This window comes from Gobio gobio (assembly GCF_949357685.1).
Source record: "Gobio gobio genome assembly, chromosome: 12".
NCBI lineage: Eukaryota > Metazoa > Chordata > Actinopteri > Cypriniformes > Gobionidae > Gobio > Gobio gobio.
In genome coordinates, this window is record NC_137105.1 from 32,495,925 (window position 1) to 32,568,013 (window position 72,089).

Consider the following 72,089-nt stretch of genomic DNA (forward strand, 5'->3'; position numbering starts at 1 on the left):
ACCTTACCTAAACCACATATTAATGTTTAATATATTATTTTTTAAATGTAAACGAAAAGAGGCAGGGTGTTTTATACTTCGTTTTATTATAAATATATAAGATAATCAATGTAGGCCTAGCTACGCGTTGCCTGAACCACATTCGTGTGGCTATTATTATTATTATTATTATGTTTAATTTGGATTTTTTTATGAAACGAGCCAGTGGTGTTTTATGACATATTTCGTACGCGAACTTCTGACTTGCGTCCGTGACTTACCAAGTTTGACTCCGGAGAACGAACTCCCGAGGACGGGAGGACACTAGTCCGCCTACAATGCTCTTGACAGTATCACTCAGTATATATTTGTATATGTAATGCAGGCAATGCATATTATCTTCAATGCATGTTTATAACAAAACGAAATATAAAACACCCAGCCTCTTTTCGTTTACATTTAAAAAAACACACACACATAATATAGGCTATGATTATCACTGTAATAAATTAAATATGACACAAAACACAACCCAGTCTCTTTTTGTTAAATGTCAGTTTATGTGTGATCATCAATAGCAAATATAAAAGTATAAGTAAAAGGTATAAGAAGCTATACAATAAATAAAGCAATTCAGTCAAAGTCAGCGCTAGGAGACTACAACGGTAAGGTTTAATATCTTAAAAATATAAAGTTATGAAACTTCACTTTGCCCTCAGACAAAACGATCTGTCTAGGAACAAATTATAGATTAATGAGAGCAAAGATCAGCCGTTAGATCTACACAAGACGAGACGGTTTAATCACTACAGAGACATCAGAGCCAGCGGCAGACGGCAGAAGGACTGGCCGAGGAAAGGCGCCTCTCGGTGGGCTCAATGATCGATTGAGCGCCGCTGAACCACTGGAACTCACAACTCCGAACACGGCAGATCAAATTTTTAAAAAAGGCGCTCTCTTTATAAATAAACCACAGATTTGAGCTTTAAACAACTTCATTCACTCCTGAAAAGGACTTAAAACTATATTTTGTAAAACATTAACACTACCAGAGGACTCTCGCTAAGACCCATTCGTTTAGCCACCAAAGGGCCAAGCTGGTATCAGACTTTTGCCGAATCCAGTTGGTAAGACAGCGATAACATCTTTTTTAGATCTAAAGGCTTCGAGTGTTGTTCTTTGCTCTGGTTTTAACGAAAAGGAGAAGTTTAAATCGCTTAAAACAGACGCGATAGCTGATTCGAACGAGTGATGCTCCACAGCAGCGGAAAATCTGCTTCAACGTCGCTGCGCTGTCGTCATCGTGTAAAGCCCGCCCCAACGTTTCTAATTGGTGCCGCGATTTCTAGGGTTTAGAAATGGGTTTGAATGGACTCTTTGCCAGACTACTTGCAGAGCAAATCTAAATTTGCCTGAAGTTGTCTGGGTTTTCCCAGGCTACCTCCCGCTATGTTTCATGTACAAGTATGAAATTCAGTACATACATGTAACAGCCCAATACCTACAAAAAAGTATCCTGGTACAAAAAAACAACAGAAAGTCAGATGTTTTTAATTTTCATTGCAAAATTGTGGCAAATTTTGCCATTTCCAGACGTTGTACTTTAACAAACTCCTCCTAGAGATTTAATCAGAACAACATCATATTTGCACAGTCTAATCTAAAGGCCTTAGCGATGTTAAATTGCGAAGATCTTGAGTTTTTCCTGAAGGGTGTGTCCGTGGCGGCCTGATAAAGTCTGATGCTTCGCCATGAAACAGAAGCTGTTGTAAGTCAGGCATACAATGTCCAACCTGCCCCAAACTTCACATGTTTGATAAGAGTCCTAGTCTGAAGACATCTACATGCCAATTTTCAGTTAGTCATAGCGCCACCTGCTGGCAACAGGAAATTGCATGCTTTACACTGTAATTCACTCCCAGAAACACATTTAAATATGCCACTAAGTACTAAACATGCTAGAAACACATTAAAGCGTGAAACACTTTGTTTGAGTGTAATGTATGTGATTAACACCACAAAACAGGAAGTTGTTGTAACTCAGACATACAATGTCCATCTGCCCCAAATTTAACATGTTTGATAATAGTCCTGACATGAAGACAGATGCATGGAAATATTCAGTTATAGTCATAGCGCCACCTGCTGGCAACAGGAAATGGCACTCCCAGAAATATATTAAAATATGCCATCATGTGCCAAGCATGCTAGAAACACATTCAATCATGCAACACTTGGCTAAGCGCTAGTATGTTCAATTAACGCCACGAAACAGGGCAATATTCAGTTATAGTCAAAGTGTCACCTTCTGGCAACATTTTTTTCCGTATATTTACTTGCTTAAATGCCTGTCGCCCACTATTCGCTGTTTTCCTGAGGCTACCGGGTGGCGGCTGCCCCGGGTGCAAGGGCCCTTTCATCGCTGCTTGCAGCTTTAATTCCAAAATGACTTTCTATTTTTAGTAGTACACAAGTTATAGCAGAATGTCCAAATTTCTGCTTTCCAAACAATGACAGTGAATGTGGACTGTCAAACTCAAAACAGCACCATAGTCATATTTGTATTAAATGCATAATACATATTTGTATTTTATTTCTTCTGAAGGCATATGATACTTTTGTGTGAGGAAGATTCAAACTTATTTGCTCAGAATTTTCACCATTCACTTCCATTTTGTTAGAAAAAATACCCCAGTAAATTCCACTAAATAAGTTACTTCCTAATAGTATTATATAATATTATATAATAGTATATATAATACAGAGCATATTATATATGTTTTATATAGGACCCATTCAGGAAAATGTATACTTGTCATCTAAATCTTTTTGTCAATAGTATTTTCTTTTGATTTCTGAGCAGTGTTTCTGACCAATTAGCTTTATTTATTTATTTTTAATTTAATATTATGCTATTTTTTTACTTTTCTTCTTCTTTTCTTTTTTGCAGACAAATCAACATGGGTATGGAAACTTGTTTCCACAGTGGAATAATTGCGACTTTTTATCTCACAATTCTGACTTTATAACTCGCAATTGCGTGTTTATACCAGCCAATTCTTAGAAGAAACAAAGTCAGAATTTCAAGATGTAAACTTGCAATTGCGGGAAAAAAGTCAGAATTGTGAGATAAAAAGTCGCAATTATCTTTTTTATTATGAGGGTGAGTAAATGAAGTCAGAATATTAATTTTTTCATTGAACTATTTCTTTAAAGCTACACTGTGTAACTTTTTTTGTCTATTCTTAGCTAAAGACACTTAGTTCTTTCAAAAATATATGTGCTCATTAATGTATATTTACTTCTTTCAAGTAATGAAGTATTCTCGTAAGTTTATAATATGCCACTGACAATACATAAGGTAATGGGATCTAACGGTGGTCGCCATGTTGCCCCTCCATCTTGAAAGTACATTAGCCAAAGAGGGACATACCCGTAAATTCAAGCTTCGCCTTTCGCGTTTTAACCAGTTTTAATACTCGATGGCACTGTACAAAATTCTCGGCCTTGCGCATGTGCACGTCAACTTGTTCAGACTTGTCTGGTGCATGCGCAGAGAGCTTTCATCTCAGCAGCGTCCAGTAACAGAGTTATACAGAGTTTTCCTGGCTTGTTTATTCCTCAAAAGTCTGTTTTTCCTTGTGTGGTATTTCTGTGCGTTAATAACTCCGTAAGTAATAATAGTTATTGTCATTGTAGATGTGTTTCAGAGTGTGTCATCGCGTAATTCAGTTGATGTCACCTCAGAAGTATTTTTGTGTCAACATACAATAGCGTAATGCTCACCTATTTGAATAATCATTCAGTTATTTTGTTATCAACAATGTTTATTCGTTTTTAGAAAATATTTGCTTGTAATGTATGTTGATGGAAATATGTATCAGGTCTGATCGGCATATTAACAATTGTTATACAGAGCACACTGCAGTGCTAACGTTAAAGCGGTGCACACACTTTTGTAACCGGACACCGCTTGTTAGCAGCAGCAGCGGCAGCTCCGCTCCTTTTAATGCAGCTGCATTTAGCGCCTATATATGGTACAATAAGCTCTGGTTTACGGTTACATTAAACAAATGTAACTTATAAGTATAGTTATACAGTTCTTAACTGTGTATGTATATTTACCATCCTTATTTGTTCTCTCACAGAAACCACATTTATGTACATATCCACGCAAACCTGTTTATGCCTTGCAATTGGATGACTGAATAAACATTACTATCATCAAAGTTCACTCTGGATTAGCTGCAGTTCTTTCTAGCCAAATAATTAGGCCAATTGAGTTCCAACCATCCCACTGTGCACAGAATATCCCACAGGCACCGTGTCGAATGTGGACGAGGTCGAACTGGAAGCCATGTTAATCTTGGACTAAAGGCCTGTACACACCGGGACGAATATCGCACACGCTTATCGCCAGCGTTTTTCGTGATGTTTTTCGGCGCGTCTTGAGTGTTCACACCCAAGCGATTTCCACTGGCGATGCGCCGAGTGAACGTGCACATTCAGTAGATGCGCTCCCGGTACACAAGGTGGTGCTGCGGCACTTACGCTTCTGACACTAGCTTGTCACACAGAAGAAAAGGAGAGACAGTATTTATGTGCTTGCCAAAACCACAGATATATTATGTCTATGGCAAAACCATTCACACACTTTTTGCTAACTGGCAAGCGGCATTAGCAGCCCATCTTCTTCTTTGTCTACTTACTACTTCTTCTTCGTATCAATGTGTGCTCGGCAAGACCGCTTTGTGCTTGAGCGCCACCAAGTCGTGTTTTACTGTCACTTCAGCAGCTCCAGGCACGTGAACAAAAGCGCTGATCTCATTGGTCGGCCAGTTTTTAACGCGCCGCGTCAAAATAAAAAAACGAACCCGAGGCGTTTTTTTTTAAATGACGCTTTTACGCCTGGTGTTTTACGCGTCGGTGTGCACACTCACATTGGCGCCCATTGTTTAGTCACGAGGCGTTAAACGTCGGCGATAAACGCGCGCGAAAATCGTCCCGGTGTGAACAGGCCTTCAATCGGCCACCGTAGGAGTTGAAACAAAATCGGAATTGAGAGGAACAGAAACTAAAATTCACTGGATGGTCATATACCTTTTCACCACTAGATGGGGGAAAATATCACACAGTGTAGCTTTAAGTCTTTTTGATTAAAGAAGCAGGTTTATGGAGATAGCAAGTATCAATCACTGTGAAGTGATCCCTTAAAGGAATGACAAATTTATCATTCTAATTCAGCACTCTTAGAATATTCTCTTGCCGGTCAGAACTTTAGAATGTGTATTGCATATTTATCATTACATGAAAAAAAAAAACAAGCTCATCCCAAAGCTCATATGTTCTGTGTTTGAGGCTAGTGGTGTAAGCAAATCTGTCTGACCTGCTCTCAAAGACAGCAGCTGTCCACCGATTCATCACCCCAAGGAGCCCACAGCTGCTCGACTGCATCAATACATATGCCGGAGCCCTGGGCCCCTGCACCTAAAAAATGCTAGGTACTCAATTATAGTTACATCATTTCAGAATTTATTTGTATAGGGCTTCCAAGCCAGCTTCTATCTTCTGGAATGCTGAAGCCCCCAGTGACGATTCGATTTAAAATGTCCCATTCAACATAGTTTCCAGAAAAGCATTAATGTTAGAAGTTTCTATTATCAAAGTTAGACACATTCCTGGTCAACATATTTTGTTGATCCTGAAACAACATTCCTCTCTGAAAATGTTATCCTAACCATATCCCTACCCATAACTTATTCCTAAAATAAGAGGGAAATGATAGGTAAATAAGACGGAATTTGAAGCCTAACCCTGGTTGTAAGCCTAAATTTAAAAATGTAAAACTGTAAACTCAAATCTGATTGGTTGATTGGCATTGATCCAGGAACATGTTGCACTTGGTGAAATCAGGTTCTACATCTCCCAGTGTCTCCAAACATCTCACAACTGCAACTTTATATCTCACACTTGTGGCTTTTTTTCTCACAAATTTAGATTTTCTGGCAATTGTGACTTTATCTCTCAAAATTATGACTTATATTTTACAGTTTCATCTGGGTCTACTCGTGATGTCTGCCACTTTTATCTCAGAATATAACTATCTTAATATAATATTCGCCATACTTACAAAGTGATCAAACTTGACCGATCACACATAATTGGACAGTGAGTGTTGGGGTCTTTGTAGCAACTTTAGAGTTGACAATCTTGTTCCTGTTGTGGCACCCCTGTCAGATTTGGAGGATTCTGATGCCACCCCTTTCCAAATCCACCACACCCTCATTTCCTGTGGTAAGGGGCTGTGGGAAATCTTGTGCCGTCTGATAAGGGGGCCAGAAGGGAAACCCAGACAGGCAAGTAATCAGTGCGGATGGATTGGATGCTGGTAATCAAGAACAATCACAAGTCAGCATCTTGTTTGTTTAGCATTAGCGTCCTATACTCTACCTAGGCATTACGTAATGCTTAAAGAAAAATGACAATAGAAAGTTATACTTTGTCCAAAATTAGGCTAGTATCTGTAACATTAGCTGTCAATCTGCTATCGATAATCTTGTCACCTTGTCTTATGTTTCTGGGTGACCTTCTGCTGACAACATTGAGCAAACAGAGATTAACAAAGCAGCTTGATTTTCATATAATCCAAAAGATGAAGTGTTTTTTATTCTTATTGTGCCCCTATTATGCTTTTTCGAATCTTACCTTTCATGTAATATAGCTGTTTGTGAACTCAAAGACCAAAATGCACGATAAATGGAGTTATTGTCTCCCAAAATAAAGAACCAATTCTAAACTGCCTGAAAAGAGTCATCAGTAATAACAGAGGCCTGGAAAAGTTTGGTTCGTGTTGTTAACATGTTAACATGAATTGGAATTGATACAGTAAAGCCAACGCCATTGTAAAGGTGATGATACATGGGGCAACTTTTTGAGAAATATTGCAATGTTGCCGTCAATGGGCAACCAGGTGGGACCCAGGGGCCTACGACCGATCTAAAGTATCCAGATTTTGTTGCCCATCCTCAAATAGTAAAGTGCTCAAGCAACATCGCTTGGCAACATTGCTCACAAAGTTGCCTTGTGTATCATCACCTTTACTGTTCGTATAACTGTGTTACTGATGAAACACTGAAATTCAGTTATGGTAATGTCGTTTTATTTCCAACACTCACTGTAAGCAGTGGACAATCACAACACACTGGGCAATCTGACCAATCAGAGAAGAGTAGACCAATTACAATAGACTTGACCATCTGGCCAATCAGAGCAGAGTAGACTACTCACAACAGATTGGGCCATCTGACCAATCAGAGCAGAACAGACTTTCGGAGAGGAGAGGTTAAGAGAGGCCGGATCCTTTATTGAACTGTTTAAGACACTGAGAAAAGAGGTGATTCTGCAATGCATATATTATGAGAAAATTAAAGTTATTTATTTTATTTTTTTTACCTTGAATGCATGTAAATCTATTGTAGGAGATAAATATAAGCATAATGGGGGCACTTTAAAACATTCTTCATGTCTGATCAACAGCATGTATATAGTACAATGTTATTATTATTATTTTATTAATATTAATATTGTTATTGCTGTTGGAAAGTATATGAATGCATGCATCAGTATCGGTTTTTAAAATAGCTTAAAGCACCTGAGATCACTTGTGACCCTCTGACAGCAGGAGGCTCTGAATTTAGTGCTGGGTTTGTGAGAATTGTGGTATGTGCAACAGGCGTGTTATTGATGGCGGACAGAAGGACGGCCTGTGAGCGCAACTGCCTGACTTACACGCAACGCTTCAGCTGATGAAATGAGGTCATGACTTTAAGAGTCTGTTGCAATTGGATTCTCTTTTTCAGATAAGCAGGGGGCACAACCAATTTTTCTAATGGAATATGAAAAGAATAAAATGATGCCATGCAAGGCTCAAAATCAACGCAATTTAAATTTACTTTTCAATTACTAATCATGCATCATGTATAAAATCAAAATATTAAAAGTGATTTTTAAACAGCATCCTATTTAAAGTGAGAGAGACCAGAAAAACAGAAATCTTACTAATTTACATTCCACCCATTTCCTGGTTTATCTGCTGGACTTCCTCCCTTTTGGAAAGATTGCAGGTCTTTTGTCTGTGTGGGCCAAATGGTACTAAAATAAGCACTTTGATTATTAATACATTAATTCTTGATTATTTAAATCAATTGTTTTTAAGCTGAAAGAACTTGGCACCTGATCTAACACAAAAGCAAAAAAAAACAGCCATATTCAATTGCTTAAGTCTGAGGTTTTTTTTATTCAGATAGTAAAGCATTAGATAGTATCTTTAAATTCTTGTTCCTCAATTATGCAGATAACAAAAGTACAAGTTGGTCTCAGTCTATTGCCAACTTGAAATGTAAGATAATCTTTAAGCTTTTAAGAGCTCTTTTAACATATTCCATTTCTTTAAAACATCCGTACATAAATGTTTTTGAGCAAGACATTCACTGCACTCAATTTTTCAAGAAAATTGCAGTGGAACAGTGAATTGTAATGCCTCTTGAAAGAATGATCCGTTAACATTAATGGACACTGGAACTCAGTATAGGACTTTAGAGAAGTCCACACAGTCTACAATGTTAGTTTCCTTAAACTGTACTAAATTGAAGTGGCCCCATCCACCCTTTCCTCTAGCGCTTTAATCAACCTGCCATTATCAGGATGCCTTTGAAAACCAAAATGATTGGCTCCAACCTGCCAAACAAACAAAAGAAAGAAAGAAAGAAAAAAAGGAAAACAGGATGCATGTACAGGAAGTCAAAAATTAGTGATGCATTGCAAGTTGTAAATAAGTGATTGAAAATAGAAATATCAATGCATATATTTAAAATAATACTTTTATAAATAATCATAAATAAATAGATAAATAAATCAATTGAAATATACAGAGTAAAATCAGCTAATTTAATAATGTTACAGTACCAGTAAAACAAATTAAATTTGCTGCTCAAGAAACATTTATGATTATTATCAATGTTGAAAACAGTTGTGTAAAACTTTTTTTTTTTAGGAATCTTTGATGAATAGAAAGATGAATAGAAAGCATCAAATCAGCATATTAGAATGATTTCTGAAGGATCATGTGACACTGAAGACTGGAGTAGTGATGCTGAAAATTCAGCTTTGCATCACAGAAATACATTACATTTTAAAATATATTAAAATAGAAAACAGTTATTTTACATTTTCATAATATTTCACAATATTACAGTTTTTTTGTTTATTTTTTTATTTTTAATAAAATAAATGTAGCCTTGGTGAGCATAAGATACTTCTTCTAAAAACATTTAAATCTTACCGATCAAAAACTTTTGAGCGGCAGTGTGTGTGCATACTGTGTGTGTATATATATATATATATATATATATATATATATATATATATATATATATATATATATATATATATATATATATATATATATATATATATATATATATATATATATAACTGACAGTACATTTTAAAATTATTCTTATTGAATTTGTGACAATTGTCTGCTGGGTGGCAAAACCTTTATACTGGATGTAAACAGCTGGCAGTAATTGTTAGTATCGAGGCTGAACAATGTAGACAAGAACACTGTAAACTACATGTGTGTGACCAGCATGTGACCTTTCTCCATAAAGATTATGGATGACTTCTTGTGAAATACCATAATGGCAAACAGATCCTGGTGGATGGAGAGAAGGAATGTCGACGCACACTATTGACTTGTGAAATCTGGAAAATGTCTGTGTCAAATTACAGTTCGATTCGGAGAGGCAGATGTAAAGACCCTAGAGCATCATAATTTATGAGGCACATATCAAAGAACACAAGAAAGTCATTTGATATAGTGGGTGTGAGCATAGAAAACTAAAGTCTGTATACCATTAAGAATCTCAAAAACCCTGGGTGAATAAATGACTTAATAAATAATATTCATCCAGATGGATCATATTTTTCAGAACATACACACAATACCGTTCAAAGGTTTGGAATAATAGTTTTTGTTTTGTTTTTGCTCCTGTTTTTAAAGAAGTCTCTTTTATGCTCACCATGGCTGCATTTAATTGATCAAAAATACAGTAAAAACAGTAGCATTGTGAAATATTACAATAAAAAAAAACTACAATCTATTTTAATATATTTTAAAATGTAATTCATTCCTGTGATGACAAGCTGAAATTCCAGTCTTCAGTGTCAATTATTAATAATGATTCCGATCATTATCAATGCTGCTTAAAACCGCATTACTTTTTCCCCATCAAGGAATCTTTGATGAATAGAAATGTCACTGAACAGCTTTAAATTGAAATATTTTGCAACATTATAAGTCTTCATTTTAATGTGCCCTTGCTGAATAAAGTATCAATCTCTCTCTTTTTATATTCTTACTAACCTACAATGGTAGTGTATAATCCAAAACAAAAAAAACAGCTTTCAACATAATAATAAGAAATGGTCAGCAGCAAATCAGCATATTAGAATGATTTTTGAAACATCATGTGACTCTGAAGACTGGAGTAATGATGCAGAAAATTCAGCTTTGCACCACAGGAATAAATTACATTTTATATTCAAATAGAAAACTTGTCTTTTAAAATGTGATAATATAACTGTATTTTTTAATCAAATAAATGCAGCCTAGGTGAGCATAAAATAGTTAATTATTTGAAACTTTTGACCAGTAGTGTAAGTTTACAGAAAATCTCCACATCATGAACCCTGACTGCACAGATGTTTGCAATATTAATAATCTATCTGTTGTTGATTGCACAACGCAATCTGCGTGTCCAGATTGGTTTACCTCCCAATTGAACTGATTTTGATTATTAAAATGTGTGGGATAAAGTTATTTTGGGAAACTGAACAAAATTTGACCTGCATGGTTTAAATTGATTTTGTATGTAAAAACTTAAATAATAAAGAAATTAAATTGCATAATCATACAACTGCTATGAAAATGCATGGCCATACTTTATCATTCAATAAAATATAGTCATAACATAAACATTCACCCAGTATTTCACTTTGGGTGGACATGGCAAGGGAATATGAAATGTTGATTGATTAATATCCATTGCTGTAAGACAGCTGATTATTACGGATGAACTATACTGAACTTAGCCTTCAAATTCAGCAAGAGACTTCACTGGCGTGCCACAAAAAGTTCTCATCAGAAGAATAACTGCAAGAATGTTTTTGTTTGTGATAAGAACCCCTGAATGGCAGCCAGTGTTATCAAACAGAAGCCAAGCACTTATGCCCATCTCTTCACCCTCCCTCTTGCCGTTTCAGCCTCTATCTTTCCAACTGTGCAAAAACACTCCAGACTTCTGTGGGTTATTCAGTAATGAGTTTCAACTTATAAACTTATGAATTTAAACAACTTTAAATAGATATATACATAACACATACATACATATATAGAACATTTAATTCATGGACAAATTAATGTTACATATACATTACAGCATTATACACAGATAGCTGCCTCACTAGGGCTTGAGATCAGAGTATTCTAAGATCAATTATATCTTCAGTGTGATAATAGCATGTTTCATGTCAGGGGTCTTAAGGGAAGATTATTTTTCCTGACTTCCATGGCAGCACGACAAGAAATGGCCAGTAAGACAAACTCCTGCTGCTGTAATGAGAGTGTTTGGTGCCAAAAACTTGACCGCATGCACTCTCTGTAAACAACAGGAACACAATATGAATAGAAACACAGATATGTGAGAAGTTATACAGTAGGCCTAAAGAGCTTATGCGTCAGATAATCAAGAGCTTTAGAATTTTGTCTTTGCACTTCAGTTTTTTGCAGTAACTCTATTTCAATGGCATTGCTGTTGAATAGTAATTAGCTGGTGAAGTGGATTTACTTATTGTAGAGTCAACAAGTTATCATGGGAACTGTAATGTTTGAAGCGGATGTCATAACAAATGTCAGTAGACTGAGAAGGTTTTAAAACGAGTTCACAAATATACAAATATACAAGATCTGACCTTCATGCTGTGGAAATACAAACTGGAAGACAGGGGCAGGGCTATAAGTTCAGTAGGCCTGTAGAGTGCAACAGTCGGGTTCCGGAAGTAAAAACTCCATTCATTTTCTCCGTAGGGAAATACATTTTGCACGTTAACTTTTAGAGACAGACCTACTGTGAGCTACGAGGTTGTTAATCTATGGTATTTGCTTCTGCTGAATATGTCAGTAATAAGGCTTGCATTATTTCAGCTTGTTTTTAAAATAAGTCAAGTCAAGTCACCTTCATTTATATAGCGCTTTTTACTATATAGATTGTTTCAGAGCAGTAGATTGTCTTCTCTCAATGCGTTCCGGCCACTCATCCGCACGGCAACAGCGCCCGCTGGCTAGAGTACGCAACCCTTGAAACAGGTTTTGACATTTTTTAAATTATACTGTTTTCATCTTCGTGTAAACTTCCAAAACGTGAATATATGAGAAAAGTGATGGCATGCACGTAAGCATTAAGTGTTTAGTCAAGCGCGTATGTGCGCAGGCTCATATTTTTTCTTTATAAAATGACCGCTAAATTACTTGTCTGGCATGCATAATACAGCATTTTTAATCATTTACGATCATTTTGATAGAGGGAAAGTGAAGTGAAGGAGGCCTTCACAGGGGAGAGTCTAGTTGACACGGTCTCTGCTGACACTTCAGGGCTGCGTTGTGGTCGTGTCTAGCAGGTCCACCATCTGATCTGGATATGGCCTGGATCCGGCAGACTACTGTAAACCTTCTGGCTGACCTATGTAGCCTAACAATCATTTAACTGATTTGAATAACTGTGTTTAACAGTGGAATTCCTGGTGAAAAACTACACTAAGCCGGCCAACGATGCTCTACAGAAAATAACACCAATCAGAGACGCAAAAAACAACACATGCCAAAAGATCTCTTTAGCTCCGCCCACTCCCATAAAGCACTGAAATAGTCGATCTCCCTAAGAGCTCAAAATACTTAAATGTTTGTATAGTAAACTAAAAATATATTGTTTTTTATATATATAGTCAACATTTGTAAATGAGTAGTTTTATATTTCTCCATCGTTTTTTATTTGATTATACCATTCGCAATTCTTTCTCTCACTAAAACCATTAGCCAAAGTACACAGTCCTTTGTCTAACCATTGTCTTTTATGTCTTAAAACGTCAATGTCATTGTTTTGTCTCAAGATCTAGCATGATCTAGGAGCTTTATACATCGGATGCCATTGAAAAAACGGTAAGTCTATCCCTCACAACCTCGCTTGCATAACTGTCATGGCACTGCTCTGAATATGTTCTATAGGTACTTATACTTCTTTTTAAGCGTGAATTAGTCAATGGGCTATATTGTAATGTTTTCTTGAATTCAGTGTTTATGTCTGCATCCATTCAATCATTCACTGGAGCATGTTATAATAATAGAGAGTTGTATCATGCAGCTCAAAAACAAAATCATATAACTAGATTTCATGAACGCAACTTTAACAAAAACGGAGGATTTTCCTCCAGCGCAAAATGAGTGAACTTAAGAACCTTCATGAACTACACTTTCAGAATGGTTTTATGAACCAGTTCAATCAAATAATTGCAATATGACTACAACATGGATTTGTTCAGATGTGAAGAAATTACAGAATTTAGGTGAACTAATAATAATAAAAATAAAAAAATAGGGCTGGGGGAAAAAATACCTATGACAGAAAAATAAAAGCATAGTCTCTGTGAGGCCGAGTGAACGGTTGTGCAAGTGGGAAAAAACTCACATAAGCCTACTGTAAATATGTATGTTGTATGCTACTGTATCCTATCTGTTTCCTGGCAGCAGTATTTGATGCTGTTCTTGGAAAGATAGCACTCACGCACAGTTCATTCTCCTCTTCCAAACTTGGACACAGAGCATGCACATTATATAATGCCATCTAGTGGAGACAGTGCAATAGCTCAATGAGTTAGTATACACGAGGCCCTTGTTTATGTCCACAATAAACATCTCTTCATGTGTGAGTAATGATGCATCAGAAGCTAATGTAAAGTTAACCAGTGCGATGAGATCACTCTCAACATTTCTGGTGCTGTGAACGTTAAGAAAATAAACTCTTCTTAAACACTTTTAATTTGTCCACTAATAATGTCCCACATTTGCATCAAAAGAGAATTCTGTCACTTTTGTTTTTATTGAACCGAAAACCATTGAAAGGATATGTTGCATTCTGTGACGGTAATGATAGTGGGGGAATTAGGCTAATGCTAAACATTTTTAAAATAAAATTGCATATTTAATGTACAACCCCAAATCAGAAAAAGTTGGGACAGTATGGAAAACAAAAGTAAAGAAGAAAAAGAGAAGTGATTTCTAAATTTACTTTGACTTGTATTTCATTGCAGACAATATGAACAAAAAATATTTCATGTTTTGTCTGGTCAACTTCATGTCATTTGTAAATATGCATCCTTTCCTGTCATTCAGACCTGCAACACATTTCAAAAAAAGTTGGGACAGTAAAGCATTTATCACTTTGTAATGTTGCCATTCCTTTTCACAACACTTAAAAGACGTTTAGGGACTGAAGACACCAAGTGATGAAGTGTTTCAGGTGTAATTTTGTCCCATTCTTCCTGCAAACAAGTCTTAAGGTGGGCAACAGTACGGGGTCTTCGTTGTCGCATTTTGCGCTTCAAAATGCGCCACACATTCTCTATTGGAGACAGGTCGGGACTGCAGGCAGGCCAGTCAAGTACCCGTATCCTCTTCCTCCGCAGCCAGGACTTTGTAATGTGTGCATTCACTGGAGCATGTTATAATAATAGAGAGTTGTATCATGCAGCTCAAAAACAAAATCATATAACTAGATTTCATGAACGCAACTTTAACAAAAACGGAGGATTTTGGAATGTGGTTTTGCATTGTCTTGTTGAAATATGCATGGACGTCCCTGGAAAAGATGTCTTCTTGAAGGCAGCATATTATGCTCCAAAATCTTTATGTACTTTTCAGCATTAATGGTGCCTTCACAGAAGTGCAAGTTACCTTTGCCAAGGGCACTGACACAACCCCATACCATGACAGCCCCTGGCTTTTGGACTTGTTGCTGGTAACAGTCTGGATGATCCTTTTCTTCTTTGGTCCAGAGCACAAGGCGTCCATTCCTCCCAAAAAATACCTCAAATACTGATTCATCTGAGCACAGTACACGTTTCCACTGTGTGATGGTCCATCCCAGATGCCTCCGAGCCCAGAGAAGTCGACGGCGCTTCTGGACACTGTTAACATGGGGCTTCCTTTTGGCACAGTACAGTTTTAACTGGCATTTGTGGATGTAACTACGTATTGTGGTACTTGACAAAGGTTTGCCAAAGTAGTCCTGAGCCCATGTGGTGATATCGCTTATAGATGAATGACGATTCTTGATGCAGTGCCGCCTGAGGGATCGGAGATCACGGTTGTTCAGCTTAGGCTTGCGCCCTTGTCCTTTACGCACTGAAATTCCTCCAGATTCCTTGAATTTTTAATTATGTTATACACTGTTGAATGGGAAATATCCAAATCTCTTCCTATCTTTCTTTGAGGAACATTGTTTTTAAACATTTCAATAATTTTCTCACGTATTTGTTGGCAAACTGGCGATCCTCTGCCCATCTTTGCTCCTAAAGGATTAGACCTAGAGCATCCAAGCTGCTTTTGTACCAAATCATAATTACAATCACCTGTTGACATCACCTGTTTCAAATCACATCATTATTTAACCATTTTACCTCATTACTAGCCCTAAATTGCTCCTGTCCCAACTTTTTTTTAAATGTGTTGCAGGTCTGAATGACAGGAAAGGATGCATATTTACAAATGACATGAAGTTGACCAGACAAAACATGAAATATTTTGTGTTCATATTGTCTGCAATGAAATACAAGTCAAAGTAAATTTAGAAATCACTTCTTTTTTTTTTTTTTTTGCGTTTTCCATACTGTCCCAACTTTTTCTGATTTGGGGTTGTATGTGTAATGTGTGAGCAAGGATGAAGCATATTGGTATACTTTTTGTACACTGTAGGATTGAAATTCTGGGTCTGGAATAAAGTTAAAACAATCAAATAAAATACATAAAATACATAAAAGTTGAAAAGCAAAATATGTTTTAATAATCTGAAAAGAAACATCCACTAACATACTAGTTGGTAACAAAACAAGCAGACTGTCTGCAAATAATTGATATTACATTTCATGAAAAAAAATCTAAGCATACTATTTTTAAGGTAGGCTATCATCATTTATCATCAGACACACCTTTGAGTTGGCACAGGTTATGTATGTCAGATCATGCACTCACACACAATCCTACAATTTGGCATATCCAATCCACCTAACTTGCATGTATTTGGGGGAAACTGGAGCACCAGGAGGAAAACCCATGCTGACAAGGGGAGAACATGCAAACTCCACAGAGAAAGGACTCCTGGGTCAGCTGGGGATCGAACTGGGTACTTTCTTGCTTTGAGGCAACAGTGCTATCCATTGAGCCACCATGCTTCATGGTCTTCAGCATCAGGGCATCCAGTGTAAAATCGCTGCATATGTGGAGTTGAGCACACAACAAAAAATCTGATTTGGCCATCAGCAGCTCTGTACCCCCCAACGACCAACCCGTGGGTCCAATATTGCATTATCATAATCATTTTTAAAAAATCTATAAGTTGTGCAGCACAAAATTAGACATATATGGTATCATTAGAACCTCAGCTTTCTTGATAAACCAATCACTTTTGCATTTACATAATAAGGTCTGAATTTGTAGGTTGTTTTCTTCAAAATGAGACTATTTTCACATGTCTGTGAGCAAGCATGACCAAACGACACTGTAATATATCACCGATGTCCAGATCAAAACATGTGATGCAGACAAATACTCTTATTATCCTTAGTTTTGATTGTCTTTGTTAGCTGTGATTATTTGATGACATCATCACGTATTGCTGAGTATCTAGATCTAGATCTCAGCTCTCTATGGACATGTCGACCATGCTTCTAGGCCAATCAGAGCCCGAGTACAATGTTGAGGAGGTGGAGCCTTCTTTTCGATTTCCCAGCGGCAGGCTTAAATCAATGCAGATGAGTAGATAGATAGTTATTAGATAGCTTGGACAGATTCATCTCAATAACTTTTTTTTGGAGATATTAAGAAAATTCTTTTTTTCCCCTGTTTAATGCCAACTAGTGGAATCAGCAGAAACTTTCTGATGGGATGTAGAAAAAAATTATAGATTTTCAAATAAATAAATTAAAAAATAAATTAAAATATGACTTTTTATATATGTTCATCACAAAATTTTGAATAAATACTAGAATATATGCAATATTCCACCACTGTGTTAAAATTTACAGTGTTTTCTGTAAAATGAGAATTTTTTATCAATTTACTGTATGTGGGTGGGTTGGGCGCGCTTTTAAATTCAGATATGCCTTATTCTCTAAAAAATTCTAAATATGCTGCAGAGCTGAAGTTGTTAAGCGTTTTTCAGGGGGTGTTTAAATGTAAATATAATTTTAAACACTTGCACAGTCTGACTGGGATAGGTGCTGTTTTGCAAGGACTTTTACAGAATGGAAATCCTGAAGAAATAATACATGTCTACAGTCTTGATCTCTGCCAAGAACATCAAGGTCTGGCTGGTTTGTGTGGTCCAGTTACCAGCCCCTGCTGGTAGATGTTATAATTTAACACCATTCTGGGGGCTTTCTGTATTGAAGACCATAAAAGTAGCAATGCATTCTGCATTCTGACTTCTTTTGCAAGCAACATATTCATATAACTGAATATATAATGTAGCATTTTTTATTGCTACTGCAGACACTGAATTATCATCCCAGTCCAGTACATTTCTCTAATTGCTTAAAAAAAGCACATTATCATATTTTATTCCACTGGTAATGCGATAAGCTGAACTTATTAATCTAAAATTTATAAGCAAATGTTCTTATAAAAATTTCAAATAAGTACTCAATAAAGGAATGCATTTCAGTTTCGTTTTGTAAATGTTTTTTTTTTTTAATCTACAAATCCAATGGGCAGTGTTGAGAAGGTTACTTTTGAAATGTAATGGGTTGATTATATGTGACCCTATTTAAAACATTAGTATAACTATTTCAATTAGCCTACTTTGTTAAAGTAATGTAATTGATTACTTTTTAAATTACTTTTCTAAATTTCTAACAAATGTTTTAAACTGCCATTGTTAGTCCACAAGACCCTAAGTGCATATGAAGTATGCCATTTCGACCACCTTGGAATTATAAGGTCCTATCTGCATTCTGACTGGTTTGGAGATATTAGAGCTTTAAAGTTTTTTGCATTCCATTTGACTGTGTAGAAAGAACCTTTTTATTTTCTAAATAAAAAGTTCCAAAAAACTTAAAAAACAACATCACAATGTAAAGAATTTGTCACAAAATAAGAATATGTGAATAACTCAATTTTGACAAAAATGTCAGATAGAACCTTATAATTCCAAGGGGACGATTTGGTAAAAGGCCTATTATTCTTTTATTTAGTAATGTTCAGCTAGCATACAGGTAGCCCAATACAAAACACATGAAGAGCGTGCCTGCCTGTTTGGGTTTCCGTCCAACCCCCTTATCAGACAGCATAACCTTTCCCACATCCTCCTATCACAGGAAATGGTGTGATGGGTTTAATCCACAGGGTTAAATCTTGAGGAACAGCAATAATGGTCACCACTAAAGTTTCTTTAAAGAGTTTAATTCATTTTAGATTCACTGAAATGGGCTCAAACCAATTGCTTTCAAGCAGTCACAATTTTACTGCCATGTAGGCCAATTCATTACCATCATTTTTCATACTCAACCCTTTCCCTGCAAGAATTTATTTTTCACAAATATTTAATGGCCCCCAGAATATTTTGTTGAATGAATATCTGAACATGCAATATAGGCCTATCAAAAGAAAGAACAGACCCTCTGCTTGTAAACAAAATGTTTATTCCTCATACATTCTTTCTTTTATTAACACCTGAATATGGGTGAGTTTCATAAAAAAAGCAATATTTTTAGCAAAAGGCTGAGAATTCAGAACGATGATCAAAATAGAGTAAGTAGATAGAGTTCATCAACACCCCCAAAGCTTGTACAGTCCTCTTCCTGGGCATTTCATTCAGTAACGTTAGGCAGTATTGATTTATGCCATTTAATGTTGATGATCCCGTTATTTTACATACATGACCACATATGCTATTGCTTCACCTGTGTTTTGATCAGGAGATTCAGTACTCTTTCAGAAGATGCGTATAGCATATAGTAGCGCTCCCTACCGTATGAAAACACGGAACGCTTTGGCGGGAAACAAGTTAAAGGAAAATTCCATTTAAAAAAAGGCTCATTTCCCAACTCCCCTAGATTTAAACAGTTGAGTTTTACCATTTTCTAATCCATTCAGCTGATCTCAGAGTCTGGCGCTAGCACTTTTAGCATAGCTTATGCTTAAGGTCTAATCAGATTCAATGATATGCTATCACAAACTACCAAAGAGTTTCGCTATTTTTCCTTTTTAAAACTTGACTCTTCTGTAGTTACATCGTGTACTAAGACCAACAAAAAATGAAAAGTTGTGATTTTCTAGGCCGATATGGTTAGGAACTATACTCTCATTCCTACATAATAAACAAGGAACTTTGCTGCCGTACCATGGGTGCAGCAGGCGCAATGATATTACGCAGCGCCTGAAAATAGCCCCCAGCACACTCCCTGTGCAAGCAGGTAGTCACCTTGATTATGTTGATGGAAGTTAGCTTATTTTCAGGCGCTGTGTAATATTGCGCCTGCTGCACCCATGGTACGGCAGCAAAGTTATTATTATGCAGGAATGAGAGTATAGTTTCTAGCAAAATCGCAACTTTCCATTTTACGTTGGTCTTAGTACACGATGTAACTACAGAAGAGTCAAGTTTTAAATAGGAAAAATATCAACTCTTTGGTAGTTTGAGCGATATGCTCAAACTACCAAATCATGGGGTTATGATACTAAATTATATTTATGCAGTAGTTATAATCCAAGTATTCACTTTTTTAACATAGACCTGAAAATTACATTTCCAAATTTAACGGTAATAAATCTTGAATGCTTTGGAGCACAGATATGGAATGATATTCCAGACAATATTCAAAAGGAATTGCAAATTGTATTTGCAATTGCGTTTGAAATTTGTGCATTTTCAATTTCTGCAGGCATACTTTGTGATATAATTGAAACATTTGAATCGCAAGAGGATTGCGATTCAAATTTTGTGAGGGTTGTGGCAGGATGCGGAGGAAGTGAAATAGCAAAAGGGTGACTTTCTATTGCCATTTCAAAATGGCAGGGTCATAACGCGAAAGACATTGGAAATGCAATTGCAAATCAACTTTGCGTTTCCATTATGTCACAACATATGCGTGCACAAATTGAAAATGCAATTTCTTTTGAATATTGTCCGGATTATCATTCCATAAGACCCAAGTGTAGTCTCTTTTTAAAATGACACTTGGCAGACTATTGCTAAAGTTATAGAATGTTATGTTTATGAAAAATGCACAAAAATACTATTTAAGTTCAATATTGCAGTACCTTCCCTGGTAAGCTTTGAATTGTTCTGGTTTGGCCAATATTACCCAAACACTGTGCCTTTCATCCATCTTTTGAACTTTCTTTACAGTGCCCGAATTTCTCTTCAAAACAAAGTGAACCATTTAAACACATTGAGAAAATTTGGTTGGGTTTGATTGGGTTAAAATGTTTTAATAAACTTGAGACACAGTCTTGTGGACAAAGCATCTACATTAAGTCATTGCAATGTGACAGTGACAGACATTTATTTGTGTGTAATGATTTTTGAAGTAGTTTCACAAGGCAATCATGTGATTCGTCACAGAACATGTCCACAGGTTCACAACATCATCTGCAACAGCTACATGACTTTTGAGTTCAATGTTGTACAACACCAGAAGTCTCCTTGTGTTGATGCCTTCAGGATGAATAAAGTGCATTTCCTGAGATAAATTGGAAAACTAAATGCGCGTACATGTTCAAATGAACAGAATAGGGCCAACAGACACATGCTGCAGATCTTCCTCTGAAAAGCTTGCACTTCTGAGAACTGTAGAAGAGTGTGAATGGTCAGAGATGAGAAACTGTACCTTCAACTTGGTTGAATTTAGATCATTACCTCGATTTGAAGTGCTCCCGATCTGATTCGCTGCACACTGTTTGTAACAACGTCCATCTGCAGTGTTTTCAGCATGACAAATGACAACATCACAGTGGACAAATACCTATTTTGAACGTAAATTAACCGTTACAGGATTATCAGTTTAAGAGCACTTTTATAAAACAATTTTGTATTTTTAATACAAAGTATTAAACATTTTCAGCTTACCCTCCTGGCTACAGTGGCATCCTCACTTTTAGAACTCCCATCATCCTCTCTTAGAGTAAATGTTTTAACCTCAAATCTCTTGATGTGATCCGGGATGTCCACTTTGTCATCTTCAATTACAGGATGGATGATGGTCTGATCGGGGTCTTTAGGATTTGGACATCTGATTAGAGATGAATTAGAGCCCTCATCAAGAAGAAATGTTCAACAAACGCATACAATGCTTCAAACATACCCATCAACAATTAAATCCCATTTAGGTTTGGATTCTCTGTCCTTGGTGAGTGTTGCCCAACAGTTTTCCAGGCCTACTGCTATCCTGGAGTCCATCGAGTGATCCATACCCACCTCAAAATACAGAGGCTGTTTCAGAAACTTCAAAACTGGGTAGTCACCATCATGATGGAATAATCTGTAGACCATATCTTGGAGAGAAAAACCAAAGTCTCATATTATACCATATATTGCTCAGACTGGCAGGCTTAACCTACACAAAAAAAAAGGTTCTATATGGCACCAAAAATGGTTCTTGGCTCGTAATCATAGGGGAACCTTTTTTAGTGCTATACAGCACCAATTTTGGTGCTTCAGTGGTTCTTCACCGGTTCTTTGACTAAGGTGCTATATAGCACCGGTTAATAAGGTGCTATATAGCACCCCTACCATATACAGAACATGTAAAGATATGGTGCTATATAGCACCAAAAGTGGTTCCTCTATGATTACGACGAAGAACCATTTTTGGTGCCTTTTTTTGTGTATCTAGTTCCTGTTTATAAAAAAAAAAAATGCTATTGGATATTCATATTGGATCCTATTTACTCGCATTCCTGTTCTTATTGTGAATGACTCATAATTGCATGTTATTCCAAATAAATAAAATTAATCAAAATGCAATAACTTGCTATTTAGGAATTGTATTTGCAAAATCGTATGCCATCTGGTTCCATTTTGGTTTGCAACATTCATATTCATAATTTTATGATCCAATCAATTCCTAACAGATACACTGAAGTCCCATCCTACATTCCCATTTAATACAATTTTACTTGATGAAATGTTAAAATGAATGCCAAAATATAATGGGTTTAACTTTAAGTGAAAACCACTAGCAAAATGTATGGAGTAGTTTACATACCCTGAGAGAGCCTCAGGCTAACAGTGAGTTCACCCTTCCCAACATCTGTCTGTGGCTCTTTAAAGTGTGGAACAGCATGGGACATCATGCTTTGGGTGGAATTTGTGCTATAAACGCAGGACACTGTGAACCTGTTTGAGATGAGCAGTTACAGGAGAGAGAAAAAAAAAGTAACATTTCACTGATTGTTGTACTTCACACAATTGCTCCGTGTGTATAGATGGAAGTAAAATTAATTCAAAATCCATAACTACAATGACATTACTTTATTATTTTAGAGCGTAATCCTCTGTCAAAGGCACTAGAATTAGTACTGGAGACAATTCATTAGTTTCCTCAATTCTACAAGTTGTCACAAGTGACAACGTGAAAGAAGTTTGTTTGAAATCTTTAAAAAAAAAAAATATATATATATATATATATATATATATATATATATATATATATATATATAATTTGCAAATCAATGCAGCATTGAAGGTCCCAATGAGCACAGTGGCCTCCCTCATAAATGGAAGTTTGGAACTACCAGGACAGCAATCAGGGGAGAAGGGCCTTAGTCAGGGAGGTGACCCTGTTGGTTACTCTGACAGAGCTCCAGCATTTCTCTGTGGAAAGAGAACCTTCCAGAAGAACAACCATCTCTGTAGCAATCCACCAATCAGGCCTGTATGGTAGAGTGGCCAGACAGAAGCTGCTCCTCAGTAAAAGGCACATGACAGCCCGCCTGGACATTGAAAAACATCCCCATTCTGGCAGAGGCAGGAACTGGGAGACTAGTCAGGATCGAGGGAAAGATGAATGTACAGAGACATCCTTGGACTCTTGCACTCTGGACCCCAGACTGGGGGCGAAGGTTCATCTTTCAACAAGACAATGACACCAAGCACACAGCCAAGATAACAAAAGAGTGCTTACAGAACAACTCTGTGAATGTCCTTGAGTGGCCCAGCCAGAGCCCAGACTTGAACCTGATTGAACATCTCTGGAGAGACCTGAAAATTGATGTGCACCGACGCTCCCATCCAACCTGATGGAGTGAAAGGTCCTGCAAAGAAGAATGGGAGAAACGGACCAAAAATAGGTGTGTCAAGCTTGTAGCGTCACACTCAAAAAGAATTGAGGCTGTAATTGGTGCCAAAGGTGCTTCAACAAAGTATTGAGCAAAGGCTGTGAATACCTGTATACATGTGTCTGTCTTGTTTGTTTCTCATTGCTATTATCATATATTATGCTATTGTTTGTATACTGTTGGGAGCATTAATAAAAAATAAAAAAAATACAGACGGCATCCGACATCCGTGTGACCATTTTCTTGGCACGCTCACGTCACGCTTCAAGTTACATCAAGCGTGACTTCAACCCACTAATGCCTGCGCAGGTGAATGTGGGTCGGAAGCGATAGTCTTCAGTTTAAAAAATGTAAAATATTGGTATTTTTCTTACAAACACTTTTCGTTTTACTTCAGAAGACATTGATTCATCCATTGGGATCGTATGGATTACTGTAGTTATTGCTGTATGTGCTGTTTGATGCTTCAACTTTTAAGTACCCAAATGAGTTTTCATTAGCAGAGATTATTTTTTATTTTTCTGTGTTCATCTGAAGAAAGTCGTATACATCTCAGATGGCATGAGGGTAAAAGACGAGTAAACGGTGTGGATATTTCTGGTGTTGTAAATCTGTTTTGAAAGTTGTTTTTCAAATAAAGATTTCAGAGTGATATCAAATTGTGTATGTGATTTTGTTGTACTTACCCTGTAACTACACGAAACAAGAGGGGAACAAGCACCACTTTGCTTTACAGCCGCAGATTTACACTTACCCTGTAACTACATGGATAATTAACCCTTAACTAAAAAATACTTACAGTATAAATAATTTGTTAATTTTCCTGGTAGTTACCCCTTTATTCCCCAAATATTACATATTGTTCCCTTATACCTACACGTAGATATTTTATAGTTACACTATAATTACAGAAAGTTAAGCTGTAAATTCGTTTTAATTACACAGTACTTTTTGGGCCGTAATCTAAAGCGTTACCAATAATAATAATATGGAAGTCAATGGCTACCATCAGCTGTCTGGTATTCAACTGTCTGTGTTCAACAGGAGAAATGAATACAGGTTTGGAACAATATTAGAGTGAGTAAATAATGACAATTTTAAAAGGTGAACTGTCCCTTTAAGGACAGCATGTTCACTAGATTGTGCTGCTGTCAATTTAAGACCTGCATGCATCTAATATACAGACACACGCCGATTTGACTTTCACTTTAGACTTAACCGACTGTGTTTATGTTAACCTTGTGTGTGACAGTATTAGCGCAGTAAGACTACTTACCGTAAATCCTCTAATATAGGCCCGGGCCTTTATTTTACTCAAGCGCATCGCGGTCCAGGCCTTTATTGGAAGGAGGCCAGAATTAGAGGCAGGCCTCAATTTCTATTTGAGCAAATCAAACTACCAGTAGAAAGACTAAAAATGAGATTTTGCATCTATTTCAACCTATAAAATACTAGGTTCATTTATTGAAAACGTACAGTTACCATAACATTATGGTATGCATACAGAACATTAACAACAAATACCGGTAATTCAGGCTAAATTCCAGTGTAGAAATATGGTAACAAAAACGTAGCAAACATAGGCTACCGGAAGTGCATTGTAAACACCATACACGGTGATAATTAGGTTATTGATTCATAACAAAAGGCAACAAACACCTTACCGCTCCAAAGTTTAACCATTCCTGTCTCGTTTGGTTTGAAGTTATAAAAAAAAATCTCCAATTCTGTTTAATCCTCGTCCTCCTCAGTTTTCTCCTCCTTTTCATCTCTCCCTGTAAACTCCTCATCACTCGCGCCAGCTTCTACAACAAGTTAATTATTGTACAGCTCCTCTTCGTCCTCCTCATGTTCCGCTGACCGCAGCGCGTCTGTTCTCATCCTCGCGCCGTAAACGTTAGCCTACCGGACCCGGTGACTGAAGTCTCACGTGCGAGTCAAGAGTGAGGTGATCAGACATCCCAACCTGAAAAAAGTCATTTCAGGGAGGTATCTCTCCTAAAATTATGTAGATCACTTTTACTATTTACATAAGCTGCTTATACTACGGTAGTCCAGTAATCAAGTTTGACAGGCGTTTAGTGCGCGCTCGGAAAAGCGCATGTTAAAAACCGTGCATTAGCACGCAAATGAAATGTTTAACCGGCAAGGCTTTAAAACGCATGCAAATAATGAACGTTCGTGATTGTGAATAACTATAGTGTTCCGTGAGTATAACTACCACTAATGTGTGATGTGAATGTATGTCGCGTTGTTCAGTATATTGGGATGGAGGCAAATGATAGAATGTGTAGAAAAATAATTAAATGCAAAACCCAAAAAAAAAAACGCAATTCACAAGCACGTATTGAACCGTTAATGCCGTACCGAACAGTTCAATATTATATTGAAAATTGTGGCATCCCTATTATATATGTTTGTGTTTTAAATAATGTAGGTTTAATCATTGTTTAAGAATGTTGCATTTTCTATGAATATTTAATTTCTGTACTGTATATTTCTATTACATTTGCATGAATCATCTGCTAGCTACAGCCATGGTAGGTCTCTGAATAAATACTGATACCTAGTGGTCAAAAACAATAGCAAAATTAATAGGTCTGTATTATTAAATTGGAGAACATTTTTGGATAGCTAGGTTTGCTTGTATGTTTAGTGCAGAATGGGTGTGGTAGGGGGCCCAGCCTCATTCTTTCATAGGGCCCAAAACTGCTAGCGGAACCCCTTCTGTCAATCAACATTAGATTGCCACCCTCAGACTAAATAATGCAACCTGTGCCAAAAGTGTACTGCGTGTGTTCAGAGAATATAAAGCTTAAAAAAAATAATAAAAAAAAATTCTTAAACTATAGCACTAAGACCACTCTATATAAATGACAGGATTAGTTGTATGATACATGTAAATTAATAGTTACTTCAGATGTTATATGTAATGTTTATGGTCTGTTCGGAGAGGTGTATATTGCACACTGCCGACAGAGGTAACGCAACTGACCTAACACAAAAATGCATTTCTTTATGCATGCAATTATGGAGGAAATATTAAGCATTAACGTATATCTGTGTTTAGCTGCAGAAATTTATAATATTAATACAAACGAAGAACCTTGGGACTAATAATATATTTGAAGCAAATTAATGCGAATATTGTTTGAAAATAGTCACAAAAGGATTATTTCCCAACTAGAATTAGACCTATAATTTAATTCACTGTTCTGTTTCTTTATGCTTTATAAAAATAAAATTGTATTTTTATAAAAATACATTTATTACTGTAAGATGTTTGTTAATCTTTGTTAACGTTAGTTAATAAAAATCCAGCTGTTCATGGTGTGTTCATGTTAGTTCAGTGCATTAAAGCTGCAGTCCGTAGTTTTTCCTCTTTATCGCCATCTCTGTTCGAAATCTGCAATTGTAATTATTTGTGGAATTGTCAACTTTTCATGAATTGTGCCTCGGCACGGCACAGTGCGGAGGAATCCAATTTTTTGAGGAGAAAGTGCGGCTGTCAGTCACCGTGCCGGTCATTCAGAATCACAGATTATACTTTTTGAAAGTATGACCAACATAATTTTCACTGAAAAATGTCATCTGAACAAGTAGATAACATCCACCTTTGTTCTGACTAACCAAGGGGAAAAAAAGCATTGCAGATCGCTTATCATTTCACGTCAAACCGTGCAAATTATACTTTGTTTTCAAATTGTTAATGTTAACATCAGCATAGCGTGACTACATTTAATGTGTATTAGGGCTACCTGTAGTTTAGTTTCCACTTCTGTGCAGTCTAATTTCTAACCGTCATAGGCTATACCAACAAATTATGAGTAGAGGCTAGCACAAAATAATTGATATTTACCATAAATGCACATAGCAAAACGAGAACGGCACAACAGAGAACTCTGTAACTGTATGAATTAAGCGAACAAGTGTGCTTCTGTTACATAATTGAACCATTGAAATGTCTTGTCCAGCAGAATAAAAGCGGTCTCTGCGTCCGTTTTGAACCCCTTTAAAACACGGAGTTCACGCCACCTTTCAAAAGCCATTTTTATCCTTGTTTTCGCATAGGCCCGGTTGAAGTCTTTTTCTGTAGCCACTCCGAGGGTGCGTCTCAATCAACTCCCTAGCTCAGTAGTCAGGGTTCTGATCAGGGAGTCAGCCCATTGACTTATGTCCTGATCAGTGCCCTGACTTTACTGAGCTAGGGAACTGACTGAGACGCACCCCAAGTCCAAAGTCTTTTGCATTTTACAACGGGTGAATCTCCAGTTGTCACTGGTGATTGTCGTTTGAACCTTTCTGGATCCGCCATCAAATTGATAAGTTTAATTATATCAAGTGCTGTGAGAAAAGGCTATAAATCTCTACCTCCAACATCCTCACAGGCAATATAGCCTACTAGCCGGGACACCTTTATGTGTACAGATGTGACGTAATGACGCAAAAATTGCATTTCCAGCGGAAATCCACCAGTACCACTGGAATTTAAAACAAGCTTACCGTTGTAAATCGAGCTAAGGTAAGCAGATAGTATTGAACACTAGCTGGTTATGTACTTGCTCAAATTTATTTTTGATAATTTTTAACCCAAAAAAAGTTACGGACTGCAGCTTTAACTAATGTTAACAAGATTTTAATAAAGTATTAGTAAATATTTAAATGACCATTAACCAAGATAAACAAATGCTTTATAAGTGGAGTTCATTATTAGTTAATGTTAACTAATGTGGTTAACTAATGTTAATTAATTAACCTTATTGTAAAGTGTTACCAGAGTTTCTTTAGCAGTGGAGAAAAATAGGTAAAACAGGAAAAATGACACCTGTAATTTCAAAGTGAAGGCATAAATAGACTCGTATATAGACATACTTAAAAGCGCTCTTTTTTCCTTCTTGGACAACCAACCAATCACAGTCTGCAAAAGACTGTCATACATAGCAACGGGGTAAGCCCGCCTCCTCACTAAGATAAAAGTTTTTGTATTTTCCTCTCTCAGAGTTGCTCTCAGATCAGTCCTGAATTGCTCTTAAGCTAAGACTCCTACGTAGAAGTTAAGCTAAATTAGGAGCTTTCTGAGAGGATTCTTAGAAGCTTTAAGAATACGGGCCCAGGTACCTAACTTGCTTGTTTCAAGGATCAAAGCTTTCTGAGGCATGAACTATAAAACTTTCACAGAAAAAAACCCCTAATCATATCATGCAGTATCACTCTATTCTTTTTAAAAGCCCAACATAAATTAAACACACTCAAAAAAGGATAAAGCACCTAACCTGAATTCCGACTTGGGGTTTAATTTGGAGGTCTGAGGCAAAGGTTCATCTGTCTTCCAGGTGACTTCATTCTCATATGTCATGGTGTCCCCAACAAACTATAAAAGCAAAAGAGTTAGTAAATATTGTCGCATAACAGCAGTATGGTGAATGCTTGAAGTGAGTGTCCTCATCATACTGTTCGTGTGGTTCCACAAGTGGTGACATCAAAGTGAAAATAAGCGAAGTGGTCTTCGTTGTAGAAGGGTGTGCAGGCCGGGTCTCTTAGAGAGAGTTCACCAGGAAACAGACGTGGTACAGATTCCAATTTGGGAAGCACCACGGTAATCGTTCCATTAGAAAAACACTCTGGCACAAAGAAACTTATATTTTAAGTTATATTATAATAAACTTAAATTATAAAAAAAAAAAATGGCAACAAGACATCATTAGGGCAGTAATGCCAAATATGAACCAACCTGACATTTTTACAAAAAAGGTGCAGCCAAGGGAGAAATCTTTGATCTGCAGGTTATTTAAGGTATCGTAAAGTTCCACATCAATTCTTCCCAGGACTCCAGTCAATTGAACAGACTTAAAATATAGAAGGCATGAAATCCAGTCAGGAATTAAGACTGTGGTTCCACAAAACAAAAAACAGCTTAGGGCTAAGAAGCTACACAAGGCTTTATTCAAATAGCTTGAGTAGTCATTTTAGGATGAACTATCCATTTAAATACATGTTTACCACTTATGACTGGTAAACTGTGCTATGGAAACACTAAATCACCAGTGCAAACTAGGAAATTTGAAGAATACCTCTAAAGCCACAAGTGGGGCTAGGAATGGCACAACAATGTTGAAATGGGTTTCATTTGAATGGTGTTCATACTGCTGTAAAACTTCATCATTCAGCTCCACTTGTCCCAGTTTGATCTTTAATTGGGATCTTGGGGTGCTTCCATATTTGACACTGATATTGAAGATGTCCTGGTTGCAGATTCCCCCTGCCCTTGGAAGGGCTGCAGAAAAAAAGGACAACAAGTTAAATATCAGCACAATGCCCATTATGCACACTTTTGCGCTTAGAAATCTGCCTTCCTGTAGAGTTTACTGCAGTTCAAATAAAAGTATCCATTATCATTCTCAATGGCAGAGTGAGTCAAAGAACATGATCTTACTGCCATTTTTGCTCATGGCCACTCAGTTCTGGACTATTTTTTTTTGAGCCTAATCACCTGAGGTATAAATGCCAATAACATTTATAACAATAACTCTTTAGCTGCAGGAAGCTTATAGTCTGACCACAATAAGAATCCCAGTCTCAAAGCCCTTCACTAGCAACCATTCACTATCCATCCATAAGGCATTACTATATACTACCTGGATTGTGCCAACCAGAAAAAACTTCACCCCTTGGCATGAAGGGAGATACACAGGTCTTACCAATGTCACTTATAGAAGCTTCTAGTACGGTGAAGTGGGAAAATGATTCATGTTCAGGCAAGATGATGAAACCAAAGACGAGAGGAAGAAAGTAGGTTCTTTTATCGGGGCGAAGAGTCTGCATTACAGATGAAACCATGTTAAGACAGGGTAAATAATACAATGTACCAGAAGTACCATACGCACCTTTACTTGGACATAAGGTTTAGAGAAGGGAACCTGGAGAGTAAAGGCGTTGGTGCCATTGGGGAAGCTTTGCTTTTGCAGGCTGATTCCATTAATAATGATCTCAGAGAGAGTGAGCAATTCAGAGCCAAAGGTGATATTCAGCAGCACCACATCAGGTAGAAAGTAACCCAGCAATACATCAAACACCTTCTTCTGGGGTTGAGTGTCTGATCACAAAAACAATTCTCTTGAAAAATAAGTAAAATAAACCGTTTTTCCCTAAATTCAACACTCACTGTCTGTGATTTGGGGGGGGAATGGTTTCAAAGGAGTGGTGATAGGGAATAAGACCTTATATACAGTCTTATCCAGCCCCTCTATCCACAGTAGCTCAAGCATGGGTTCTATGGTGTAACTGATATGGTATTGGTTCTCAAGAGCATGACTCTAATAAAAAAAATAAAAAAAGGTGTTAAATCAATATATTAAAGTTAAACACAAAAAAAAATTAATTTGTAGAAAACCCAACCTTGTAGTATCCACCAGGAGCCCCAATAGGAATCTCAACAACTACATGGGACTCTGTGAAGATCATGCCGTAGCTACGGCTACTCATCTCTTCAGGCGTGAGCCTTTTACCATCAATGCCCATGTGCACCTCCAGGATTTGAACTTCGGAGGACACCAAAGGAGTTATGTGCAGAGGAAAGTTCCAAGAAATCTTCTGACCCACAACAGAAGCTCCATCTGAAGTCAATTTAGAATACAGGACTTCAGGTCTACACAGAGTCATGGGACACCAAAGTGGCAAAATAAGTGAGTGTGAATTAAGTCTCACTGGTTGGACAGGCAGCTGCCGACTCCACTATAGCCATCATCCAGCGATCTCTGAACAGGACCACAGATTTGAACACCATCATATCAACATCGTCAACCTGACAAGGAAAGATACTTAAGAAACTGTAGAAAAATGAACGCGTCATATCCACTGGCACATGAATCATTTCATACATGTTGCACAAAGGTTTCGGCCATGCTGTATGGGCTTCTCATGACCAGCCGTGTTGGAGAACTGTAGACATAGTAGCCCATCCCTTGCAGGGTCTCTCTATCAAAAGACTTCTCTCCAGGGGTGTAGAGTATGATCGTCGAGAGTTGCAAGTTTGGTATAACTGTGGGCTGTTACAATAGAACAATGTAAAATTTAATATCAAAGACAATCATGAAATGAACTATAAAAAAATTAATACAAAAAAAAATGAATCACCTACCATTTTTGATGAAAACAAAAACAAAACAAAGTGTGAGTAGTGCTTGCATATGCAAAACTTGCAACCACAATGCTTTAGCTGTTGCCAGTATGTTTCCATGTGGTTATCAAAGTCTTTATAGTGCATCATTATGCAGTTGCTAGGGAGTTTTTAGTTGTTGGTAGACCAAATTAAGATCCCACCCCCAAGTCTCTATGATATTCCATTACCCTTTGTAAGGACTCCTTCAATATTAGTGTATAGCTGCGTCCATAAAATCGCATACAGTACATACTAAATTTGAAACAAATCATTAATGTAGTGCAAGTGGTAAGGGACAACACCATTTTTACCCAAAGTATGAACAATTATAAAAGTGACGCTTAATGAAACAACAAAAAAAATTAACATACCCACTCTTTTACTGCTGCTTTCTTGACTTCTGGTATTGCATTCCTTACGGATACCTAATAGAACATTAACAGGCATGCACAGGCTGGTAACAATAACACACTGCATTTCCATTGGAACATTTTAACACTTGTTGTGAAAAGATTCCCGTTAAAAAATAAAGAGCATTCACAGATTTTTTTTTGTGGAGATAGCCATAGCAGGTAACAAACCCTTTTAATGAATTACTAATTGCATTGAGCTGCAGTAATGGCAGTCTTGTCTTACTTGAGGCCTGTTGCGTGAAGCTAGTTGAACAAACAGAGGTGGTTCAGAGTTGACAATCATACATTTCCAACCTGGTTTAGATCAGGTTCAGCAGGCTCACAACGTTCTGTAGAAATATTCTGTCAACTCAGGGTTTGATCAGGAGTTTGTGATTAACTCTGAAGCGCACTCATCTGAAAGTGTGGTACATGCAGCAAACAGCCAATAAACATGGATTTTGTCTCAAATGCTCTCACTATAAACAGCTTTAGGGTACGTGTACACTACAATAAACTAAAATGTATTTAACTGTTCTTTTCCGTTTTTCGCATACAGACATCAACTATGTCAAAACAGTCCCAGTTTACAGGGATCTGCAAAACTGACTTAAAATGCTTCATCATTCATGCAAGACCAGTAGTTAGCGATGTCACTTTGTAAAGAAACACCATGCGCCTATAGACTCGTAATACACATGGGCATTACATGACCATTTTCACACCACTTCCACTTTTTGTAGTTCACAGAGATGATAATAGTATCACTTTCAAAAACTTGCACTCTGAGTTTTCAAGAGTTTGTTTTCAGGCTGTTGTAATTGAATGGCCAAAATGCATAAAGTTTTCAGTTTTTAGTTGAAAAGTAATTTGGAGTGCAATTATAGGGTGAGTGGCTTTATTGCATCAGATATCTGCAAAGACCCTTTCAAGGAAAGTATGTCATATCTACTATAATGGGGGAATCCTGAAATCTCAAACTGCTTGCTGAACTCTCAATTAAATAACATTTCAAATCAGCAACAATCAACAACCAGCCTACAGCATGTGCAGTCCTGCATGTGCAGTCCTGAGCACGAGTCTTAGGTTTCTGTGGGAACTGGAGCTTCTAACGGGAATAGAGAATAGCACTTATCATTCTATTCATTGTCTGTCTGTCTAATTTATTTAAAAAAAAAAAAAAAAAATTCTGTTCTGTGCTAGACTAACTGAGACTTGTTACAGCACTTGCATATTGCTGATATTGTTGCCCTTCGACTGCTCTAGCTGCTTCTATTGCCCTCATTTGTAAGTCGCTTTGGATAAAAGCGTCTGCTAAATGACTAAATGTAAATGTAACGGCAGCTGCAGTGACGCAAAGACTTCACAATTCAAATTGACTTCACATCAGTGACGTATTCCACCATATTGTGCGTTGCAGTTTTTCCCCATTCACAAGTAGGAGTGAACCGTCTTTCTATAGTCTTTGATTATAGGTCACTTTGCTCACAGCTGATTGGTCCAGTTTTGGTTTGCAATCTCTAACCCAAGGGTTTTCACACTTTATGATGCTAAGGACCCCCAAATATGATGAACCGTTTATGAGGGACCCCCTTCCTAAATGTATGAAAACATTTCAACTGTTAGATAAATAGTAAGTGTGACATTATTAAATACAACATTGTTTCCAAACTTAAATTGGCCATACTTAATGTTGGATGTATAAACCTCAAGAACATTTTCAATTAAAAATGATTTGTATAAGCAACTTTCACAATAAATGTAAGCAGCTTACGTACTGCATTAAGAATACTGCCTTAGATAACCCCAGTGAGCAAGATAAAGGGGACTATAGTGAGAAAAACTTACTAGAAAGATACAAAGCAAACATATACAGTTCTGAAAAGTACGTATATTGCAAGAAAGTGGAGAAACATTTAGAATGTTCGGTAGACTTTATCCATTGTGTCTTTTTATTCTCTGAAACTTTCTGGGGACCCCTTAGAACCCTCTGGAGGATCCCTGGGGGTCCCTGGACACCAGTTTGAACCTTTTTTAGTGCTTTATAGCACCAATTTTGGTGCTTCAGTGGTTCTTCAGAGGTGCTATATAGCACCTTAGTCAAAGAACCAGTGAAGAACTTCTGAAGAACCGGTGTAGAACCGCTGAAGAACCACTGAAGCACCAAAATTGGTGCTATATAGCACTAAAAAAGGTTCCCCTATGATTAAGAGCAAGAACCATTTTTGGTGCCATATAGAACCTTTTTTTTAGAGTGTATAATTAAAAAATTTTGTTTAAATGAACATACAGATAATGTGTAATATAACTACGATTTGGAATCGTAGCCTAAACGTACATCAACTATATAAACTAACTTCATAACTTTCACTTGCACTGATATAGTAAGATATTTTCTTATTGTGTAAATGCCTTTATGTACTTCATAATCTTGCTGATTATCCCTTGAGAACTTAAATCACACAAGCTCCATGACCTCCAGATCAAAGCCCGAGTTGACAGAAAGTTGATGTTTAGCATCATGGTAACAGCAAAGGCTGATTGGATTGGTTTGGTTGTCAACTTGAAACTAATCCTGTAACCCAGTTTGTTCAATTACCATCATTGCACAGGCCCCAGGAGAGATTATGTTTACTTATTTAGATTTTAAATATTTAAAATAAGCTCTTTATTTCAGTACAAGGGATGATATTTTAGTCATAAAAATTAAGATCCACCTCAAATTTAGCAGCTATGATACCCACAAACTATCAAGCTACCCAAAATATTTGCTATAAAAGAAAATTAAGTTACTTGCCTCCATGAAGTTTGTCTCGCACAAAATCTCACGTGAAACCGCGGTGTAACTGCAGGACTTGACCGCTTCAATGACTTTCTCAGATAACATTGGAAAATCAGAGAATTTAACCTGTATAGTTACTTTAAATTCCTGGTCACCCTACAAAAATGAAAATAAACCTGGTTGGTAAGAGTTTTTAGAAACTCTATGGTGCAAATGTACCAACCTTTCTTATTCATATTTTCTATTTAATTACATGATAAAACAATAGTTCCAGAACTAGAGCTGGTTAAAAGGAATGCTTAATTAATAAAAAGACACAAACCTGGTTTTCGGCAAAACAACTCTTTAGGGAAGCTGACACTATCGTATTCCCCCAAGGATCCGATTTCTGTGTGTAGCCACACTGAGCCGCCAGATGAGGTGTGAGAAGGACTGTCTGTGTGTTATCTGAAACACCCAGAGGAGGTCTCAATTGATTCCTGGTGGTATTAAACTCATTGGCACAAACAAAGGGATCATCAACTTACTGACTGCATAAACCTCTAAAGGACTTCCTGCACTCAAAGAACTAGGGAGGATAAATTGCACCATATTTCCAAGACATTCCGCTTGTATTCCATCTGCAATCAAGAAATTAGTCCATTAAGTAATGAATTACATGACTTGACACATAAAACGTTTAAATGGATATGGCTTACCTGCAGAGGTAGCTGCATCAATGCGTATTATAGTGACTATAAGCCATAAAACCCTAAAACCATCATAAATAAATGAGCATATCTCTTGATGAATTCAAATACAATTATTTCCATAGCCTAAAACATACCCTATTTCAAAGTATCCCATTCTTTGAAATCTTTGCTCATGTATTTTACAAACCATCATTTTCTACACAACCGCGCGACCTCACCCGCATGTGATTATTAATGAAGTGTGTCTAGAGCGCGTTCCGTCAGATTGCAAAGTGTTAAGTGCAGGTGTGTAACTCTCCGCCCAACTATAGGTGGGAACCTGGATTTGAAGGTTAACAGGGCGTGCGTCTCAATCAGCTCCCTAGTTCAGTAGTCAGGGCACTGAGGCTGACTCCCTGATCAGTGCCCTGACTACTGAACTAGGGAGCTGATTGAGACGCACCCTGTGAAACTGTTGGCTCTTTGTACCCATAGTGATCATGTATTATTGATTAAGCGACCGTTTCTTTTGAGTTTTGCGCTTTTAAGGCATCAGTGCGGAAAGGCACAAATGATTTGAAACCGCGTGGGTAGGTGATATTTATATTCGCAATATAAAGTGTTCTCTCTTTTGTCTGTTGTCTGGTAATTATGACTCATTGGGAACACTGGGTCTAGATGTTAAGTTGACCGTTAACTATAAAGGTTTTATAAAGATTTTTTCTCAGTAGCCAAATGCTTTTGAATTATAAATGCTTGGTTTCTCTAGCTGTCATTTTTTTTGTTTCTAACAGGAAGCAAAAAAAAAAAAGAAAAAAAAATATTTGTGAATTCGGTCTTGCAATCAACGTATTTTGTTTTGCTATAGGCCTAGCTATTGGTACATAAGTGAGTCAAATAATTGTTTTCTCAGGACAGTAATTTTCGTTATGTAAATATCATGTTTTCAAATGTGTTCTATGTGTTCTCATTTTCACTCTTACATTCTTTGCAGTTTATACAGATTATTTCTTTAAGTTGTTTTTATTTATTTACCTTTTAATAAGATTTAGTATTTACTAAAAAAGTAAATGGCAAAAACACAGAACATTAAAACATAACCGGTACATATGCTCATATCATACAGTCAAAGCAAAAATTATTCAGCCACCATATCATTTTTTACTAGTGGGTGCAGGACACTATAGTAAATTTATGCAAATGAGAATAGCTAAATAAAGTAAACTGTGACATTTTATACCCCAAAATTCTTCATACTGTAGACTATCAGTAAAATTGATAAGTATTTGGGACCAAAATTATTCAGACACTTTGACCTGACCATGATTTGCTTAAGTGTTTTTTCTTTAATTGCTAATGCGACCTTTTACACCACAGACTGAACAAAATTAAGTATAATGCTATTTCCTGCATACTTAGTTTTTTACACTGTTTAGGACTTGGATTCCCATGCTAAACATGGCTAAAGTAAAAAAAAAAAAAAAAAAAACTCCTTCCGGTTTGTCACAAGTTTCAGAAAGTTTTTTTTTTCCGAGTATGGGCCTAGGTGACGTCACAACCCGTTCTCACTCCCAAGGCATCAAAATTTGAAGCATGGTCAAGCGCCTTCTGCGTAACAATTAAGATGCTAAAGGCACCCATAGGCGTCATTTTTCATTGTGCAGGGTGCTTTATTGATTTCAATGAGAAACCTTTGCCGTCATAAACTGACATATAAATGTAAATAAAATTATGCTGGCTGATTAAATTGAGAATCCAACGCGGGAGTGTGATACTCAATTTTATCAGCCAGCATAATTTTATTTACATTTATTTAGACACGTTTGAACATGTAACCCAACCCCATCCCTAAACCTACCCATTTGTGCATTATATGATATGATAAAACACAGGATATAACAGGCAGATACGACTGCATGCACAATTTATTAAAAAAGTACAAATATTCCAAGTGTTCCGAGGCCAAACGATTGATTTGTGTGAAGAAAATCCCCAAAAGCGATCGCCGTCTCCATCCTCCGAAGATCATGCACACATTCAAATTTAAAAAATTGCCGCCCGAAGAAACGTTACGTCAGATTTCATAGTGAAATTGCATTGGCTCTCGTAAATGTCTCGTGACCAATTGCGTCACTACGTCAGCTTTGATTCTACAATGTCATTGGTCTTGTGGCCAATTGCGTCATGCTAAAGAGTCGTGTGTATCATTTGAATGAGATATGAATGAGTGTGTTGCGTTCACGGATCGCCTGGATGGATCATCATTTCAGCGATTAAAACATTAAGATCAACTCTGTTCTTCACATGTAGATATCGGATGACATTAGAAGACTTGGAATGCAACAAGACTTAATACTTTTAAACTGTTTGGGTCAGTTTTTGCAATAAATACCTGTGACTGTACTTTGATGCCTGTTACGTGTTTTATGTTTTAGAAGTGGGTAGGGTTAAGGTAGGAGTGGGGTTAGTTGCTCCAAAATATAAAAGTAGTCTATGAATATTCCTAAAATCATGTCTGTCTGCTTTTACAAATGCAAAGAATTAAACGCGTCTTGATCTGACGCATTGGGCAAACAACTGAAATCTATGGAGTACTCTGCGTGACGATATAGTGACGCCTAGGGGTACCTTTAGTGTCTTCATTGTGACGCGAAAGATCATATTTTGATGCCTTGGGAGTGAGAATGGGTTGGACGTCAACAAGGGCAGAATTTCCTTGTACGAGCACTTCTCCCGGAACGGCGCGCGTTCACACGTTGACGAGAGTGAGAGAGCAAACACATGCCCATCAACGCGCTTTGCACAGCTTTAGGGAAGTCGTCGGTGGCACTGCACAGGTCACAGGACTTCACAAAATCAACAATGCCACCAAAGAAGTGTGCTTTTGGTTGTCAGGGCAAGACAACCCTGTTCAGCTTCCCAAAGAATCCAGAGTTAAGGCGAGTTTGTTTTTCCGGAGCAGCAACGGAGTTGCGCAAGTGTTTTTGTTTGTTCCCTGCATTTCGGCAATGATTGTTTTATAAACAAGGCCCAGTTCAACTCCGGATTTGCAGATCATCTAATGCTGAAAGATGGAGCGGTCCCAACGATAAAGGTTGTAAGTAAAACTGCTTCAAATGTATGTGAGTTGTTTGCTATCGGTGCGTAGTGCACATCAAGTAAACAGCATGAACGTACAGTTAATTTATCAATTGAGCATGCAATGTATGGTGTGTGTTTAAATACATTTGTTTAGCTGACCACTATAGGTGTCTGTTTGTATATTGTAAAACCACTCCAAACAACAATACACAAAGTGTCGGAAAATATGTTGAACTAAATTAATTATTTCATATTAAGCCATATTAAGTTCACACAAAGCACTTAATTCAAATGCGCTACTTTACCATTGTTTTTCTATGTAGACACGCACTAGTCTGACGTGCAAAACCGTTCCGCTTGCTAATGCTAAGTCATATACAATAGTTCATGAACCAAATCATGTCATCATAAACCATGTGTAAACACACACAAATGTTGTAAAACTCGCGCATGACATGGTGTTCTAAAACAATTTTTGTCCCCCACATTTTCTAAGGATGTCACAGCTTTCAGGCGCTCTCAATGCAATAGCTGCACTCTCGCTCGTGACTCTTTAGCACCGGCCACACGATACGCCTCCAGCCGCTCGGTTTTATTCGGAAAGACTCGGTACAGTATTCATAAATATGATAAAACTAAAGACTTTTCGAAGATATGAAGGATGCAATACTACTCTATAGGTTCTCAAGATTGACATGATATTGACAGAAACTGTGTGTGACCCCCCCCCCCCTTTAAATTAAACAGCTAACAGCTGATTGGTTGATTTTAATCCATTACATACCTTTCTATCAAAGTTATCTGATATTATCAAGATTAATTTGTTCTGACAGTTTAACTCTGAGTTCTTGTCATATTGTATTACCATTTTCACCATTTTCTAAACTAAAGTGAATAAACTGTGATAATGTGAGAAAATGTTGAAGGTGTCTGAATACATTTTGGTTTGACTGTATGTTAAATGTAGTGTAGTGCAGTATTCTTTTGCAGTGATGTCACCCTTTAAATAATTTGACCTACAGGATAAATAGGCTAAGATGACACTCAGCATGTATAACACTCTGATGTCATTAAGTTTCAATCTATTGTATGAGAGGATCTGTTTACAGCAGGTGAGTTGAAGTTACGTAAACCATCAACCGTCTTATATATATATATATATATATATATATATGGGACCATATATATATATTAATTGTTTTATCCAACACAATCTCATTGTGATCACATTCATAGATTGATCACATTCATAGATTTATGTATGATCTGTTTACCCCCTAGTGACAGTTATGTTTAAGCGGTGGACTTTCATGCTGACTTTTTCTAAAGAAGTTACATTACATTCTTAAATGGTTACATTTTTCTGTGAGATCGGTTGGTTTTTCATAATTTTTTAATTAATGTAGTAAATAATAATATAAATGTAATCTAATAGTATTATTTTATTTATAGCATGTCACACTGCAGGACTATGCAGATACAAAATTAATCTGAAGCTTATACTCTTACCCCCAGTTTCACAGACAAGACTTGAGCCTTGGGGGTTCCCATCATCGGTTATGCACTCTTAAAAATGATGGGTTGTTTCAACCAATGTTTGGGTCAAATATGGATAAACACAACCTTTGTGTTTAAAAAATTATGGTTGGGTTTGTCTATATTTGACCCAAACATGGGTTGAAACAACTTAATCATTTAGAGTGTTGATTTAGTTTTAATTAATTAACTTTGTTTTAATTTGAATGAAATGTTATTAATTAAACGGCTCATGAACATACATTATATACTTTTCTCCCTAAGAGTTTAGTTATTGACCCATTTATTAATTGATTTCATTTTAGTTTTCAGTGTTGTTGATGTAGCTAAGATCACATTTCTGTATTTTTTAGTAGAAAATGCAAGTATATCATTGGCAAGACTTCCAGATTCAATGAATCAGTATCACCATGATGTATGGACAAATTCTCCACCATCAAGGCAGGGAGGAAGATCTCATTAACCTCAACGTTGGAGGCATCCAGCACAAGGTGGAGCGCTGCGTTCTGCTCCGGTTCCCCAACACACGTGTGGGTCAGTTAATTCAGTGCTGCAGCGACGCCGCCATCTTGGAACTCTGTGACGACTACAGCCCCGCTGAAAGGGAATACTACTTCGACAGGAGCCCACAAGTCTTCCACTGTGTTCTGAACTTCTACCGTACAGGACACTTTCATGCTCTAGAGGAACTGTGTGTGTTTTATTTCAGCCAGGAGATCGAATACTGGGGCATTTGTGAGCTGGATCTGGAAGCCTGCTGTCTCGATTGGTTCCTTGAGCGGAAGCAGAACGTGTGTAGCCGGTCTAGTAGTGGCACGTCATCTGGAGAGATTTCGGTTGTGAGCAGTGACCTGTGGAGGTTTGAGGGCACCTGGTGTTCAGAAGTGCGTAAGCTCATGTGGCAAACTCTTGAAGATCCCAGTCACTCCAAATGTTCCAAAAGTGTAGCTGTGGTTTCTGTCCTGGTCATTTTGACCTCCATTGTGGCCATGTGTATCCACAGTATGCCGGAATTCAGGCAAGCAACTGACAGTGAACATTCTGTCCTAGACTCTCTGGAGCTCATCTGTATCATCTTCTTCTCTGTGGAGTTTGTCCTGCGGGTCATAGCAGCTCCTCGTCCGTGGAGGTTTTTGGGAAACCCTCTGAACATGATCGACATTGCTTCTGTCTTGCCTTTCTATGTGACGCTGGCCTTTGAAAGTTTGGACGAAGAGGATGGGGAGGAAAACCAAAGTCTGGTCAACATGGCCAAGATGGTTCAGGTTCTCCGGTTAATGAGGGCCTTCAGGGTCCTAAAGCTTGCAAGACATTCAGAGGGGGTGAGAGCGTTTGGGGAAACTCTAATGAACTGTCACGGTGAGGTGGGTCTCCTCATTCTTTTCATTACTGTTGGAGTATCGTTCTTCTCAACTTGTATCTACTATGCTGAAAAGGAAGAAGCTTTGTCCAAACTCTCTTCTATTCCTGTTTGTTGGTGGTGGGCCATTATTTCAATGACAACAGTGGGCTACGGAGATGTATATCCACAGACAGCAGCTGGGAGAATTGTAGCTACACTTTGTATTCTCTGTGGGTTACTTGTAGTTTCTTTACCCATCACCATAATTATGAACACCTTTTCGAAGTACTTTGAGAGTAGAAGGTGCCTTTCAGAAGCTAAACCATAGGAAAATGTCAACCATTCCCTGTGGTTTAAAATGTTGGTTTGCTTTTTGCAATCTTCAGAAACATTTATGTGGTTTACATTTAAGGAAAAGTCATTGTTTTGTACATTATAGTATAGACACTTTATTAACCTATACATTAATAAAAAATAAAGCCATCTGACATCTAGGAATTAAATACTTTTTTTAACAGCAATGCTAGATTGGGTTGTTTTAAAAGGTATCAGAGCGCTTTGAAGCACAGTTGAAATGCATGTCAGATTTATTTGCACAAAATGCACATAGATCGAAGGTCCTTTTTAGTACAATTATTGGGCCTCATTCATGAAGCACGAGCAGAACAAATTTTAATCCTGCTTGATTTAAGTGCAGCATTTACACAATAGATCTACACAATAGATTAGGACATCCTTTTACAAAGACTTGGTCATGTAACCCAGTTTCAGGGATCTGTGCTGAATTGGTTTGCATCTTACCTTAAGGACGGAACTTTTCCAGTTAATTTGGTGAAATGTTTCTCATCTCATGCTCAAATCTGTTATGGGGTTCTGCAGGGCTCTATACTGGGTCATCTTCTTTTTGCCTTGTATATGCTTCCTCTCGGTCATATTATTCAGAATTAAAACATATCATTTCTATGCCGACGACTATTTTCCTGTTAAAAACAACAACGGTTTTGTGTCTAATCTGTTTGCATGTCTTCAAGACATTAAATGCTAGATGGACTTCAGCATTGGACTAACTTTTTACAGTTAAATAATGATAAAACTGAAATCGGTGTTTTTGGCCCACACTGATAAAAATGATTCTGTAGTGTAGTAAATATACAGAAAAAACTAATTTAGTTTCTATATGAAAGTTAGTTCAGGCAAAAATAAAAAAAAACTAAGTAAATTCTATATTAGTACTCAATTCAAGCTTGTAGAAATTGAAGCGTAAATATCAATATTATAAAATTAAGTAAAACTACTCAACTTTTTTGATCCTGTTTTTCCCATCATGCACTGGGACTTAATTAATAAGGTTGGTTTGTTGCTGTTTTCCAGTTCTTTTAGACTGTTTTATCATTGCTTTTGTTGTTAGGTTTAGTAACTTGTCATTCTGTGATGAGTTCATTTTCTACTCAATGTCACATACATAGTTACTCAAAAATGATCCATCAAATATTACCGTCATTGTATATTGTAGATCAAGTATTGAGGTCTCTGTGTTCGGGTGAGTATTGAGTTTACTATTATGTAGATATGGTGTCTACACAATATCTATTGTATTATTTACTTAGATGTTTCTAAGTAAAGCATACACTTTAAAAGTGTGGTTTAATTCAGTGTTACATTGTTTGAGTAAAAAGTAGAAATGCCTCCACCAAATTTTCTTTAAATTTAAAATGACTTAAGAAAGAAAATAATTGTACTTAAAAATTACAAGGCTTATTGTTTTTTTTCCTGATATTGTTAATTCGTTACCTTTTATTAATAGAGCACTTTTCTGGGTACTCAAAGCGCTTTACATATAGAAGGGGGAAATCTCCTCAAGCACCACAAATGTGCAGCATCCACCTGGATGACGCGACGGCAGCCATATTGCACAAGAACACCCAATTCACACCAGCTTATTGGTGGGGAGGAGACCGAGTTATAAAGCCAATCAATATATGGAGATGATTAGGAGGCCATGATGGACAGAGGCCAATGGGCAAATTTGGCCAGGATGCCGGGGTTACACCCCTATTTTTCCGAAGGACATCCTGGGATTTTTAATGACCACAGAGCGTCAGGACCTCGGTTTAACGTCTCATCCGAAGGACAGTGCTCTCTGAAAGTATAGTGTCCCCATCACTATACTGGGGCATTAGGACCCACACAGACCAGAGGGTGAGCACCCCCTGCTGGCCTCACTAACACCTCATTCACTATTCACTACAATACTCCACTAATATAGTCCACTTGAGTGATTGAATAAAAACGAGTGAGTGAATTTGGACACCGAGTGCACAGGAAGGCCTGCCGCTTTTGCATAGTTTCTGCTTGCTGTTTAATAATTATTTTAAATGTAGCAAACTGGCAGCTCCAGTAGTAATGACAATATTAATTTTGAACTCTGCCATGGAAACTAGCATCAGGGAGAACATTGCATGGATAGAGAAAACATTCTCAGATGTTTTTTTTATTTACTTTTCATGCTCATTTCTAGACACTATTAAGTATCTTTGCATCTGCCTGAAAAGTAATTCTAACAGGTAAGAGGTAAAAAGTTTTTGTGTTTTATGCAGGGCAAAAAAAAACCTTTATAAAACACAAAAAAAGGATTCAATAGATGTGGGAGCTGAATACATAAACAAAACAAAAACAAGAAGAAGACAACCAGATAAAATGTATGTTGGAAATCATCTTCGCTTCTTTATTAACACTCAAATCTGAAAACTGAAGATCCCAATGGTTACAAATGCATCAATATGGGATACTTTCTACACCGCCTCCTAAGTTCAACCCTATTTCTTCAGATGTTTAGCCACCAGAATTTCAAGGGCCCTCTTCCTGTGTTTCGCTGCATGTCAAACCCTTGTCCATTTTCCTTCCTCCATCCTCCTCAGATCTACTGTGTTGCCATCTGGCTTTGTCTGTTGCTCCAGTAGATTTAATATTTTGGCACAGCCTAATTATTGCTGTTGTCATGACATTTATTTTCATTTTTAATTTTTTATTAATTTTTTGTTTGTATTATATGTCACTCACTCTTCACAAAACGTTTGCATCTATGTAGCATGTATAAACCGTAATTAAACAATTTAATAATCTATAAAAAAGGAATTATACCTGTTGGGCCAGCGCGCCTGTTGGGCCTCTCTTCGGTCTTCTGGTCAATTTCTCCTCCCAGTCCCTTGTTCACATTTTAAAACCGGGCTTTTGCTGTGGCTGCTCTTAAGCTCAGGAATAGGCTAACGATACCCAATCGTCCAAACACTATTATCGGCATTTCTTCTTGCCAGTCGTACACCATGTTTGTTTACTCTAAAGTCACATTGGACCACAAGAGATTTTGTGAGATTTCCTGTGCTCCCAGTCGGGACTCTGCTTGTTTGTGAATGGAATCTGTTAGTGTGTGTTGTGCTGTCTTGGTCACTCCAGCTACTAGTCTATAGGAACAAATCTGCTAAATTGCTATTATTATTTTTAAGATTGAAAAATATATATTTTAGTGTGGGCCATTCTTGGCATTTTGTATTCGACTCAATTGATGACGTAGCCTATTCAGATAAAATGAAAACAAGCAGCACAAAATTCTTTCTTTTCTTCAAAAAAGTTTAATAGGAGTTCTATGTACAACAAATGATCATACTTAATATTCAATTATTCAAAGAGGCAGATTGATCAAATCTGAAATTAGGCAAAATACTGAAGCAAAACTAAAGCAGAGAAGGACCAAACCCTTCATACAATCCTCATCTGCAGAAAACCCAACATTTCATATTTAGAGATATGAATATGACTCAACAAATTATAAATAAAAAAAGCAAATAATTGTACAAATACCAAACTATTTGTAAAATGCCAAAACAACTAACAGCAATGAAACATCAAATCATACATTCAATTTTTGTTACGATCCTGCATGCTGTCATAGCTTTATAAATTAATCTTGACAAAGTTCAAATAAACATGGGTTAGAGCAAAAAATCTATTTAAATTAGGCATATATTCATTTATCAATATATGTATTTTTTTATATAAATAATGTATATTTGGCATTAGATTCATCCTCATTATTGATATATTTAATGATTCAAAACAAGTTTGAAGCCAAACCATTTTTAAAAACACTGTTATAGCCCATTTATGAGAGGTCTCGCGTATTCAAACATTACATCAGATGTGCTGGAAAACAAAATAAGAGAAAATCCCTCCCCTTGATGAGTTAGTTATGAAAAACTAAGACCAAAGTATTTCAATATTAGGGTTATGGTAAACCTTTGAGAGTAAAAACTGTGAAGACACAGCAAAACTGCCTACAATCTCACCTCACACTCAGAAAAGTCATCAGAGCACCACAGACAGATCTCAACATCCTGCTTTGAGTATTTTAAATGGAAAGAATAGCTGTTTTCGCATAGTCTACCAAAGCGAGGATGTCAAATTGTGTCTGTGCCATGATCTTTAAATGAAACCATTCAGGTTATTGCTGAACAGGCAGCGAAACATCTACTGTATACTGAAGTTCTACACAGCTGAACACTCATTCAGCTGCCTACGATATTGTGATTTATTAGCAGAGAAGCCTTGAATAACTGACAAATGAAAAGGAAAGGTGGGGTGGGGTCGAGAACAACTGGTAAAGGGTATGATTTATATGTTTAATTTTGTAATTACATGTATATTAAAAAGATAATGTTTGGAGGGTGGATAGTGAGGCCTATACACTACAGAACATTTTGTTTCTGTGTGAGTGCGAGTGTATACATGTTGATTGTCCTGGAAAAACCAATCCGTGCCTATATGAATCCAACACACCTCTATGACAAAAGCACCAGTTTTAACCTCTCTAATGTCTCAATGTAGTTTTAAACAGCTGTTTACACTTTCACATTTTCAGTAAAATAAATAACAGCATTGTTCATAGAACAATGGCCGTCTTTGCATTATGGAGGAACTGACCCTCAAAGAGGAGAATCCGAAACTAACAAAATCTATTAAAGGGCTTCCCTGCAGTACGACAGTAAACTGAAAGTGGCAGCGCAGTTTTTTTTTTTCTTTCTCGTAATGATGTAATGCATTTGCTATGCGACTTTACTGTATGTATCTGTGCACACACTAACCATAACTTGTAATATGTTTTACAGGTGAGAATGTCCTCAGGGGAAGTAGTGAATAAATAAACTTGTGACCATGTTGAAAAGAGCAGCTTTGCAGGTCACCAGCATGTTGTGTTTTAGATGTGGTGAGTGTCCCTTCTTAACTAGCTTAATCAGCAGGACGTCCTACTGCATTACAAATGCAAATGCAGTAACGACGGCAATAAAGTACTTTATTTTTTATTTTTTAAAGATGCGCTATTTTACACATCTTCTGACAGAGTATTGAATCTCTGGATCAAAACACAGACAAAAAGCATTTTTTAGTTTTTAAGAAAATGCTTTTTTTCACAGCTTTTTGTTTAAAATGTTGCTTTTTTAATGAAATATACCCACATTTAAGTGTTGATAAAAAAGAATGCATGAAGCTGGAATAAAACTGAGGCTCTGCTCTTTTGATATATTGCATTTTTGGGGGGCCATGAAACGTTTGTAAAAATTATCAAAAACACTGGCGGTGGCTGGCAACCACAAAAAAAAAAAAAAAGCTGATGGGGAAAGAGTTAAAATGAATTTTCTCTTTGAATCTGAGTTGAGCCAAATCAGACAAAACCAAGTCTAAAAGACTCAATGTTGACAAAAAAAGAGTAAAAAAGTAATAAAGTCAACCAGTGTCACCGTGATTTTGCCAAGATAGACATGTTCCTGGGTCAACATATTTAGTTGATCCTGGAACAACATTCTTGTCCAATAAAATTGTCCTAACCCTATCTCTACCCCTAAACCTAACCCTACCCATAACTTATCTCTAAAATCAGAGGGAAATGATAGATGAATAACATTGATGTAGAATAACCTAACCCTGGTTGTAAGCCTAAACTTGACGTAAACTGTAAATGTGTCCCTCAAATCTGATTGGTTGATTGGAATGTTGTTCCAGGGTCAACAAAGATGTTGCACATGTTGCACTTCAGCAGCTTCTCAAGACAGACGTCTCAAGTTTGTTGACTAATACTTTTAACTGGTGAACAGCAAAGCTACGCTGGTCCACTAGCTAGACCAGCATCATACCAGCTCTAATCTGTCTTTTCAACAGGGTTACAATGCCTATTTTGTTATTCCTCAATAAAACAAATTCACAAAAATGGGTAAAAGACAGTTTCTGAGAACAAGTGTCTCTTATGAAATTCAAAAAGTCAGACTAGAGCTGCTGCATAGTAGAAAGGCATGACAAATAGCTCTGTTTGCCTTGAACTGATCGCAGAGAGACTCAGTACTAGTAGAGAAACTCTACTAGCGCCAGTGTAGTGTCCTGCCATTAATACCACACACTTAGAGGTAATGAAACCATGTGCCTGCCATGTATTTATACACTATTGCACATTCTGGCAAGTCTGGTAGAGTGTGTAAGCACGCGAGAGGTGGACACTAGCATTTAGTCTAATACTTTGTATTGTGTTTTGTAGAGATGAACAATGTGAAGCCCTCATGTGTCCGTCATAACAGAGGACAGATATAAAACAAAACTAAAGTTTCCTGCGTTTGACACTTTCCTCAGTCCTAAGGTGCGGTCACACTTCAGACACCGCAATGAATATGGGCAACCGGACATGATGTCACTAGTTATTAATAAATAATAAATCACAAATAACACATGCATTTAAAATCAACTCGGGCTCATTGGAAAAATCTGCCTGTGGTGACAAAATTATTTTACATTGCTTTCTGTGAGTTTCACAACACTTTCAAAGGGAAATATCCAGTGAATGGTATCAAAGACTTTTTTAGTTTTAACCAAAACTGATCAACGTAAATTTGTTTTATTACAGTGGTAGTTCTACATACTGTATTGCGGCAATTCGGAAAATAGATTTCCGCATTTGAAAATAACGCACCACTACACTAAACTTAATGAAAGCAAATGTGAGATAAAAGCACATTTGCTGAAGCTTTTATTGAGTGTTGTAATTCGCACAAAAATAAGCCTTTATTAATCGATCATCTTTACCTTTAATCACGATTTGCATGAAAAGGAATACAAGTTTTTGGCGTTTTAATGCCATCAGTGCAGTTGCAAACTGCAGTGAATTGTATGTTTTTGGAGTTGAAAAATGGAGTGGAAAACGTAGGTAAAGGCACGTTTTTTCAATGAGCATTTGTTGCTTAAAATGTTAAATGTTTTATATGTATTAATATCTAGTCCACCTTTATATAACATTTAGCTTTGAGGTTTGCAGTCTTGGAACTGAAGACTTTTCATTATATGAAAAGTCCCTTTCATATGAATGTAAGTGAGTGTAACACAAAGAGTAATGTGATCGCACCTTTAGACTTAAACTTTGATAATACACTATATTAATACTCCTAATAGCTTTTTATTTATTTATACTGAACACATCACTATCACACAGTCCTGATTAAATACAGAACCCACGATAGACCCATACGATAATCCAAGAGATGAAGCAAAAAATTATCATCAAAATGTCATCTGCTGGACAATGATCCAATGACCATGCATCTGTTTTAACATCTTTGAGGCCCTAAATGATCAGATGATCTGAAATGCTTGAAAAGAAACAATACTGCAGGGTATCGCCAGTCTTAAGCGACATTTCCTCTGCATAAGCCATATCTCATGCAAATCATTGTAAGTCTCCAACACTGATTATAAGGCACCTATGGATGTTTCCACCTTTTATAATCACCGATATCTGCTAGATCTCTACTAAAAAACAGACACATGACATGTGTCAGGTGATGGCACTCTCTACAACTATTTACATTTACACAAGCAGCGATACATCTATGCCACAACTTGTCAGCACTGCCTAAACACATTATTCCATTACAATATCTTTTAAAACAGGGCTGGAAGTTTGTGTTTGAAAAAGGGACCTATTGTAATTTTACTTTTAAGTTTGAAGAAAAGATGTAAATCATTGGGGAAAACACCTGTCCTGTGGACTATCATATTTCAGCTGTTATTCATATAAAATGTGCAAGATGATAACTGTACCTCAATGTAAGCATTTAGCAGCAGTTGGTAGCATGTCAATGTCTTTCCTCTGGGTGACTTACAGTTGCCGGGAAGAGAAAAGGCAACAGCTGCGAAGAAAAATCTCAAGCACAAAATTTCTGTATCCACCTTTCCCATGAGTTTAGATAATTTCCTCTCAAACTATTTGGACTAATTGGAAAGCGCTGATTGTTTCTCTGTGTATATGTGGTGCTTTAAATACAATAAGACAAGAATTGAGACAGCAATACTGAGCCACTACAGCATGTAAAAGCACAGCATTACACACTCAACATATCGCAATTCAGCATTATTCTTCAACAACACATTGTGTTTCTTAAAGCGATAGTTCACCCTAAAATTAAAAATCTATCATTATCATATCATTTAACGGAATTATTTTTCTGAATGTCCTGGCTGCTTTTGTCTTTGCAGTGAGGTATGGTGACCCAGACTGTCAAGCTCTGAAAAGGACAACAAGATATTCATCCACTATATTTATGCTCTTAACTCTTTCCCTTCCATTGACTGAAATGTTCGTCATTTATGAGACAACGCTTCTCCGCCATTGAAGTAAATAGGGGGGGGGGGGGGGGGGCGCTATTACGTATCTTCTGAAAGAGTAAAGAATCTCCTGACATGAAGAAGTATGTAAAATGTAAATATGTAAAATAACCTGATCACCATTAAACAGCATATAAATAAAAACTTCCTAATCTTACTGAATGAAATGTCGACCCAGGGCGAGCTATAGGACTGTGAAGCTTTGAGGGTGTTGATGGACTCGATGTTCTCCATCTATGTTTTGATCATTGTTCTGAATCCAATTAGGATTGAGTGTTTTCATGCTTTTCTCAGCTTTTTTCTCTAAAAGTTGCTTTTTTAAAATTAAACTTAACCACATTCAATTGTTGATAAAAGAATGCATTAAGATAGTTCTTCTGTTCTTTCTTTTGATACATTGCATGTTCAGATATTCATACAACTAAATATTCTGGTTGTGAAAATGATCAAAAATGCTGGCAGTGGCTGGCAACTTTTTAAATAAACGCTGGCGGGGAATTTTTTTTTGTTTTATTAAACATAAAAATTGTTTTTATATGTTATATATTATATATATATATATTATATTTTCCATCTGCTTACTTTCACCAATCAGGTGTATGTTTTCCATACAACGGCATAACATTAACCACTGAGTATGTTGTATCAATGTAGAAACTAACTAAAAAAAATTCCCGAAACCGTAATTGATGTATAATAAGCAAGTGTTAACTTCAGCAAATTAATCAATTCAATATCACAATTAATGACAGATTATTATAGTTCATTTACACAAAACAACAGAAAGCAGTTTATTTAATATATATATTTTTTTAAATCACATTAACATGCAGTAGCCTACTGGTGTACACTTTAAGGCCCGTTCACACCAAGAATGATCACTATAATGATAACTATATTAGCGTCCAAACTAATGCACAATATCGTTCTTTTTATTATAATTGCACATGTGGTGATGTCTTTTGCAGCTTTAAATGCTCGAGCTCTTTAAAGTAGAAGGGATTCTGATTGGCTGTCAATGTTTTTATCGTTCATTAGCTGGAAAAAAATTATTCTGAAAGTGATTCCAACAATATTGTTTATCTGTGCCGTTATTATAGTGTGTGTTGTGGGCTCTGCTGTTCTTTTACATTTTAGAACAGTTCTTAAAACTACATCTTTATCGTTATCATTATAATCCTTGATGTGAACGGTAAACAAATGTAAATATATATTAAATGGAATGAAGGATGTACTTTATGTTAGCTTGTGCTCAAGAGCTTGATTTATTTGAGTCCACGTCATGCTAACAATGCTTCTAACTACAGGTTGAGAACTGTAGTTCCAACCACACAAGTTTGAAGTGCTGTTTGCAAATGTTTATTGAAACTATGGTTTCCGGAAACTGTAAATCGTTTAACTGAAACTTGCAACCATAGTTGGCTAATGATGCTCTCGGGAAATGCACCCCAGTATAGTGAATTGACTGTGTTTGTTTTAGTGAAATGGCATTTATATTCTAACATTTTTGCTTAAAGGAGTTGTTCACTTCAGAATTAAAATTTCCTGATAATTTACGCACCCCCACGTCATCCAAGATGTTCATGTCTTTCTTTCTTCAGTCGAAAAGAAATTAAGGTTTTTTAGAAAAAAAAATTCCAGGATTTTTCTCCATATAGTGGACTTCAACGGGATACAATGGGTTGAAGGTCAAAATTCCAGTTTCAATGCAGCTTCAAAGGGTTCTACACGCTCCCAGCTGATGAATAAGGGTCTTATCTAGCGAAACAATCTGTCATTTTCAAAAAAATATATACAAATTTATATACTTTTTAACCACAAATGTTTGTCTTATGCTGCTCTGCGTTGCATCACGTATTACGTAACCACATTGGAAAAGTCCCGCGTGACGTAGGTAAGTGTTTATAAAGCAAGCGTGCAAAGACAATTGCCCTTCACAAAAAAAAAGGTAAAGCAACGATGTCAGGCGATTTTGAATTTGATCACTCGTGACCTTTCCAACGTGATTACGTAATGTGCGGTGCAGAGCAAGAAGAGCATTTGTTGTTAAAAAGTATATTATTTTTTATATTTTTTATAAAATGACCAATCGTTTCACTAGATAACACTCTTATCTTTATTCTTTGGCTGGGATCGTGTAGAGACCTTAGAAGCTGCATTGAAACTGGAATTTTGACCTTCAACCCGTTGTACCCTGTTGAAGTCCACTATATGGAGAAAAATCTGAATGTTTGCCTCAAAAACCTTTATTTCTTTTCTACTGAAGACAGAAAGACATTAACTTCTTGGATGACGGGGGAGTGAGTAAATTATCAGAAAATTTTAATTTTTAAGTGAACTACTCCATTAAAATCTTTCCCATGAACAAAGATGGCAGATTTCAAACGTTCATATACAGTAGTCTAGTCTCAGCCTTAGTTGTCACCCACGGACCATTGGCTGAATGTCTGATGCATATGGCACCAAAATGGGAAACACCTTGGGAGTTTCAAATGATTGATCTGACTGATTGAATTCTCTATGATTTCCGGGAGACGTGTGTCGCATTCTTTAATGGTCTGCCTGGAAACAAAGTCGTTGTGATGTCAAACCCCCTTATGGAAGAAGTAAGCCATAATATTTACAACTGTGACAATAAGCGCTTATCAGGATCAACTAAACTCTGGATTTTCAAAAGCATGTGAAGTTCACAGAACCATTGTTGTGCCATTGTTGCTTGCACAACATTCTTAAATGAATTGTATGGAGCCCCTAAATGGACATGGTGGTGAAAAAAATATAGGATGGGAGGAAAAATTATATTTCAATGATTTTGCGTTCTTTCGCAAAAGATTTGTATTCGCTCGCAAAACCTTTTGTTCCCTCACAAAACGTTTGCGTTCACAGGGGAATGCAAACATTTTGCAAGTGAACGCAAAGTTTCTCAGAATAACGCAAGAAAGCATTAAAATATAATTTTTCGAATTTCTTTTATTGTGGAGACATCGACATCACATTTTCACATCCCTAAACTTGACGCTGAACAAAAAAAAAAAACAGTTATTGGTTGCTTTACATGTCAGTCAGAAGGCACCTGGCCAGTCCTTGGCCAATGGAAGCTCCTATGGAGTCCAGACCTTCTGCTGTCTGTCAGTAGGTCTGGCTATGTGAGACCAACAGTAGTCCTGCACCACCATCCGAGCAAATGAGATTGAGAGGAATAGAAATATCTTTTACTTTTGTCATTTTTAAATCTTGCCAGCTAATGGTCACCATCCTTTTTAAATGAGCGGCCTGAATATTCGCCAAATAACACCTTTTGTGTGTCATGGGAAGCAAAAGCCAATGGGGTTCTGATCGACATATTGTAAAGATGAGGAGATGATAGTAAATAGATTTTTGGTTGAACTATCCCTTTGCTTTAACCATGGTGTAAACTAATCATAGTTTTTCCCATACAACAAAACAGACTGACAGCCATACTGAATTTACTGAATTTTTAGAATGAGAGTGCAAAATTATTAACAGTTCCTTCTCTTCTTATTATTCTTCTTTCTTTCTTTTTTAGGTTTTTTTTTTTTTGCAAGAGCAGGGCAGTACATTCACAATGCTTTTTGTTTATGTTGTAAGGCTGCCAGGTAAAGGAAATAGCTAAAAAGCCAGGGATTTATCTGCTGCCTTCTAACGCCTTAAGAATGTAAGCAGAAATTGTACTAAGAGGATACAAAATACCGCTAGTGATGTAGCAAATGGCAATCTCTGTGATTAGGCCTGGAATCAGGGGGAAAAACCCGAAATAATTTTATGCACAATAAAAATTGTGCCAGTAAAGGGAAAAATAACTGCAAATAGTTGTATTTACAAGTATAAGGTACTGAATCTAATGCTGCGGTTGGTTTTTATTTAGTCCACAATTAAAGTAATAAAGAACCTCAAGCCAAAATAGAAATAAAAAAAGAATTGGTATTTGAATTCAACAATTCATAATAGAGACCTCTGTCTATTGCACATCCGGGTTTCTGTTCTCAAAGGTGACAAGGCAAATGGGCACATCTTTGTGCAAATGCTGGACTGAAAAGTGACATACAAAAAACATAACCGTCTAACCTAAAATAAATGCATTTCTTTTCATCAAACCAGTGACCATAAATATGATAATCCGAGATGCATTGAGACACTGTTAAACCTCCCTTTAAAAAAGTCCACAGGTGGTTTATAGTGCTGTGCAGAAAGGAGAGGAGAGGGGCTTCTACATTTTAGAGTATAAAGCAGCACCATTTACAGTAATATTATTAAAGTTTCTTTTGCACCTTTATATGTCACAGACTACCTTGAGGGTGAATGTTGAGGAAGATTGGTGTTGTAAATACTTCTCTCTAAATGTTTTTGTGTAAAACTGGTGGTCAGTCAATGAAAGTCAAGCTGTTACTGTATGACTGAATAAAATCAAGTCCTTTTGGGCTGAATGAACTTTAAACCTTAGCCAGTGAATAAAAGGATTTTAAAAACTCTCTTTGACAATGCAGTTTAGTCCAGAGCCAGATTAATCTGTCAACCCTGAAGCTAAAACTAAATTGAAGTCTAGAAGCAATACCTTCATGCAAATCCCCAAATGCAACAACATCACGAGGATCAAGATCAACATTTCCATTGGAAATAGAAATGTGGATAATTTAAGAAGTAGAACTGCTTTATACAAATTTTTAAGCAGTAGAAACTTTATCATTTTGTTTGAAAACAAATCTTAATTTTGCTCCATATAAAGTTGGTTTAGAGTCATTTTATGTTCTTGTTTGTGGGAATAATGCTGTTAATGAAGTGACTATGCTGTGACATTAGTTTTGTGCCAGTGCAATAGAATACATATTATGAAAGGATTGTTAACTGTGCCTATGCTGAGGGCTAATCTAGGCTTTGTTCAGACAGGTAGCAAAAATCAGATTATTTTGGAATCCGATGTCTCCAAACTACAGTACACCAAAAATGTGGTCTGAAATCAGATTAAAATCTTTTTGAAAGTGTCTAAAGAGTCAGATTAAATTTTAAGTTTTTTTTTTTTTTTTTCATTACTGCAGTGTTACGTCTCTTTCTTTACATTGTGACATTCTATGGAGCCCCTAAGAGGACATGGTGATGGGGTAAAAAAATTAATGGAAAAATTAGATTTTAATGCATTCACAAAATTTTGGCATTTTCTTGCAAAACTATTGTGTTCCCCCTGAAACTTTGCATTTGCCTGCAAAAGCATTGAAATACAGTTCCCCTTTCGAAGTGGAACTCAACACTGTGTCTTGGATTGATGCTATGGGGAACGCCATCAGTGTGACCGGTGTCTGAAACTATTTTATTGGTCGATGACAGTCCATGACGTCACTAGTAGAGTGCCCGCAAGTAAATGAGGGTGCTTGTAATACACGTCATCAGCTTTTTTTGTCTTCAGGAGAAACTATGCGCGTGTAAGATAAATACTGGTACTACAGGGTATCCAGGGTTGAGCTATATTCTCCCCTATCTTATGGTCTAAAGTAGAATTATGCTCCCTTGTGAATGGATTGCTTAGTAAGTTCCACTCTTAAGGGTTGATGCAGGGATAACTGAGTTATGCAGGGCAGTATAGATTCCCTCTACTTTTACCACCTTCTCCTCAACTACTGTTGGGTGCAAGGTAAATGGAGTTATGTAGGGCTGTATAGTGTACCTCTACTTTGTTTACCTCCCTTCCCAACTACTTGAAGTAGGGATATAGCTCGCCTTTGGAAGGCTCTACTATGGTCCTGATTTGACAATGCTAACAAGTACAGGAAGATTGCCTGCAGGCATCCGTCCTTGTTATCCGTCACATACTATGGTCTGGTGCTAAAAGAAAAAGATGAAGTGCTAGCTATAGCAGGGCTTAGGTAGAGTGCATTGTTCCCCTGGAAGTAGCAATTTGTATGCCCTCCTGAACTGTTGTTGGGTATTAAATTAGGGTCTATTTGCTCCTGTTTGGTGGGTTTCGAAAGCAGGGTGTGAGCGCTCTCCCCTAATTTTTCCAGGGTATTTGGGTTGCACTCTCTCCCTGGAAGTAGTGGTAATATCTAAGTTCGCAGTTGAAAATATTCTCCCTTTAGCAGATTCTCTCTAATGGGTGTGTCAAGGCAAAAGAAGCTGACATAGCTGAGCCATTTATTCCTTAAAGCTCTCGGGGCCTCATAGCGCTGACACCTGGCCCACAAGGGTGTGTTGTAAAAAACAGAACTTCCCTTGTTAAGAGAGCATAGAAGCTTGGGTATCTTCTATTATTGGAAGATAGTGGCTTAGGGAGTGGTACCATTAGACAGTCTATATGAGTCTTTTTGGATGCTCCCCTTATTGACGCTCTGACTCCGGCTAAGTAATCTGTAGAGTCAACTATGCCCATTATGTTTGTGCATATTCATAGCTTAATGAGGCAGGCATTCCCTTAGCATGGGGTAGTGGGTATTTGTTCCCCATAGCGTCAATACAAGTGTTGAGATCCACTTTGAAAGGGAACCTCTCAGATTACAGCTGTAACCATGGTTCCCTGAGAAGGTGATTGAGACATTGCGTCTTGTTGCCATGCCCTGGGCCTGTCTGCGCATCTCCTTCAGACAAAAGAGTTGATGACGTGTATCACAGGGGCCCTCTTATACACACGGGTGCACCGCTAGTGATGTCATGGACTGTTGTCAGCTAATAAAATTGCTGTGTTTGTCACACATGCTTCAGACACCGTTCATGCTTAATGCCGTTCACCATAGCGTCAATCCAAGATGCCGTGTCTCATTCCCCTTCTTAGGGAACCATGGTTACTGTCATAACCTGAGACGTTTTACTTCCACATCATATTTCTTCCAACACAAAAGTTTTGTGAGAGAACGCAAAGTTTCTCAGTGGAACACAATAGAAAAGTGTTGAAATATAATTTTTCCTGTTAAGGGGCTATTTAGTGAATAGTGATTAAGAGATCATGTTGGTCATGGTTTTAGACTCGGTATGTGCATGAATGCGAATATACGAATTGTCAAACTGTGTCCTAAACATCGGGTGTGGACACCAAATCGGATTTGTGTGCAGTGTGAACAAAGCCTTAGTTTTGTCCTCTGAACATACTAAAACTGAAATCCAGACTGGGTTGCAGTAGCTGCAGGTTTTGGAGGGCATAGACTGCCATGACCTTTTTGCATTGAGCTCTGTTTGAGGCATATATAAACTCACCACTATTCTCAGCTCAGAGTAGATGATGAGCAGAGGAAGAATATGTGTAACAAATGTGAGATGTGTACGGGTGGAGCAGTGACATGGAGCAGAATGATGTACCCTGTTGGTGAAGCGCATTGGTGAGGCGTAGAATATGTGTGTTTCATAAACGGGTTTGGGCTTCAGGGATGTAGATCTCTATGCTGTCTGCCCGTTCTGTAGCTGAGTTCTGACGGAAAGATGCAGCTCGTTTAGCAGCCAAGAGCCTGCGGCGGGCCTCTTGCCTCTGTCTGTCCTGCAGATCCAAGGAGCGCTCACGCATAACAGCTCCGCGACCTTTAGGAGGCCTCTTTGTAACAGGAGGTGGCCATTTTCTTTCCTGTGGAAAAGAAGTAGAGTTCATTACCATTTTAAAATGTACTTGGTTTCTTAGAATGAGTGTAAATTCAATAATATAGTATTACATACAGTAATAAATAATCATAATATATATATTAGTGTCCTCCACAATTATTGGCTCCCCTGTTTAAGATTTGGTCGTGGACTTCTAAAAATTCTCCTTTTTTTTCAAACAACATAGAACCCAAATGCAAAAAAAGAGAAAAATCTAACCTTTCATTTAAGTACATTACTTTGTTGGTAAAAAAAAAAAATTCACACATTTAGAAAGAAAAAAAAAATTCAGGTGTCCCACAATTATTGGCACTCCTGATGTTAATACTTTGTACAACCCCCTTTTGCCAACAAGACAGCACTTAATCTCCTATAACATTTCACAAGATTGGAGAACAGAGAGAGGGATATTTGACCATTCTTCTTTGCACAATCTTTCTAGATCATCCAGTGTCCTGGGTCATCTCTTATGCAGTCTCTTCTTTAGCTCGCCCCACAGGTTTTCGATTGGGTTGAGGTCTGGGGACTGAGATGGTCATGGGAGGACCTTGAGTTTGTGACTGCTGAACCATTTTTGTGTAGATTTTGCCACATGTTTTGGATCATTATCCTGCTGAAAGACCCAATGATGACCCATCTTCAGCTTTCTGGCAGAGGCCATCAGGTTTTTATTTAAAATGTCCTGGTAGTTCAAAGTGTTCATAATGCCATGCACCCTGACAAGGTTCCCAGGGCCTTTGGAAGAGAAACAGGCCCACAGCATCACAGATCCTCCACCATACTTCACGGTGGGCATGAGGTGCTTTTTGGCATACTCATCTTTTGTTTTACGCCAGACCCACTTAGAGTGTTTGTTGCCAAAAAGCTCAATCTTAGTCTCATCTGACCAAAGCACACGATCCCAGTTGAAGTCCCAGTACCGCTTAGCAAACTCCAGACATTTACGTTTGTGAGTGTTAGTGAGAAAAGGCTTTTTCCTTGCAACAGCTTGTTGGCATGTAGAGAGTCTGATGGTTGTTTTGGAGACTTTGTGACCCCAAGATGCCACTCTTTGATGCAATTCTGTGACAGTGAGCTTTGGAATTTTTTGTACTTCTCTTACCATCCTCCTCACTGTGCGTTGTGGCAAGATAAACTTGGGACCTCTTCCAGCCTTGTTTGTCACTGTTCCAGTTTAAACTGTTCCAGTTAAACTTCTTAATGATTCCTCTGACTGTAGATACGGGCAAGTTAAGGCGAGTGGCTATTTTCTTGTAGCCATTGCCTGCCTTACTTGAATGGTGTGTTCTCTTGTCTTTGCCATGTTGACAAATGGGTAAGAAAATTAGGCCTCTGTGTCACGTCATATTTATACCCCAGGGAAACAGGAAGTCATGAATTACTAATTAAAAGTTCCTAGATACCCTGACCAACTTTAGCAACTACAGAAAAATATATTTAAAAAACAATCAATTACATTTTTCAGAGGAATTGTTAGGGGTGCCATTAATTGTGGGACACATGATTTCAAGAATTTTTTTTTTCCCTAAATGTGTGATTTTTTTTTTACCACCAAAGTAATGTACTTAAATGAAAGGTTGGATTTTTCTCTTTTTTTGCATTTGGGTTCTATGTTGTTTAAAAAAAAGGAGAATTTTTAGAAATCCACGACCACATCTTCCAATAATTGTGGAGGGCACTGTATATAAACTGGATGAGAAAATAATCTATATTACAAAGATAACACATCGCAAATATTACAAAATGTGACATTTAAACAGTGTAAAATGTACTCGTTTTTACAAAGTAACAGTGTCCAACATTGACACCCGCAGGTGAAGTTACAGAGGGAGGCATGCCTCCTCTCTCCCTTTTAATTTAATACAGACACCCTAAAACAGGGGTCTCCAAACTCGGTCCTAGAGGGCCGCTGACCTGCAGAGTTTAGCTCCAACCCCAATTAAACACACCTGAACATGCTAATCAGTGTCTAACTAGGGCCTTGTAAGACTCTGATTAGCGTGTTCAGGTGTGTTTATTTGGGGTTGGAGCTTAACTGTACAGGACAGCGGCCCTCCAGGACCGAGTTTGGAGACCCCTACCCTAAAGCGTGAGCTGAGTTTTGTGTGGGGTACTTGAAATGAATGGGGAAATGTCACGTGAGAGGAGGCAATGGCTCCATCGCGCTATAAATGGATATGATCGGTTATGATTGGATATAATTGGCTTGTGCGTTAAATCCCGCCTCTTGTTTTCATGCGCGTTCTGGTATCTGCCCGAATGAAGACGAGGATGGGGTTAATGGGAAGACAAATTAATAAGTAAGTAAACAACTCAGCCACTTAAATATCACCGCTTTGTCACATCAAAATCAAACATGAAATGGCCTTAAAACATGATGACTTTGTTTTTTAAAGTGAGTGATCAGCTTGGGGAAATTAAAGGTACATCTTTGTGTCTGTGACCAGTGTGTACACGCTTGTTGACTGCTGAAAATAAGTTGACTATTAAAAAGAAAAGCTGAACATTAGTTCACAAATAAAATGTAGGTTATTGTTTAAATTGTTACCAGCTTTTATTTATTATTTTGTTATAATGCGTAAAACACTAACTTGATGAAATGTATACTTGGTTTTAACGAACAGAACATTTATATGGTGTAAAAATACAAAAATAGAATGTATTTAGTCTCTCTTTTTTATGTAATGTTTATTTAACCACAAAACAATTAAGTGTAACAGGGACATAAATTTACATTTGATATATAAAAAAAATGTGAGGACTTTTCGCTTCCTCATTTTAAAACACCCCTGCACACCACTGGTGTATATATTATGATACACATATATGATGTATATATCAGGGGCGTTTCCTCCGAGTAGGTAAGGGAGGCAGTGTCTCCTCAAAATAAATAATATACTAATAATAATAAATAATAAAACTGGATGAGAAAATAATATATTATTACATAATATTACAAAAATTAAAAACAACGCAAATACAAAATTTGACATTGAACAGTGTAAAAGTCACTCGTTTTTATAAAGTAACAGTGTTCAATAGCGACACCAGCAGGTGAAGTTATAGTCTCCTTATCATGGCTCCTCTCTCCACATCGACTTAAAGGAACATGCTGACTTTTTGGGACTTTAGCTTATTGACCGTATCCCCCAGAGATAGATAAGTCCATACATACCATTCTCATCTCCGTGCGTGCCATAACTCTGTACTATGGGTGCAGCGGGCGCAATGATATTATGCAGCGCCTGAAAATAGGCTAACTTCCGTCAACATAACCAACGTGACAACCTGCTTGTACAGAGAGCGTGATGGGGACTATTTTCAGGTGCTGCGTAATGTCATTGCGCTTGCTGCACCCATGGTACGGCAGCAAAGTTCCATGATTATTACGCAGGAATGAGAGTATAGTTCCTAGCCATATCGGTCTAGAAAATCGCAACTTTTCATTTTCCGTCGGTCTTAGTACACAATGTAACTATACACATCACAACATGTAAATAGGAAAATGTTGGCTTTATTTTGTCACTTATTGAGCAGTAGGCTAGATGGAGCCGTTTATCTCCAGTCTTTGTGCTAAGATAGGCTAGCGGTGTGTGCGTCAGACAGAGTTATGGCACGCACAGAGATGAGAATGGTATGGACTTATCTAACTCTAAGCTAAAGTCCTAAAACGTCGGTGTGTTCCTTTAATACTGGCACCCTAAACGTTTTGTGTGGGGTAATTAAAATGAATCGGTCATGTGAGAGGAGTCAGTGGTTCTGGAATCGGCCTGAATGAAGGCAAGCATGGCGTTAATGGGAAGTCTATTTAATTAAGTTAACAACTCATATCACCGCTTTATGTCACATCAAAATAGAAGCTGAAACATGACGACTGTGGTTTTTTTTAAGTGAGCAATCATAATTTGTGTCTGTGACCATAGTGTGTAGCTACAAGCTTGTTGACTCCTCACAAACCTTCTTCTCTGGACTCTCCACTATCCTCCACTCGTTGCTCTTGATTTGCTGCAGCTCATCAAACTTGGCAGTGACATCATCGATGGAGAGCTGCAGGAGATCCCAGAACCCAGCCAGGTCCTGAGCCGTGGGGCGGGGCATAGCACTGGGGTCCTGCACAAAACCAGAAACCGAACTATTATCTATCACACTCTCCTCACAAAGACAAACTTGTAATAAATGAAATAAGAAGAGGGATCATAACAATTCATTTTGTTTTTTATTTAGTTTGGCCCTGATAAAGCTGTTGTACATATTGGGATATTTGCTATAATTTGTTATAAGTATAAGTTCTTAATATATGGCTCTTAATATCATATGTTGCCTATTGAGTGTAAACGATTTTAGCCTTTTTAGCCGATAGCTGTGTGAGTCCCTGGTTTGTCCTGAGTCCTGTGAGCAGTGAATTGGCCCACTGTTCTTGACATAAATCCTCTGGGTACAGTAAGTTCTTTTGTATCTCAGAATGCTCTGCACGTTTGAGCCCTTCCTCACAGTGGCGCAGTGATATCGAGATCCCGCTCTGCCAGTCAGGACAGTTGGGGGATTCTATCAATTATCAGAAAAGGCTATAAGCAGGAGGCAGTACAGCTATGAACAGCATAATTTGTTTAATTTCAGTTATTATATTGGCATTTGTTCTGGAGCTTCTGCGGGGTATTTCAAATTAATAATAGTAAAAACTTACAAAAAAGGGGTGTAAACTTATGACCCGTTGAGCAATCAAACTAAATAAGGATCCAGATTAATTTATGCATCACTGCACCAAGTGCCATGCAGTAATAAATTATAATGTATAATCACTAGAGGTCGCTGTAGTCCTGCTTCATTTTCATCATCTCATTAAAACAATGAATACTTGACCATGTCAGGTACATTTTTAACATTAGCATTAAAATAACACAATGAAAAAATGAAATGAATGTGCTATGTATTATTAACTGACATTGTTATGTATATACTCAAAGTAAATATATTTTCTGTAAAATCAATGATCAACACAATGTTTGCTATATTTACTCTGACTACATCCTCTCTATGTAATACTAAGCTAAACCGTTCAGTTTCTTGGACACTCATACTAGAGAGGACAAGCTGGTCTCAGTCTGTCCATATGAATGTATTACAACATCCATCATTTCACAATCTCCAGAGAGAGAGAGAGAGAGAGAGAGAGAGAGAGAGAGAGAGAGAGAGAGAGAGAGAGAGAGAGAGAGAGAGAGCGAGAGAGAGAGAGAGAGAGAGAGAGAGAGAGAGAGAGAGAGAGAGAGAGAAAGAGCGAGACAGAAACAATCACTGACCACTAAACAAACCCTTTAAAGTGTCATTCAACCCGCCAAATACCAATTAATGTCAGGATCTTTTACTCTAACACAACTTGAAATGGGTTAAAGCTTCTTTCAGGCTAAAATTATATTTAGTGGAGTTGACACTGCAACTAATCAATGTGTAATTCAGTAAACTCTATTAGAAAACATAATTTTTAAATAGCATTTTGTCTTGTTTATCAGTAAAAACGTCAAAATAAAAATACATTTACGGTACTTGATTAGCAAAAACGCACAATATGTTTAGACCTTAGAATTCTGAAATAAAATGGTTTGATTTGGCAAGTTTTTTATTTTTTTTATTTTAGTACAGTTAACTACGAAAATACATTTTCAATGAGGGAAAAATAAACTTAATTAATTTAATTAAAATAATAATACCTTGCACAATTTTGCTTCTTAATTTTTTAAAGGGTAACTAAACCCTAAAACAACTTTTTTTAGTTAATGATCTGCAAGACTGGGGCTTTATTAATGCTGTTCATTGATTCGAGTAAACGTTTTGATATTTGGGTAAAAAGTGTTTTAATTTTTGTTTTTGGTGGCTACTGCAGTTGAATTTTCCTATTGGGCGTTGTTTGTCATCGTGATGTATGTTGGCTCTTCCAACGGCTCACTACCCATGCCCCTAGCACGAGCTCACCACGCCCTAAGAAATGTTTTCCCGCATTGATCACATGAGAACAGCTTCCCTCCGGTATGAACTCTCATGTTACATGAAGTAGAAACTTTATGAATGAAACTTACTTGACACTTCCAATCAACATTCTAATGAAGAAAATACGGTTAAATAATGCAGTTGTCAGTACACGTCAGGCTTTTCTTGCGATATTTTGGCCGGCCGTCATGTGTACAGATACTTTCCATACATGAGACACGCTTTCAAACCCTGACATGCAAGTGGTTGCCATGGTAACGAACATCAATACTGTAACGTGCTGGCGTATATAGTCAAACTTTTATTTGAGGAAATCTGTTTATAATAGGCTATTAGGTTTGAACTTATTGGTCCTGCGGTGCCTATTGATTCAGTTAATTTGAATAAAAATACATTGCATGTATCTGATCTATTTTTAGCGGCATTCAGTATAAGGATTTGACTGTTCATATATTAGGTCAGTGATCCCATTCTCTCTTGCGCTGCTGCTTCGCTAGCATCGTCGGCATCAGGAGTTAAGACCGCAGTTTGAGCCAGCGGCTTGAATTGATAAGGCTCTGGCCCTGTGTCTTTAGACAATTCACCCTCCTCCACTTCAGGTGAAGGTGGGGGAGAAAAATCCTCTACTTTGAACGACCGCTCTGTTGCAAAGCTACTTGTATCACTCAGGTGGGTCTCAGGTGGACGCCCCCCCGCTCAGCCCCACCCTCGATTCATCCCCTCTGTCTCCCACTTTTCCAGCATGTTTCAAATATTGCCAGTGGGTGGAGTTAGGCTCTGACCAGGGAGTTTTTTTAGGGGGCGGGGGTTGGGTCGAATGTGCTATTTCATGCATTCTGAGTTTTTTTTGCAGTGTTAAAGAGTTGGATTCCCATGCTAAAAATGGCCAAAGGTTAAAAAAAATTAGTTCGACGTATGACTGAGTATTTCTGTGCCAAAAATGCTCCTTCCGGTTTCTCTCAAGTTTCGGAAAGGTTTTTTTTCGAGTATGGCCCTGTATGAAGTCATAAAGGGCGGAAAATCCTTGTATGGACACTTCTCCCGGAAAAGTGCACGCACACACCAACCAGAGCAGGAGTGAGAGCATGCCCATCGTCCGGGTAACGCAAGTCAAGAAGGAATTTTTTAACAATGTCACGGAAGAAGTGTGTTTTTGTTTGTGATGAAAGGATAACCTTGTTCAGCTTCCCAAAGAACCCGTTGTTTTTCAAGTGTGTTCTTAGCATTTTCGGTGACGAATGTTTTATAAGAAAGACCCGTTGGATTTGCAGATCATTGCAGGCAGTGAGTAGAATATATCAAATGTCTGTGCTTTGTTGGCAATCGGCACCCAAGTGCATACAATGAAAACAACACAGACATATAGTGAATCAAAAGTTATCCATAATGCGATGCAGTGGCATAGCTTTGTTTTAAAAAGTGGGTGAGTGGGGGAAGTCATGAGAGGTCATGTTTAACGTGATAGTTTCATCCTTAACGTTACATCTCCTACCTATAGCATAATACAATATTGTCAGTCCCGAGATTCTTTACATAGATTTGCATGAAATGCTTGTGTGCCTCAGAGTAGTCCAGAGCTTGAGCTTGTGTCTGGTGAGCATGTCTGAGGTCCGGTTCTGGGTTCGAATCCACCATCGTATATATTTTTTTTTTTTTCCGGCTATCTGCCTTTTATAAATCTAATAAAACTAAAGATTTTTTTGAGATATGAAGGATGCAATACTACTCTGTAGCTACTCAAGATTAACACGAGATTGGCTGAAACGGTGTGAAACCCCTTAAGGATCTTTATAAATATAATTTTTTAATGTGACTAGACAAAATGCTGAAAAGCTAAAGCACGAAAAATTTTGATGTATTTAATAAATGCAAGGTAAACTTTTTGATGAACTGCCTGTCAAAGAGTTAAAATGAATCTTTCATGACAGAACTGGTGCATAGCTGATGTATTTTATGATGCAAAAGGAGCATTAATGTAAATCTCATGGGTATCATAGAAATGCCACATACCAGATTTTGCTGACACAACCAGTAAAACTGCTGGAATTTCTGGGACATGAGGAGGTGAGCGCTGCCCACAGCACTCCGGATCTTCCCAAGAACTGCAAGACATTATTAGACAGAGGACAATTGAGAAAATTATTTCAGTTATACAAATTATATATACACACACGATATACATATAATATGAATTGTCTTTGATAAATATGTGATTTAGATCTAAGAACTGTTTAAACCAAAATGTTACGAGGTGGTGATTTTGTATGAATTCGTAACAAAAATTGAAAAAAGAAAGGATGAAGGTCCAACCCTAAACATAAACGTCAATGGGGCATATTGAAGGCCTGGGCATATTTCATTTTTCGCATTCCGCTCCGTCTTCGTCACATTCGTGTCTGCACACCTTTCAAAGTATACTTAACAACGGATCAATTATTTTTACACATGTGCAGTACAATTACTTTTTATACTCTGCCAGACATCAGAGGGCAGCACTGAGTTGTGTCATTTACAGGACATTCACTCAGAAAGATAGAGGAAGAAGAGTAGAAGATCTGCCATTGCATGCAAAGCTTAGAACAAGAACCAAAACAGAAATGATGGAGAAGGATATGCTGCTTTGTTGAAAGTTCTTGAAAGAAGGTAGCGTCAGAGATGGTCTTATTATTGGGAGATACGAGGGTCTGTGGCTCTACCATTGGAAAAGCATTATGGCTAACCTGGATCACGTGTGCCTTGATAACCAATTGCATTGCCGACTTGACATCATTGAATTTTATTCAGAGTTGTACTACAGTCAATCACTCTTTGCAGATACTGAGTAAACTGAATCATACTTGTCGCGTAATTATCCAGACTTTTTATCTAGACTTTTCTCATTCAACAGCATTTTTTTTTCTCGGTGTAAACTCTAAAAATAGATACATCCAAAATGAATGATTTGGGCATCGAGGAGAGTTGAAATCAGGTCAACTTTATGGTAATGAGCTATGACACGGTTCGGCGCCAACAAAATCAGAATTTAGAAGTCCTCCGCTTGAAGGGATTCCAGAGAACGCAGTCCTGTAAACGTTGGTTCTGACCACATTAGTTCCCAAGCAAAATGGAGGAGAGGTTGATCAGTGCTGTGGCGGGTTTAAAAAGAAGGCCTGCAACACTATTTATAGGCAACATTTCCGCGCTAGAACGCTAGTTTTTCAGCGGGAATGCATATAATTTGCCCAAAACAACACCGATTTGACCAATTGCATTAAGGCTACACTTCAACCAGGACAGTTATTGTAATGTAGGCTGCACACAAATTAATGTTAATGTTAATTAAAGACCAAGGCTAGTAAACGTCTCCTATAAACTGCATGTTGAAATTAGACTAGCACTTAACCATGAACACAAAAGCCACACCACACAAATGACTTTTAATTGGTATATTTTGTCAGCAAACATGTAACTATAATTGTTAAGTTCTTTTTATCGATACATTTTTTACTTTCACATTTAAAAGATTTCATGCGGTTAACTTATACCCTACTTGTGGTCAGTCTGCACAAATACCGATCAACATGCTTGTTTGCTTTGCGGCCCAAGCAAAAAAGACAAGCATTCGTTCTACATCGTTGCTGGCAGGGCAGCCTGAGCAAATTTTGACTCTCTCGCCAGCGGCGGTGTGAACGCACAGTAAGATTCCAGGTTACAGCTCTTTTTGCAATCTTCTTCGACTACTAAACAGTTAATCTCAACTCTGCGTATTGCCACCTAGTGGACTCTTCTGTCTCAACATTCATTTTGCACATGCGCTGCTGTACGCACACTGGCCCTCATTTATCAATCTTGCGTAGAAACGGGCGTATATGTTGGCGTAAGATTATGCTTACACTCCTCTCGCCGTCTGATTTATGAAGCTGTGCGCACCTCTGAAATCCAGGCGTACGCAAAACCTGCCCTTGATAAATGCCGCGGCTGAAAACGATCGTCATTAGAATAACACGCCCCTATATATTCAAGTCTCTGCCTCCCCACGCCCTCATTTTACGCCATGGACACACGGAAGACGGCAATGAAGCGAAACTTCTCTGACGTGGAGATCGAGACCATCACCAGGGAAGTGGAAAAAAAAAACAAAATTGTTTTATTTGGGAGTTTAAAGAGTGGGATTAAAGGCGCCCACAAAAAGGTGTACGGTGGAAATCCAGTTTAAATAGCTGTTTGGATGAGAAATTACCTATCAAAATTCATTATTTTACAGCAGGTGTTTTGAAATAATTAGCATTTAATTTCGTATCACGTCACATGTATTGGGGTGTACAATAGTAATGATGATGTGATGTGGAGTACCATTCATTCACATGAATAATTGCATGACAATTTGTAAGATTCTTATTATTATTATGATTTGTATTATTAATGACGCTTATTGTTATTTAGAAGAAGAATTTCGTTATTATTATTATTTATTTTATTATTATTTAAAAGAAGAAGAATGTCATTTTTATTATTTTGTCAGTCTGAATTATTTTCAGTCCCAGTCCGTGCGCAACTGTCGGGCCTAACCAACGTCAGGTAAAGCGCACAGGCTCGCAACTGGAGGAATACATATGCCTACAAATCAAATGCTTTGGTAAAGTCACACAAATTAAACATTGAAGTCCATGTTGCACAAAAATAAACACTGAAGTTTATAATTACTAGCCCATATCCCTATTCGCACGGGATTAGTAGCCTATTATCTGGGGACCTCTGGTGATTTGTAATAATCGCAGAGAATGTCTGTGATCTTAATCCCGTGCGAATCGGCCATGTCTGTAATATGTATTCTTTATCTTTCATGAAGAATGGAGCTAGGCTGCATATAATGTGCACCGTTATGACTTGCCGTGCGGATTATAGCCTACTTTCACTTTAGAATGATCACCAATTTGGGAGTAATTGCTTGAATGGTGTGTTTAATATTATTCTTAATGAAAAACACAAAAACAGAACAGTACAATGACAACTCTCTTAAATGGGCACTTTTACATTTAGCTTTGAAACTGAATCTTCCGTCGTATATTATTATAGCCTATTGCTCAGTTACGTTTTTAATTGCGTCTGTTCTCTAACTGAACAAAATTATTTTTATTAGCCTACTAAAACAATCAAAATTATATCGATACGACTGTTTATAATTTCATACAGCTATATCTATAACGAAAAAACATGTTCAAGTCTTTACATCATATCCGGGAGATAAGTCAGTAAATTTGAGTAAAATCACAATTTATCCTGTGCGAATGCGCCACGCAAAACTCAGATGTGGGGAGTAATTTCTAAATCACACGAGGTTCCCAGATAATAGCCTATTATCCCGTGCGAATAGGGCTTTAGTTGTTGTTGTTGTTTTTTTACAGTGGGTCATAATATAGCATATATTTGTCAGTGCGTTTTGTGGTGTTAGGAATTGTTTTTCTGCATTTTCGCACCAACTCAAAACGTGCATACACCACCTACTGAGCTGGTGTAGGATTTGAGCGTGCCGTACGCCAACGTCCATATTGATAAATCTCAAAGTCACCGTGGTTTTGGGTGTACGCCAGGTGTACGCTGGAAATTTGGTGTACGCACTTTTGATAAATGAGGGCCACTGTGCGGACGTCTTCGGACGATGATGACAAAATACTGTCATGCGGACAGAGTGTGGACTGTCTCGGAATGCGGACGGTGGAAGTATATTTTGGGTTTAAGCAGATCTGACGAAAACGTATAAATGAGATTGTACAAATACGAATTAGCCACCAATTCACCAAAATGTAAAATAGTTACAAACTGCCATGAGATTGTGTTTTTTTAGCCATGTTATCTTTTTCTTTGATGTCCTGCACACTCACTCTCCTCCGACAAGTCGTGTTCCTCCGCCTCACGTTCCATATCTTTGCACCATCCCTCCAGACGTTTGGTCTCGCTGTGCAGAAGCTGCATGAACCAGCTGCCATCACGGCGGAGCGGCGACGCGCGGCCGGAATCGGCTGTTTCATGATTGGGTTCCACCAGCCAGGGTTCGGGCTGCGGGCTGGGCGGCCCGCTGGAGGGTCGGTAGTCCTCACGGTAGCTGAAGAGGCCCTGTGTGCGTACGGTCCGAACCACGTTGTATTGTGTGGGCGTACTGGGTTCAGAATGCCGCTGAAATCCTCCAAACTGTAGACTCTTGTCTTCAGTCGAAGGAAACCCCTCCAACTCCAAATCGGCCTGAACTGCCGTCGTCACACTGTTGGACCGTTTAAAGCGCCCCAGTCTGAAAGTCCACGTAAGAATGACAATATTGAGAGCCGTTTATTTAGGCTACTTACACCAGAGAAGTGCAATCTATATTTATTTACCTATTCATTATCTCACTTTATTTATTTTCTGAGCTACTTGTTTAAGTTCTGTGGATCAAATGCCCTGTTTATGACTAATATGTACACTTACCTCTTCACATCCTCTACCTGGATACCCACGGACTGATACTGCGGGAGACCTTTACTATCTGTCTCAGAATCTGTGGCTGCTTCCACCTGAAAAATGAATAAGCAAAGGAAGAGATAAAAAAGGAGCACAGACACTCTCTCTCTCTCTCTCTCTCTCTCTCTCTCTCTCTCTCTCTCTCTCTCTCTCTCTCTCTCTCTCTCTCTCTCTCTCTCTCTCTCTCTCTCTATAAATATATATATATATATATATATATATATATATATATATATATATATATATATATATATATATATATATATATATATATATATATATATATATATCTCAATCAATCAATCAATCAATCAATCAAAAATGTATTTATACAGCACAATTAAAACAACACAAGTTGACCAAAGTGCTTTACAGATTCCACAGTTCAGTAGTATGAACAGACATCCATAGACAAAAATCATTCAACCATATATAACTAAGGACAGTTGAAAGCAACGGAAAATAAATGTCTTTAACATAGACTTAAAGCCACCGATGGAGTCACAGGACTTGATGTAAACCGGGAGACCATTCCAAAGCCTCGGTGCTGCCACAGAGAAGGCTCGATCTCCCTTTGTTTTCAGGCGAGATTTCAGAGCCTTTAACAATAAGCTTTGCGATGATCTTAGTGGTCTGGGGGTGTAGTGATGCTGTAATAACTCTGAGATGTAAGTAGGGGCTTGTCCATGTAAGCCTTTAAAAACCGTTAAAAGGACCTTGTATTGGACCCTGTACTCCACAGGGAGCCAGTGCAAAGACGCCAGTACTGGAGAGATACTTGAATGTTTTCTTGTTCCAGTCAGCAATCTGGCCGCTGCATTCTGCACTAGCTGCAGACATGCCATGGACTTTTTAGACACCCCCATGTACAAAGAATTGCAGTAATCTAATCTGGATGAGATAAAAGCATGGATAACAGTTTCCATGTCTTTGGTGGACAGGAAGCCTTTCAATCTGGCAATACCTCTTAGCTGAAAAAAGCTACCCTTCACCACCGCATTAATCTGTTTATCAAATTTTAATTTGTCGAAGATCACTCCAAGGTTTCTGACTTGAGTCTTAACATTAGAAGCTAGGATGCCCAGATCCTCAGAGAGCTGTTTAGCTAGCTTCGGTGGGCCGAACACCACCACTTCGAATTTAGACTCCTTGAGCTGAAGGAAACTGTCTGCCATCCACTGCTTTATCTCATCCAGGCATTTGAACAGAGCAGACCCATTCGAATTGCCCTCAGAGTTCAAAGGAAAATACAACTGGGTATCATCAGCATAACAATGGTAAGCCACTCCATGTCTCTGACAAATTAAACCCAGTGGGAGCATATATAATGAGAACAAGGCATGAGCCTTGAGGAACCCCACAAACAACGGGGTGAACGGAAGAGATAGAAGTCCCTAATTCCACCGCACAGGTTCTCCCCTGTAAATAGGAGTCGAACCAGGCTAACACAGATCCCCCAATACCCACCCACTTACTCAATTGTTCCAGGAGAACCCTGTGGTCCACTGTATCGAATGCTGCACTAAGGTCCAGCAGAACTAGCGCTGTGCAATTCCCTGAGTCTACCGATAAAAGCAAGTCATTTGACACCCTAAGAAGGGCGGTTTTTGTACTATGTTGCGATCCAAAACCTGACTGAAAAGTATCAAAGATATAATTTTTATTTAAAAATAAAGAGAGTTGCTTAAGTACCACCTTCTCTAGCATTTTGGATAAGAAAGGTACCTTAGAAATTGGTCTGTAGTTGTTTAATAC

The 72,089-nt window shown here is 37.6% G+C and overlaps 2 protein-coding genes across 2 annotated transcripts; one reads left to right on the plus strand and one right to left on the minus strand.

The window, feature by feature from the left end:
- Positions 1-20,904: 20,904 nt before the first annotated feature.
- zpax2 (zona pellucida protein AX 2) lies at positions 20,905-35,825 on the minus strand (the record flags this gene model as incomplete). The annotated part of the gene is made up of 21 exons (XM_079830761.1): positions 20,905-21,051; positions 21,199-21,333; positions 21,438-21,600; positions 21,673-21,862; positions 22,576-22,706; positions 28,921-29,018; positions 29,099-29,268; positions 29,379-29,493; positions 29,719-29,921; positions 30,346-30,463; positions 30,532-30,740; positions 30,810-30,960; positions 31,043-31,260; positions 31,352-31,448; positions 31,525-31,692; positions 32,177-32,230; positions 34,995-35,135; positions 35,302-35,426; positions 35,507-35,599; positions 35,678-35,730; positions 35,806-35,825. 21 exons carry the CDS (start codon positions 35,823-35,825, stop codon positions 20,905-20,907), a joined length of 2,799 nt encoding a protein of 932 aa, XP_079686887.1.
- A 4,852-nt stretch (positions 35,826-40,677) lies between these two features.
- Positions 40,678-41,937, plus strand: kcns3b (potassium voltage-gated channel, delayed-rectifier, subfamily S, member 3b; the record flags this gene model as incomplete). Its single annotated transcript, XM_079830762.1, has 1 exon — positions 40,678-41,937. The coding sequence occupies one exon, from the start codon at positions 40,678-40,680 to the stop codon at positions 41,935-41,937; it is 1,260 nt and encodes a 419-aa protein (XP_079686888.1).
- Between the last annotated feature and the right edge of the window lie 30,152 nt (positions 41,938-72,089).